The 66,542-nt window shown below is 53.0% G+C and overlaps 1 protein-coding gene and 1 long non-coding RNA gene across 4 annotated transcripts; one reads left to right on the top strand and one right to left on the bottom strand.

Moving 5' to 3' along the window:
- Positions 1-6,489: 6,489 nt before the first annotated feature.
- On the top strand, positions 6,490-13,770 carry LOC103661327. 2 transcript variants are annotated; one of them, XR_005835671.1, is made up of 3 exons: positions 6,976-7,252; positions 10,850-11,008; positions 13,632-13,770. It is a non-coding gene; the product is annotated as an uncharacterized LOC103661327 (long non-coding RNA). The 2 variants fall into 2 exon arrangements; XR_568034.2 differs by lacking the exon at positions 13,632-13,770 and having other exon boundaries at positions 6,490-7,252; positions 10,850-11,835.
- CCNE1 (cyclin E1) lies at positions 12,776-22,886 on the bottom strand. Of its 2 annotated transcripts, XM_040633673.1 has the most exons (12): positions 22,685-22,884; positions 22,166-22,217; positions 21,967-22,054; positions 21,677-21,745; positions 17,753-17,898; positions 17,499-17,634; positions 15,195-15,341; positions 14,544-14,639; positions 14,183-14,317; positions 13,963-14,074; positions 13,726-13,883; positions 12,776-13,454 (listed from the first exon to the last, which is right to left on the bottom strand). In XM_040633673.1, exons 2-12 carry the CDS (start codon positions 22,186-22,188, stop codon positions 13,332-13,334), a joined length of 1,233 nt encoding a protein of 410 aa, XP_040489607.1. In that variant the 5' UTR covers positions 22,189-22,217; positions 22,685-22,884; the 3' UTR covers positions 12,776-13,331. The 2 variants fall into 2 exon arrangements, with proteins under 2 accessions (XP_040489607.1, XP_040489606.1); XM_040633672.1 differs by lacking the exon at positions 12,776-13,454 and having other exon boundaries at positions 13,461-13,883; positions 22,685-22,886.
- Between the last annotated feature and the right edge of the window lie 43,656 nt (positions 22,887-66,542).

Raw genomic sequence — 66,542 nt, 5'->3', positions numbered from 1 at the left:
TTCTTTCTGACTTTTATTTTATTTACTTATTTATTTTAAGTAATCTCTACACTCAAGGAGGGGCTCGAACTCACAACCCGGAGATCAAGAGTCGCATGCCCCAGCCACTAAGTCAGCCAGGCACTCCTCTTACGGACTTTTAAAAGGCTGAGATTTGGGTTTTAGTCTAGTATTTAAAGCGGGTGAAGGCAATCATTAGAAATTTGCTCTTGAGAAGGACTCCTGCGGCTGTACAGGAAGGAGGGATTGAAGAGAGCGAGACAGGAGGCAGACGATGGCTCCCTTAGGAATTGTTGCAGGAGTCCCGGAGAAGAATGATGTGGTCCCAACTGAAACTGCGGAAGAGTGTGGCAGAGAGATCTGGGGGCAGAACTGATGGGATTCTGGGACAGATGACATTCCCGAGTGAGGAGCCAAGACTGAAGCCCTGTTTGGGGGTTGGCTGCCTGGTTGGGGAAATGGTGATGCTATTCACTGAGGGGGAGCTTGAAGGAGAAGCAGATTTGGGGAAAGAAGGTGGATTCCACTTCAGACACGTTCGCCCACAGGGGGCTGTGGAACATCCAGTGAGGAGTCTACCAGGCGTCTGAATAGAAGTATATAGACCTGAGGGCAACGGTCTGGGCTAGGACAAAGAGTTAGGTGCAGGCGTAACAACTCCAGGTGGTATTCGTGAATGTTCACCAAGTGCCTGGCACGTACGAGTTAGCTGCTAGTAGAACTGTCAGGATTACCCGCCCAGCGGTGGGAGTTAAAACCAGGGATGGACGGATGTCCTAGGACCAGCCCAGAAGCCAAGGGGGCTGAGGCTGGAGCCTGGGCGACACCAACACCGGAGGGGCAGAGGACGCCGAGAAGAGACAGCAGGAAGGGCGGACCGAGGAAGTCTAGGGGACGGGTACCACGGACGAGGGAGTGGATCTGCCGAGACTGCAGAGTCACCTGGAACAGAACGTGCCCTTCCGCGAATGGCCAAGCTTTACCCGGGCTTGTCTCTCGCGAGCCCGGGTTTGCACACCGCGATGCACGCCCCTCCCCCCGGCCGCCCGGGGGTCCAGGACTCTGCGGTCCCGCGGCGGACGACACCGGCCACGCCCCAGGCCCGCCCCGGCCCGGCGGAGCGCCGGCGCGGGAACGGCCCCGCCCTCAGCCCCGCCCATAGCCGCTCCGGCCCCGCCCCTCCCGCGGAGCGCACCCGGCGGAGCCCGGGGCCGGACCTGACTCCCAGCTTGCCCCGCCTAGCTTCGCCCGCGCCCGGCTGGCCTGACAGGGAGCGGCCCGCTTAGTCTCCAGGGCGGGCGTCGGGGTGGCGCGAGACCACGCTCAGGGCCCCCCAGTGCCTGGCCGCCACTGCCGCCGCCAGGTTCCAGCCGCGCTCCCGCGGCAGCGGCGGGGCGGGGCGAGGCGGGGGCGGGGCCCGGGGGCGGGGGGCGGGGCGGCATCACGTGGGTAAACACGCTGCACGTGGAGCCAAGTCTGAGCTCGGTGGGCGGCGCAGGCTCGCGGCGGGCGGAGCGAGGCCCGCCGGCTACGGCGCGCGGCGTGTGCCGAACCTGGAGGCTGCGGCCGGAGAAGAGCCGCGTGCGCTAGGCTGAGGTTCCGGTCCCCTCTTCTGCTGCTGGGAGACAGTGGCACTGAGGTCGGGCTTAGCCGTGCCAGGCCCTGCCCTAAGGGACGTGATAAACCTGTGCTAGCCGGGTGCGGGGGGCACGGGCCCATCTCACAGATGGGGAGAGCGGAACCGGAGCGCCTAAGAAACTTTTCCAAAGCCGCGAGGCCAGAAAGTGGAGCACCCTAGGCCTGAACTCGGGCTCGGGCCTCATGGCTCCTTGGTGCGTGGGTCCGGGTCCTGTTCCTGACGTCCTGTTCCCACCCGAGGGGCTGGAGTTGGCAGGGACACTCGGGGGCGGCCTGAGATTGCCCATTTGTGCGGCAGGGTAGCAGCGGTGCCCGCCTCCACAGGAGGCTCAGAAACCGCTTTCGCCAAATGGTGGCGATAGCTTCCGCCCGAGCGTGGCCGGGAAGGACGTGGGGGGCTGGTTTCTGGCCCCGCGTCGCCGCTCACCAGACGACCCCTCTTCTGGGACCCACCTGTTTCTTCCGGGAGCTGGGGGTCGTCAGCGCCTCCTGCATCGAGCAGCGTGCATGACACTCGTGGGCTCCTTCCCGGAGCCGCCTACTACCCTGGCCGCCCTCCCTCCTCGCTCATCTCTCCTCCTCTTCCTCCTCCTTCTCCTCCTCCTCTTCCTCCTCCTCCTCCTCTTCCTCCTCCCCTTCCTCCCCCTCCTTCCCCTTCTGCGTCCGCCCCGCGCGACCCCGAGGCGCAGCACCGGCACTGGGCCGCCACCCGGCATCACGACTGGCGGGATCCTGGGAGGGGCGGACAGAGTGTTCAGGATTCATAGAAGAGCGGGTCCGGACCCAAGCAGGTCCCTGGCTCGATGGGCGGTACCCGGCTTTCGGGAAAGAGCACTAGTGCCTCGGGCTCCGTAGGGCCTTCAGTGCCTGAGAGCTTACTTGGGCCTCGACCCTGGGGTTCATATAAACTGGTTAATCGGATTAACCAATCCCTGGCTTCTTAGGCAGTGTAGACACCTGAAACCACCCTCTACCCCCTTCCATTTGACCTTGGACAAGAGGCTGAAACCATCCTGTCTCAATTTCCTCTTCTCTAAAATGGGGTGGTGGGAGACTTACGTGACTAAATAAAGCCTTGTTAACAGTGCTATGCACGCTGTTGGTGCGCACCCATACTCTGGCTGGGAACTGTGTTGTCCTGCGGTCGGCAGGATCCAAGCCCAACCCCGGGCCCCAGTTCTTTCCTCAAGATCTATTTTATGGAAGGTTCCTGACAGGCACCTTCAAACAGTGACTTGTCCTGATGCATTCGCTGACAGGTCAAGACAGTGACACAGGCCTGTGTGGTGCCCCAGAAGCTGAACCCTCCTAGTTGCCTCCTTCCGGCTCACCTACCTACTGGCCAGCCTCAGCTTGTCTCCCTCTGATAATGCCGCTTCCTCTGCCCCACCCCCATGGGAGGACCAGCGGCCTAGCGTGTTTGGCCACACGCATTCTAAGTCTCCCAGAACTGTAGTGTAATGTTGGATGGGGCACCTTTGTTCTACTAAAGAGGAAAAGTCTAACCACAGTGGTTTTCTGGGTAGCAAACAGGCTTTGTGCATGAGAGGCCCAGGCCTGGGGCTTTGGCTAGTGTGGACCCTCCTGTCTTTTTCCTCCTGGCCAGACTGGGGGATCACAGGAAGGAAACGGAAACACAGGGAGACCTAGGCGAAGCCAGAAGGGAAAATTGGGAGGATTGGGGGGTAGGGCAGACCTCAGTGGTGTGTTGCTGCCACCCCTGAGGCCAGGTGTTGGGGCAGGCTTCCTCGCAGGGGTGTCCAGAACCTTCCCTGCATCCCGGGCCTGGCACGGGCAGCCTGCAGCCAGAGGGATCCTGTTGTGGGAAGTGGGATTTTTGCAGCAGCTTCAGATCTTTGCTGTCAACCATCGTTTCAGAGGGTTTCTGTTGTTGTTTGTTTCTGTATTTGCTGCTTCTCAGAACAGCACCCCTTCTCTTCCTCTGTGGAGCCAGGTAGTTCAGATGGGGCTGACTCCAACCCTGCCCCAGGGCCTGGTGGTGGCCCATGCTTGGCCCGTCAGAGCCCTGCATCCCTCTGGCTGCAGTGATTAGAGAAGGCATGGTCATGTGACCCATACAGGACCAATGAGTGTCATCCTCAGCACTCTGGCTAGAGGTTCTGGGAAGGAGGTGCTTGCTGGTTGGAATATTAGCCTGGAGATACTGACAGGTGCCACCTGGAGGAGGAGGTCAACACAGAACAAAGCAGAGCTGAGTAAGGGAGAGAGATAGATTCCTGAAGATAGCATACAAACACCCAGATCCAGCCATGCCTGAAGCTGTGTGTGCCCCTGGGCTATCCAGACAAAGTATCCATGAATTCCTTGTTTCTCCTGTTTGAATTGTGTTTCCCTTGCAGCTAAACATCTTGATGTCATCTGGCCATCTCATTTCTGGATGAGAAGGCTGAGACTTGGGGGCTCCGGGCCACATGGCTTATCAGAGGTGGATCTGAGCTAGTTATCTGGAGAGTGTCTCTGGCAGGGGGCTCCTGCCTCCTCCAGTCTCTCTCAGTCTCCTGTGCTGGCCTTCCTGACCAATGAACCTGTAGCCTCCCAGTCCACAGATGCCCTCGACTGAATATTCTCTGGGCCAGTGCTCCCTGGGTCTGTTTTGTCCGTAACTATACTTCAGGGCCATAGAGGCTCTTGGCAAACACTGGGGGAGAGAATTAATGAGTCATCAAAACCCCTGTGTCTAGTTGGGGTTTGGAGGGGTTCGGAAAATCGGGAACTCCCGGAGCTGCCTCTCTTGCACCCTGCCCCCTGCCCTTGGCATGCACGACAGTCCCTTGTCCCACTTTTACTGAGGCCTTGCTCCAACCCCTCAGTTCGTCCCTGGACCATCTCGTGGACGGCAGCATGGCCAGTCTTGGGCAGTGGAGTGAGCGATGGGCTTTCACTCTAACTCCCTTGCCCCGTACCCCTTTGCGCCAACTCCAAAGGCTCAGGCACCCCAGAAAGGCTTCCAGGAACACCCGCTAAGGGACCATGGCTGCTCCCCACCAGCATGGCAGAAGGGGCGAGTGAGAATACACGGGAGGAGAGGGCTTGCTGCCGGGCCACAGGCTGTGCGCCTCCCGAAATGTTCGGCAGCACATCTGCCCGGAGAGAAAGGGAGGCCCGGAATCGCAAGCTTTGTTATTTTTACTTTTTGGTGTGAGGGGCCATCTGTGCAGGTTTGAGCTTGTCTGGAGGAACCAGGATTTGTAGATGAAATTCAAATGTAGGATTACTTTGCAGGCTGTCACGCGGAGACTTTCTCCCCGAGCTGGGGCGGCAGTGCTGGTATTTTTATTGCGGCGGAGGCTGCCAGGGTCCAGCAGCTGTTCGAGGTGAGCGAGCGTGTGGGGCCCTCCACCACGCCATCGTCCACCCCCACAGCGACCGTCGGTCTTAGCACTGGTGCCACCAAGGCTGCCCAGACAGGCCTGGAACACCCGCTGAGCACACGGGCCCTGCAGCCTGCCCAGGGGCCGTCCAGAGCATAGGAAGCCAGTTGGAACGGGAGGTGGGCAATGCCAGCATGTGACCAGAAGGAGCTCTGACCCCCTCAGTTGTTGCCTGTCCCTCGCAAACAACCTCCATGAGCCTGCGGCAGCGCACCCATCTTTGGATATGCCCCCATCATCAGCCACAGGATCCCATGATCCCCCCGCATGGAAACTCCAGAAGTTTCCTGTCCAAGCTGCAGGTGGAGCTGGCCACATTGGGCTCCCCCCTCTAGGACCTTCCCACAAAGCAGGGCTATGGTGGGGAGGGGTGTCAGTGTGAAGTGGGGGCAGGAGGGTCATCCAAACCTCATTCTGGAAACCTTTTCTGGGGTGTGGCAGGTGAGAGCCCCGTGCTCCTGGCTGCTCACAGATTGTGCACCGCCCCACGCATCTTGTGCAAGTGAAGTTAGTCTCCGAACAGCAGCCTAAGCGTCAGGTGTGCACGTTCGTCTGGTTAATTTGTAATAGGAAACATTGTTTCTGGCCTGGATGCTTTCCTTGGGCCTGTCCTGGGCCAATGTGCGGCCGCCCATGATGGATGGGGTGGCACCGGGGAGAAGGAGAGGACCCTGAGGTTCAGCACATCTCCATTTGGAAACTTTGACGCCATTCCTGACCACTCCTGCCGGGCTCCCGGGGCGGGAGGGTGATGACACACATGGTCAAATGCTCTTTCAGTCATCGCTGTGTTCCGACACACACACTCTTTCCCACCTTATGCCAGATAATGAAACCCAATACCAATCGACAGGGATTGTGGGAAGAAAGCAATCCATAACCTATGTTTTTTCTTTCTTCAAAAAGAACCCTGAGCTGAGGAATGTGATTTGAGGTGCACCAGGAGGGGTCCTTGGCTCTGAAATCCCGCTCCAAACACACGCTCCCACACCTACCCACCCTGCCACCCATGTCGGAGAGAGTCCCTGCGCCCCGGCTTAGGGCAAAGCAGGAGGGCAGCAGGGCCTGGAGACACGCAAACGGCCACTGCCAGCACCGTTGGCATTGCCCGGGTACCAAAAGGACAGGGGGAGGGGCCCAGAGGAGGGCTTCCCAGGCCCTGCAGGGCTCCAGGCTCACTCTGGGGCTGACTCGTGGGGGCAGACAGACCCCTTTTTTTTTTTAAACACAGAAACAAAAGGATGAAATCATTAGCATCAACTGGGCACATTCAGTGTAGATTACTGACATGCCATTGTTACGAGGATAAAAGAAATATAATTAATAAAACCCGCCCAGCCCGCCTTTCGTGCTCCCATGGATTCTTTATTGGCATCTGCATCTATCTCGCCCACAGACGAGCCCTCTCCCACTGCCCTGGACGTCGCTAAAATGAACGGTGCAGAAAATCACTCGCAGGATCTGGGAGCTCATCTTTTTTCCGCTGCAATCTGTCTTCTGAGGCCTCGGTTCTCTCCCTCCCAGGGCAGCAGTAGAAAGAGCATTTTCTAGCAGTACACAGCACAGGTTCCATTCAAGGAAGAACATAGCTGGGCCCGAGCTCCCTCCCTCCCGGGACCCTGTGCAGGGCCACCCTGCTAGGGCCAGTTCCCTTTCAGGCACCAGCCTTTGCGGGGGGTGGGCATTTTCTGGAAGCAGCCTTGGAATCACACTTGCCCCACCTCTAGCCTTGATATGCCCTAGATGGGCTGAGTGTCAAAGGTCACCCTGAGGGTCAGCAGGCCGTCTAGAGGACCTGGGGGAGGTGGGGCGACCCTCAGCCCCTGGCCGGCTTCCAACCCACCTGCTTGCCAGCCTACCTTCTGCCCCCTGGCCCCCCACCCACCCTTGTTGTCGAGAGAAATGAAACTTCGTTTGCATGACAGGAAGCAGGGAAGGTCCCTGAAGTGTACTGCAAACCTAAAAACACCCCAGCCCGGTCTTTCACCACCACCTGGAAGAGCAGCGTCTGAAGAGAAACAGAAAGCCACGCTTAACCCCTGAGAGCCTGGGCTCCCAGCGAGAGAACAGGCTGTGGCCTCCCGCCCACTGGGCAGATGAGGAGTCTGAAGCCCCAAGCAGGTCAGCGATGAGCTGAAGGCCCCGCAGCCCTTGGGGTGAGAGCCAAGACTCTCCCGAAAATCCAGGGATCTGAAACTCCAATGCCCGTGGGAGGCGGACAGGTAAAGACGATGTCTTTGGACACTGAGCCGCTTTGTCCTGATCTTTGACCTGATCGGAGAGTCTGCTCTCTCTGCCACTTTCCTTGGACCTTTCTGCTTTCTTCGTCCATACTGTTTTCTTGCTCTTGATAGAGTTAGGGGCACAAGCTTTTTGTCTTCTCTGGGAGGTTGGCGGCGTGTAGGTGAGGGTCAACGCCAGGGATTCCGGGGCCAGGGGCAGGGGGCGGTGGGGGCTGCGGTGCTCTGCACTGCTGTGGACCCTGCCTGCCAGGCTGCCAGGGGGCTGGGGAGCCATCAAGCCTATATGAGCTCTCCCAAGTGTCACATGTCAGCTCAAATGTTTCAAAACCTCTTTGCAGCCCAAACACAACAGAGCCCCGCACAGCAGCACCAGCCCCACAGCCCAGGTGGGCAGCCTCTGCTTTGACCTGAGAGCCACAGGGATCCCGCACAGAGTCAGGGAGGGATAGAGGACACAGAAGTTCAGAGGGAGGGCTTGCGACCGAGTCACCATCTCATGACGACGGATTGCTCCTTACTTGTCTACAACAAGATATAACTTGGTTAGGTGCTTAGCAAGAGGGACACGGAGAACTTTCTGGAACACTGGGGGAATGGATTTGTCTGTCTAGTTCTCTGTGTGGTGACGCACTGGAGCCTGGGGTTTTGTACGTCAGTCCACTCTTGTGATCCTTCCAGGAACTGGAATTCGATGGTGTGTGGCTCCTTTGCCCAGAAGAAACACTAAAACAGCAGCAGGGGTCTGATTCGTTTCTGTTCGGGTCTTGCTTTTCAATCGGGATGTGATCTTTTGCAAGTGGAAGATAGCATGTATTCGTCTGGGCATGGAAGAGTAAGAAATTTAATGAAAGTGACTACACATGTAAGAATCAATCCATCTCTCTGTTCATTCAGGGAGTGAATATTTAATAAACGCCTATCATGTGCCAGGCCCTGAAATGATGTGCTAAGCAATGAAATCAATTGGCAAGCAATCACTGGAAAAGAAAAACGAGAGGGGGTGAGTTTGTATGGGTATGTGCATTTTAAATGACTTAAGAGATACAATGGGATGAAAGAGCCCTGTACAGAAACCAGCAAGTGTATACGATCGTAATGCCAAAACTGTTAAGGACGGCACCTCGGGGGGATTTTCACTTGTACATGTCCGTAGAAGTCTAATTTATCATATCACACATGGTCTCCTTCCACAGTCAGAGGAAGACCGAGAAAGTCAAATAATGGCGATTTTCACGGGAAGAAAAGAAGGCTGTAGCAAATGCTGGGGCAGACGTGGGAAGGCAGGCTCTCTCACACTCCCGGGCTGGGACGATCGATTGGCATAATTCGGGGAATTAGCTAACCACATCTAATAAAGTTGCAGGAGCACAGGCCCTTTGACACGGCCGTTCCAGGTCTGGGAACGTGCCCTGGAGGAACCCACACACGTGACACACGCGTGTTCGAGACGTTTATTGCAGCGTCGTCGGTGGCGGTGACCGTATTGCTGACCTACTCGTGGGCCAGCCTGGGAGGGACTGTGTGCATGGTGGGATAGTCACACAAGAGAAAACTACCACAGTTAAAAATAAATAAATCCAACCCCCCATGTGTCCATGTGGGTAAATCTTGAAAATCACGTTGAAAGAGAATAGGAAGTGATATTATTATAGGTAAGGTTGATGCCACTGGTGTGGATTTTTAAAACACCCAGAATAGTGTTTTTGTAAGTTTATTGCTTATGGAGCCAAATATAAATGATAAATGTTTAAAAATATGTGTGGGAATCGTCCACACTGACCTCGGGGTGATTGTGTCCGGTGAGGAAGAAAGAAAGACGATGGGACAGGGGGAGGGAGAGAAGGGGGCCCCTCAGTGGCATCTTTAATGTTGTATTCCTTAAAAAAAAATGATGTGAAGCTGGTGATGGGTCTCCAGGTAAGTCATCGTACTGTTCTCTGCACTTAAACATGTTTGCCTGTCACATGCGTGTGAACTGGCTTCACTGATGACTTGTGAATGGAGCGGTTTTCCTATGTGTGCTGTGTTTCGCTGGTTTCCATTCTTCCTAAGAGTGTTAACAAGAGGAGGTGAGGTAAGCAATTTCCCTAGAAGCCGGCCAAGGGCACGCGTGTTGCCGCGAGGAGATGTGCGGGTAGAGGCACCCTTCAGACCGGGGTACCGGGGACGTCGGTGGGGGCCAGACGGGGTGGTCTCCTGCGGGAGGTGACTGTGGAGGGGCCGGCCAGCACAGGGACTGGCCTAAAGGGAGAGGTGGGGCAGTCACTGAGGCAGGGCCACTTAGAAATCACTCGTGCATGGAGCGCACAGTCATGTTCCCAGGACCCTGAGAGGCATGAATCTGGGCTTGTTTCTTCAATGTCAGCCTCCAGATGTAGCTGTGAGCCCATCACTGTCCTCTTCACAAACACCAGCTCCCTGCTGCCGGGGACATCGGGCCTGTGTCCAGCCTGACGCGTAAAAGCCCCTTGTGACGTGGCCTCTGTCACCTCCTCTGCCTTCTCTCCTTCTTCTTCCGCTGACTCGTGACCGTGACCGCTTTTCACTGGCTGGGGGGGGGGGGGGGGGTGCGGACACAGCAGCACCCTCTCCAACTGAAGTACCGGCCCTGCTCCAGGCCTTTCCCACGCCCCCATGCTCCCCGGGTTCCAGACCTGCTCACCTGCGCTCTGGGATTGTATCCGTGCTCTTTGGTCTCCAGCCCTGGGGGTGCCCAGCGCAGAGCCGGGGCTCACGACGGAGGGCACCTCACACACCACCCCGGGGAAGCCAGCATCAGCCCAGAACTCACTGCAGTCAGAGGCTACACAATTTTGGGAATTGGCATTGATCAGGAAAAATGATTTAAGAGACGGGCAGGGCGGCGGGGAGCAGAGGGAGTCGTTATTCAGTACAGGACAGCGTTGCCCTCCCGTCTGGGGCTCCTGGGAAATAGTACCTGGTAAACCTGTGAAACTGAGCACATTAGAGTCTTCGGGAGTTAAATTCGGAATTGGGATGAGGCAGGAAAAATCTATGCTCGTTGAATACAAAATGCAATTGTCTGTCGGTGCAGGAACTGAAGTATCTGCAGCAAATTATATTTAAGACTCTATTGTCACAGACAGATTAGCTAATGCTTGATTTTAAGTATAGGCTTCTAATGCTATTACTCCTGGTTAGCTCTGCCTGGCAGGTAACCTTGTGGAACAAATGACTGCATTGCTTGAATAACATATTTGATCAAACAGGACAATTCTTTCAAAAATTGAGTTCTCTGTGGCAATTTGAGACCTGTAATCAGCAAATTAGATGATTACAGCAGGGATAAAAATAGTCTTCTAACAATGTCCAAGGTATAAATGTGATTTGAATTTCAAAATGTTGAACATGTGGTAGGAAAATGCACGGTTGGGTAAATATGACTAGACATTATCAGATTTGATTTCTCTTTCCAACCCTGCTCTGAGCTAGAGCCTAATTTTGCCGCATAAACTCCAATCTCGTTTGTGTCTGAGTGAGAGGCTAGAAGTCTATCTTGCACTGTCTGTGCTCCAGATCTTACAGGGCTCAACAGCTTTACTTCTCTGCCTTTAGGACCTTAAAGTCCACGTGAACCTTACCATCATTTATCCACTTGGTATGAAATCCATGCAGCAATGAGCTGTCCAAGTTCCACACGGGGAAGACGGCATTGGAAGGCCTTCCACACCCACTACCTGAAGACCAGGGGACGGAAACACCAGAACACCTCCGGTGAGGTCTAGCGAGTGAACTGTGAGCTGGGGCGTGACACGAGGATGTGGTTTGCTCTACCACAATCCAATCAGCCCTCCTGTTTGGTCAATAAGTTACTCTTAGTTTCTTCTCTAACACAAGGAAGTCAGCCTAAGGGGCCACGTCACCTCCTTCTCTGGGTTCTCCTGCTCACCCAGGTTGACCAGGTTGCCATTTTCACCCCGATGTCTCTTTGGCATCCCCTGATCTCAGATGCTTTTAGCAGAAGGCAGGACGAAACTGATTTGGCAAAAGGGTACGCAGGGCCCACCAGCGAGGGGCCAAAGTTTGTGCTGACTACTAGCAAAAGGACTTGCTCCTTAAAGCAGGGAAACCTGGTGTTACTTACTAGTGGCTCTTAGCGTTTCTGGCAGAGCCACAGAAAATACTGATTCCTCTGAATTTCACTTAACCGCCCAGGACGTGTCCTTTATTAGCAGAGATGATTCAGAGCTGCCCGTGGCAACACTGCCATTTAGCAAAAACAAAAACAAAGAACATTGATGTCCAGAAATGCAACATTCTTGAATTTGCATATAAAGCATTCTCATTTCAGCAGCTCCGATAACGCTCTGTGACACGCTGTGGGCCAGACGGTCCACGAAGAAATGTTTGCCTCAAACATGTGTTCAGACCGGTGTTGCCTCCCCTGTCAGGCCCTAAAACTTATCCAAAGCTTTGAAAATAGAAATGTTTTCAGTGCCACATTTTTGCATAGAAAATGCCAAATGTAAATTAATCCCTTTGAGGATTTTTCCAACAAGTCACTTCCGAATGATCACCATTAAACACTCACTGCTTCCTAAGGTGGGAGCCTCTCTGCCTGAGATTAAGAACTACTTAGCTCTGAGTACCATTTGACTAAACACCAGCACATGTAGATTTTAACGCATTTATTCGGAACATATTAAAACTTGCCAGAACTATAGCGTCTCAATGTGAAGGAGTAGGGTCTCTCTCCAACTTCATGTAAATATGATACAGATTTTAAAATGGGTGTTTTTCTACTTCAGATGGGGTTTTGCAAAATGAGATACGATACCAAGTTGAAAATAAGTGGGTTTGTTTGCTCACACAAACACCGAAGTATTGCAAGGAAGTGAAACACACAAGCCCACCACGATGAGAACCCCCCCCAAAATACGGTGTGAACTGTACGCATCGGGCCTGAAAGTGGACAGGGCCTTCCTCCATTAGCAAGGCTCTTGGTGACTCCCTCAGCGGTCGGGAAACAGGCCGTGCACGGACCCCTGGCCTGGAGCTACCTATCATTTTATTTCACATTTTCTCCTTCAAAGTATGGTTTTAGGCTACTACCTTGTGTGAACAAGTTCTCCGAAAAAAGTTCTTTAGGTTAAGATTTGAGTAAGGACGAAAATGGTATTGAGTAACACTGCTTACAGATGCTTTATGACCTCTGGCCGATGGTCGGGCAGAAGTCACACCAAAGAATCCTCTTGGACGCAGACATGCGTTCCCCAGGACCGCCACGGCCAGCCCGTGAGCCCCACCTGAGCAGCCACTGTGCAGAGCTGGGAGAATGGGGGACAAATGCCAGATCGAAGCCTCATTCCCACCTCAGGCGGCCTTTGGGAGGCGTTCGTGGCTGCACGTAAAGCTCGCTTCCAAAGTCTTTTCAATATATCTGCTTGAAAGGTGTGAGCTTTAAGAAGTATGAAGTTAAAAAAAACTCGGTACGGCCACACTCAAAGATGACTTCTAACTTAAATGATCACACATAGCTCATAAAACCCGCTGTCTCAAAGACAGTGTTCTCTTTATTAAAAAAATGGATAGACATAGCAGCACTTACAAAATAACAGTTCATAAAAGGCATTGTACATTGTCAACTGATAGTGTGAAAAGGGCAGGCCCCCAGCACAGCTGGTTGTGGGCTCCACGTCACAGCGCTCACAACCACCTGTTGCCCTCGATACGCCACAACCCAGCACACCCGAGGGGAGCCCACAGCAGCGTGGCGCTCCGCAGCGTCAAGCCTTCGTTCCGCGTGTGAACAGTCAGTCGAGTCAAGTATCACCCTCCTTAGCAGCATCTGGAGCACTCGTCGGTGTTCTGGAGGTGGCTGGTGTACTTGACCCACTTAGTTCAAAAACTCTAAGCATTCAATAAAAAACACTTGTCCCTGTCCAGTGCCATCCACAGAGACGCTCCGGTTGCAGAAGACACACGCTCTTCCATTTAAATATCTGTAAAAGCTAACGCGCCTCTGCCCCCGTGCGCAGCAGAGAACTCGGAGCGGGCGCTTGCGCACAACTGTCTTTGGTGGAGGATGCAGGTGTGGTCACGCTGTCCCCTGCTCACTGCTCTGCTTCTTACTGCTCTGTGGGGGAGTGAGGACCCCGGTGGGGAGAGGAGAAATCCTATTTTGTTCAGACAATATGGCTTTCTTTGCTTGGGCTTTGTCCTGGGAGGAATAAAAGCGAGAAACGTCAAAATGGAAGAATGCGCCCTTTGGGCTTCGCGTACCGTGTGCTCCCTTCTGAGGAGAAGAGGGCAACAAGACAGCGAAGAAGCATCTAGAGTCGCTGGTCTACGTGCTCGTTGGACATCACATCTAGCGAGCACAGTTTTTCTCTTTCAGAGGAATTAACAGAAGTGGAGTCTTTCGAGGCTATCTGGAGCCTGCCTGAAGGCAGCTTTAGGAATTTACCCGGGGAACGGGGAACACGACTCACCAGCAAGTCCAAGCTGTTGATGTGCGTCTGGATGTTGTGCGCGTCTTCAGCAGGAACCCCCCTGAAGTGCTTCAGCTTCGAGCTTCCTGTCTCCCTTATAACCATGGCAAATGGAACCATCCACTTGACACACTTCTCTATATCGCACCACTGATACCCTGCAACGAAAATAAATGTTAGGCTCCATCGGTTTGTAAGTTTAATACACCTTGTGAACGGACGGGAAAGCCGACGTACCTGAAACCTTTTGCATCAACTCAGAGGAAGAGAAATGATACAAGGCAGAAGCAGCAAGGACACCATAGGGAAATTCTAAGCAGCCGACGTCCAGGACACAGAGATCTAAAAGCTGTGGGGGGCGGAAGACCAGTGAAGCAGGCGGCTAACATCTGTCCCTTCTAGAGCTCCTCGGTGTCCCGCTGGGGTGGGAAGCCCCCCAGAGGTAACAGCCACCCACCTCTGCGATCTGTATGAAGATCTGCTGGGGATACTGTGGCAGGAGCACTTCATACAAGTCGTTTAGATACGCAACCTGCATATATACATTCAGCCAGGACACGATGGTCAGGGGACTTAAGTGCCACTTAAGGGCCTAAAGGAAAACAGAGAAAGGTCAGACCAATGCTTGAGAAGAAAAAAAAAAAAAAAAGACATTTCTGCTCCCTTTGGGCCGCTAAAGGAGTTCAAAATGCAGCCGGATTCCATGCCACAATGTGTCCAGCTGGAGAACACCTAGTCAGATGCACTCACGCCAAATGTGGAAGAGATATTATGTATGCATTTAACAAAAAAGACTGAAAAATTAACTTGTAACCTACCTTCATAATGATTAATTCCATGCTGAGAATCTCCTCTCCTGAACAAGCCCCGTCCGTAACATAAGCGAACTGGTGTAGCTTTGGAGGGTAGATTTCCTAAGAGGAAAGCGAAGGGAGAAAGGACTAGCAAATTTCTCTAACAGTTTTAACTTACAGTGTACAACCAAATCACTGTTTTTAGTATGCTAGCATGGAAAGAGAGAGGGAACATCACGGACTAAATACAGGAGCTATTCCACTGGTCAAAATGCATTCATCGTGAAAGAAACCAAACACCCAACATTAGCAATAAATAAAGACATAAATACAGCTTTTACTCTGTGGGGATATTTTTGAAATTTTCACCTTTTTAATACTTTGAGCAACACGTTTGAAAGTTGGCCTATCCACCCTTCTCATCACATCAAAATTCAAATCGTCTTCGGTCAAAGTTCAATTTTTTGCCTTACAGTAACTACATTAACCTAAGCATTTTATATACTCACTACTTCCCTCACTTCTTGGTTAATTTCTAGCCCTTTCTGCTTGTATCTTTACTTTAGATGACCTCAAATTGGGAAAATGTAGACAAACAGGTGGCCTCTCCCAGTCATCTCAGGGGACCTCCAGAAACAGCATGTGCTACATAACAAATATTTGAAAATAATTTACCTCAAGTTTGGCAGCAATAAATAAAGATGAAATCCCAATAAGCTGTAAAAGTGTTTTTACAATATTTTGTTGTGTTGCCATATACCGATCAAAGAAATCCTGTGCCAAGTAAAATGTTTCTCTGTGAAGTTTATAGACTTCGCACACCTGAAAAAATAGTAAGTTTTAGAACAGTTACTTGAGGAAAAAAGAAGGACAAAAAACAACTTGCCATGAGTTTTGGTGAAGGACAATATAACCAAATCGAGAGAGAGAAGTCTGCTTTTCTGAAGGGACTGTTACCTGGCTTGTCCCTAAGCCCCTGAGTGCAAGGCTGGAACTCAGAAGGATTAAGTGTTCCATGATCTATATAATAGTAAGAGCAAATGTGCGTAGGCTGGTAAAGCAGCATTTTCATGGAAACACTGTGAATGATTATCTCAAACTATAAAATTAGGACCATGCCTGCCCTGCCCACCTCACAGGACTGCTGAGAGATCAGGTAAGATGGTGTGCAGGAGGGAGCTGAAGAGGACCAAGGAAATAGCAGACCGCAACTCGTCACCACCACCTAATGTCTGATTATCCACAGAAAACTGCCATTCCTCCTCAGGCCTTCCCATGTGGGAGTGCAATTCATGGGGTTAAAAAGTAGAAAAGGCACCGGAGAAACAACAGGATATTGAGAGAAAATTCCATCAACCACTAAAGAGTATTTCTAAAGTCCAGGTTGAGGCATATTTGAAGTCAGTTTTTATAAAGTAATACCATTATGATCTGATCAGAAGTGAAACTAGAGCTTCTGTCCTCTCAGGAACAAACTCTCAGACCTATGTCACCCAGCTCACGATTGGGCACACGGCCTGAGCACCGCCTTTCCCACACGCATGCAGACTTCCTGGCTGGGCTCAGGGCTGAGAAACAGCACCGCTGCAGACAGGCCTGCAGTTTTGTTCCACTGAAGACAGAAAAGTTACCATTCTTTTCTACCCTTTCAATGTTATTACGTGACTTTTGGGATTTACTTTCAGAGAGAAATCTTCCTTAAAGTATATGGCATCACCTACATTATACAAAATAGGACTTCTCCGTCACCACATCTTATGAGTTGAAGCCTGGGAGAGTAAAGTATACTACATCTAATGTTTTGAGGAGTGATAAAATGTCGCAAAGGGCCCAGAAGGGCTATGTGCCGTTGTGGCCCTGCAGTGGGCAACTGGAAGGCCTGTAGTTTTAAGCAGGCAGGCCTGACAAAGAACTCAGTACAGGAAATGTTAAGGTTTTCAGAGACCAATTAAAAAAAGCCAATTAATAATAGTAAAAACAACTACCTTTTCTTGCCTACTATTTCTACTTCATACAAACTCTGCAAGGAAAATACTGCTAGAAAATATTACAGATGAGAAAACCAAGATTCTAAGTTCAGTGACTTGCCTGAGAAGACATATACACGGTGAGGTGGCAGCAGGGAATCGGATTCTAGGGTGAGCATAACAGGGGGGCACATACCCCCAGAACATAGGCTTTCCAAAGAGTACACCGCAGTTTGTTTTTAGGGAATATTTAGACACTTAGTTTCCACAGGTCCTTTTGCATAAAATGGATCTACCTGAGATCCCTTCAACATCACAAAGAAAGCCCACTTCTCCTCCCCCAAGGCTTCCAGGCGTCTAGGAAGCACCCCTTCATCGAGGCACCACTGAGTCACCCACACGTCCTCTCAGAGGGAGCTGCACTGCCCATACAATATCGCTCTCTATGTTTAACAATTACCCATCACAATTTGTAATACTCGTTCTTTTGATCAATTGTTGCAGGGAAGTCTGACAGTGTGACCAGTAAAAGATGTGAACGGTATATTTTGTTAGGATGATATTCTGTGGGGAAGGAGAAATGGATTCCAAGGAGTTAAAAAGGAACCATGTAAGCTTTCTGACTGTTAAAGATAAGCCTGTTCACATATTTTTAAAACTTATGATAGAGGCTATCAAATAGCTGTTATCTGCATTCCACTGGATAGATTTAAAAGCAATTTAATTAACGAAGACCAAATATCAATATTTACAGTTAAGTGGAAAATAGAACTTTTGTAATTATTTGAACTTTGAAGAAAAAAATGAGAGGCCGACTTAAAAATATCTAAGAGGTAAAGAGACTTCAGAAATTCTTCTAAGGAAGAATGCAAGCAAAATGGCAATATATATATACCCCAGCTTCAGAGACACACAATGTGTCAATGGGATCAAACATAGGAAGAGATCATAATAGCACAGAAGATTCTGGAAGCGGTCAATGCTTCCAGTCCTCAGGAAGACTCAAGCTCACCTCCATTAACCAATCCAGAAGAATCGCTCGCATCTTAGGCTGCAGGAGAGGATGCCGCTGCATAAAGTGCTTATCCCGTAAGTATGTCTTTTCCTTGTTTAGCATAATTTTCCAGACCTCATCTCTATTTGCCCAGCTACAAAAACCAAAACCAAGTGAAAGACAAAAGGCAGGTGTCAGTATGCGTCCACACTAACCAGGTGAGCTTGTGCACAGGAGTAAAAGATCTGGAAGGCACATGGCAGGGAACTTACTTCAGTATAGGCAGTGGTGAGGCTCTGGAGGGCATGAAACTCTGCGGTGCACACGTGGAACTTGGGGATGCCGGCTCATCCTCTTCTTTGTCAGGTGTGGGAATCAAGGAGCAGGGGTTTTCACACACAGAATTGCCGTCCCAAGGCTGTAAAAGAAAAAACACATTTTTAAATGTTTGATATGAACCAGCTATTTTTACATTCATTGATTTGTAGAACAGCCAGTAAAACGGAAACTGTCTTCACACTAGACAGCAATCTCCAGGCCTAACTACTTATTTTGGACTAAATTAAGATGAAGATGGGACTCGTAAGTAAAAGCCGCAGTCGTGACTCCGAGCTTTCATTTCACTTGTCACTGGCTTAGGAGTCTATGCAGTGAACATCTAAGACAACTACAAAGTCAGTAGCATTTCATCCTCCACGTTGTCACCCTCAAACACGTACCTGAGCAGTAAGACAGGTCCAGGAGGGGTTAAGATGAAATGCACACAGGTCTTCTATTACAAAAAATGACAATACCAATGATACAAATCCATTTGCAGCTCAGTAAGATACTGGGCATAACTTCTAAGGTATGCGTGGGATTACTTCGTAACAACCGAAAGGTTTGTTTTTTTAACAAGTATAGCTAGTCTACTAAAATTTCTTAAAAGTGAAAGGATTACCAATAAAAGTATTTACACGAGCACTCCACATTCACAAGCGTAAAAGATCAAATGTAAATTGATTACCACCTATCTTTAAAATCTCCCCATCTTAAAACAAAAACCCATCAAATGTGACATCTTTTGGTTGCAAGACTAACCTAATATATTATATAATGGGGACCTTTTGTTTTCCTTAACTCAAAACAAAACAAAAAGCATATCTGCCTGGTTAAAACCAAACCCAGGGATGGTCACAGGATATACTAAGAAGTCTGTGGAGATAGAAGCCAGATACCCCTGAAGACCTTTGAATCCTGCCCCTCACGTCTTGTACAGAATGACTCAAATAACTGATAAGTGAATAAACCATCATTAAAAACCCAAACAATATGCTTTTCTTTCAGAGATTCCAGATACTTAATTTTATTCAATTTTCAATATTTGGAAAATACTGAGGTCACTTTGCCATTTAGAAAATTTTCTTTTTCAAACTACTCTGTTTATCGTCCTACTCTGAAAAGAAGCCGACGATGGATTTTCCTGAATTTTAAAGAGTTATTCTGTTGACAATGTGGCAGGTAATAATGCGGCAAGATTGGAAGCCCTGTGGAAGTCTGAGACTCTCGGCACTTTTTTTTTTTTTTTAAGCAGACAGCTCATTGAGGTTGACTAGAAGAAAAGGGACAACAGGACGACTAGAAATGAGCATGGGGACTTGGGCTCCAGGTGCTACCTGGAGAACAGTGTAGAGTGGGGCTCTCATGGCACACCAGCTACTTTCAGAGGCAGCCAGAGCACTTTCGGTGTGCTGAGAAGAACAAAGCAGGATAAAGCTCTTCTCCACCCAGGGTGCAAAGAATTGGGCATGCAAATCAACCATGACAACTCCTGCCAACAGCTGTTCCAGAAGGGCAACCTCCCCTTCCAGCTCTAGTATCATGTGCTGGTAGCATTTCCTTGACAAAAAAAGGGCCACGTAACTGCTTCAAGTTGCTCTTCATTCAAGAATGAATTCTAGCTGTGAAGGCAGAAGCTGGGTGCCACCCTCCGCAGCCAGATGGCTGAAAGATCTGAGAACAGCTTTGGGGAGAAAATGGCAGCAGTTTCCAACCCGCAGTTCATAGACAAACTGGATGACCCACAAGGAGACACATGGTTAGGCAAGTTTTAGGACCCAGCGTCTGAAGCACCATGTGAAGTCTATGTCCTTTCTCTTGAGCGGATACTGGGTTTTAAAGGAGGCCAGATCCATCTGACTTTAGGAAGGAAAGGGATAAGAGCAAGAGACCAATTTTGACTATTTCTAACCACCCCTGACTCCTTACGCCTCTTTTAATTAAGAACTACCTATGCAAAAGCAGGTGCTGTGAAGTAACTAACAGAAAGCCCAGGATCCGCTTCAATAAAAAAGGTGGGTCTCATGCAAAAAGTTAAAACAACAAAACAGATATACTGAATGGATTTTAGATTAAAGGGTAGTCTTGTCGTTAAGAAAGGCCTAAGGTAAGAATCAAAGGTTCTCTGTGGTCCTGATGAAGCAGTTATAAGGAGTTTAGGATAATGCCCACAAGTAGCTCAAGGCTGTTGTACTGGGCTGAACTATAACTCCGGAGAAAAATTTTGTGTCATTAATAGGCAAAAGGGTTGTGTTACCCCAAAATTCTAGTTTCATGAATCTACACAGAGAAATAACAAGACAACGACTGCTCCATAAATAGATGGACAATTTTCAAGCTATCTGCTTTACATAATGTGCAGAAACCTGTTGTCATTAATCTCTGAATAACCATGAAAATTCCCTCTAGTTAGTGGGAAATGATATGGCTATTCACATACCAGAGCGATCAACTGTCCACAGTTTAGGGCTGGGACCACAGCCCCATTTTAGGCACCCTAGACCGCTCCGATCCTCCTGGAGAACAGAAACTACTCTAAAATTCTAAGAAGTCAATATGGATGCCTTTGTTTCATTCTCACTTGGAAAATTCAATTCAAGAACAGTTGGCAAAATACACAATTTTGAGTTTCACGAAGTAGAGATCCATTTTATCATGCCCCACAAAAAATCACCCTACTTGAAGTTTATTTTTTAAAGAAGAAAAGAAAAGAATTGTCTTCCTTCCTTCCCTAAAGTGAACTATTTCTTCATCTAACGAGAAGGAAATCATCAACCCCCTTGTTCAATATTCAGTGGACCTCCCCAGAAATGCTAATTACTAGGGTCTTATGTGCAGTGAAAACTGTTACTACAAACTTAGTGCTTTAAAGCTCTTCACTCTTCCAGAACCAACTGCTATGGCTGTTGCTCACTGTCCAACAAAGTGCTGTGCTGCCCGTTGCTAACCTAGTTGGGACCATTGCTCTCAGCTCGAATACTATTCCTGCTCAGCTTTTCTCCGTGATAGCGTCAGAAGGCCTGACCCGCTGGTTTGGAGATAGGCTGCTTCCCCTACTGGACCCATAACTACAGTCTCCAGCCATTTCTGGAGGTAGAGAGATAACACGAGCTTTTTCTGCTAGGAACTTCTGATATTGTAATGATATCATAAGCAGGCAGGAAATTGGCGGTAACTCCATGATGGGGACACGAGAATGAACTAGTCAAAAAACTGTGTTGAGACACATATATCATCACACAGAGTATTCCACTAATACTCTGGCTGAGGCCAGGTCAAGCCCCAGACAGCAGTGATCACTGTAGGTAATTGCTGGATGGGCTGAGAACCCCCCAGAGCGGGGGGAGTTAGAAACCTGACCTAAATGGGGTAGGAGGTCCTTAAACACCATGATGTGATGGAAAGACAGAAGTGCGGTTGGGGAGAATTCATGGTTGCTCATGAACACACACAAAACCCCATCATCACAGTTACCCAGAGTGTCAGGAGACTTCCCCCAGTTCACCAGCCTAGAGACAGGGCTTTAGGATGGACTCCGCCCCTGGCTTGCACAGGACTCTGGGTTACTTCTTTCCTCTGAGTCTGAGTTTCCTCAAGGGCAAAAGGAGAGGACTGAGCTATTCTATGTTCATTCCAGTCCTTCCAGACATCAGCGCATGTTTGTAATCTCAAAGGTGCTGGTGAGGAACCCAAGACCTTCCTGGAGTTCCAAGGCTGGCAGAGGTCAGAGCCACTGATGGGCACAGAGCTCAGCCATAGGCACTGTGGCCATAGGTAGAGAAAAAGCCTTCAGCGGGAGGCAAGAGAGATTAAGACTCCATGTAACCCACGGAGAGCAGGAGGCCCTCCACCTAGGCCCAATCAGCAAGTGTACCCACCTGACTGCCGCACTGGCTTCTCACAGTCCTGTCAATTTTTGCAATCTCTTCATCTGGATCCTGCAAGAACTAACATAAAGCAACCCCACCCACCAAGGAAACACACCAAACAGTCCAAAGACAAAAACAGAGAGAGAGAAGAAAGAAAAAGTTGGTTAGGTTGTGGGCACCATTTCCGCCAAATGCACTCCCATTGACCCCCTATCAATAAACATGTGGCAGAGCCCAGTCTGGTTCCCAGGTAAGACTTGGGGGGGGTCTCCTCCCCCACCTGTCTCCTTTGTACTCACAACAGCCACATTTGCCTTCCTTTTCCTGGAGCGAACAGAGACATCGGTGCCACTTTCCTCCTTCATGGTGTCCCGTTCCTTCGCATCCCTGCAAAGCCAGGGTGACACAGAGGTCAGGGTGAGTTCTCCCCAAATCTGGGTTCACCCCTCCCCCACCACTGAACACCCTTCCCGTCCCCACAGCGACAGGGCCACTCACCTCTCCCTCCTCTCCCTCGGCATGGCTTGGAGCGTGGGATCAGGTCTCAGGCCTTGGGGGCACAAACCGGGCAGTGGGGTGAAGAGGACTGACCGGGGTGGGGGTCTAGGGCCGGCCAGCCGGCCCCGGACACCCCTCCCCCTCCCGCGCGGGCGGCGGCAGCGGCAGCGGCGGGAGCCTCCCGGGCCGGTCAGGAAAATGGCCGATGGGCCCGGGTGGCCTGTCACCCGCGGCGCCGCCAACAGTCTGCGATGCCGGGTCCGAACCCGGGGGTGGGGGGGCCCGGACGGCCCCGAAATTCCCGCCGGCCCATCGCCTCCCTTGCGGCCCGGGCTGCCTCAGTCTCCCCCTCAACATCCCGGTCCGTCTCTGAGCCACCCTACCGGGGCACCCACTCCGCGCTGACGCCTCAGGGACCCGGCGACCCGGCCTCGCCCCACCCCCACCCCGGCCCGGCCCGACCCGGCGCTGTGGGAGTCCTCGCCACCGCCGTCCCGCAGCTCGCGACAGGGCCCTTACCCGAAGCCGTCTCCGCGGCAGGCAGGCGGCACGAGCCGAGGCCGGAGGCAGGAGGCAGGGGGCTGGCGACAGAAGCGAGCGGGAAGCCGGGAGGCGGGAGGCAGCGGCGGGCCGAGCGCGCGGCGGTGGCGGGATCCGCGCCTGCCCCCTACACCGCGCTGGCGGCCGAGCCGGCTGCTCCTGCGCCCGGCTAAGAGCGGGACATTTAAAAATCCCTGCGCGCGGAACCGGCCCCCGGCCCGCCCTCGCACCCTCCCGCCACCCTCCGCCCCGCCCCGGCCGGCTCCGAACCCCTCAGCGGCCGCCCGAGGGCCCGGGCCCGCCCAGCCACAGCCTTCAGGACCGCCCCGCCGCCGAGCAGGCCAGCCGAGTCGCTCGGGACCGCCGGGGGGCGGGGCCTGCGCGGGGCGGGGCCTGCGCGGGGCGGGGCTAAGTGACAGGGCCTGCGCGCTGGAGGGGCGGGGCCGGGGCCGTGGCGGGGCCTGCGCGGCGCGAGCTGCGGCGCCGCGCGGAGCGGGACGCGGGAGGCCGGCTGGCGCGCGCGGTGGAGGGCGGGGCCGCGCCGGGCGGGCAGGACGCGGGGGAGGTCTGGCGCGAGCGCAGCGGAGGGGCGGGCCGAGGGGTTCTGTGGGCGGAGCCGAGCGGTGCTGGAGCGGCAAAAGGCCGCGTGGCCCGCGCCGGTGGAATGTAAACACGGCTGGCTGTGAGGGTTCGGGCCGGGGCGGGGGTCTGGCGGGGGTCGCACCGGAGCCAGCGGGAGGACCCGCCGTCCGTCGGTCTGCCGCGCGCGCGCACTGTCCCTCCTCGCACGTCCTCCCCGCCCCTGAGACGCAGGGTTCCGGGCCTTGAGTCGGGGCGGGGATGTGCCCAAGGTCACAGCGCCTGGTCGCTGGCCTACAACCAGTGCCACTGGCAGCCGCCTGGGTCTGGGGCGCCAGTGGGACGGTGGTCGTTCCTGGACGTGCGTCTGCCCATCCATCCAAGAGTGCATTCATTCATTCAAGGAACAGCCCACCCCGTCCCCGTGTGCCCCTCCCCCACAAACTCTTCCGGGCCATCAGAAGACGAAGAGGGTTTGGACCTTGGGATTCCAGACAGCCCCATCTAGGTGAAAGCCTTCAGAGTGGCTCATGACTGACTAGGTCAAATTTGCACTCCCTGTCCTGGCGTGCAGGGCTCCACTGGAACTGGCCTTCATATCCTCTCAGACCTCCCTTCCACCCGCTACACCGACCAAGCCCCTGTAGACCTTCCAGGCTAGTGAGACAGGTATGGAACGATTGTCACTCGAAAGTGCCTTGTCTACTAAACTTGCAGAAGAAGCATATGGTAGAGGGTTCCCAAACGCTCCCAAGACCCTTCCTGATTTGCAGTCTCAGTCTTGTCCCCTGCCCACCAACCTAACAGTCTTCTTGAAGAGTATGCCTTGTGTCATCCCCAGAGGTCCCTGCTAACAGGCGCGACCTTCCCATTGCTCAGAGGTCAAGGCTGCTGAGATGACTCACTCGGGTTGTCTTAGGGAGGCATGGAACCCAGGCTCCTGAACTCCCAGCCCTGTGTCCTTTGGTAATAACAGTAAGAGGTACCATAAACAGCGTTTCCAAAATGGCAGCTTTGGACCACGTCCTTCAGAGTTTAGTTCAACTTCAGGATAATCCTATCGTGTTGATACTATGATGGTCCTATTTCAAAGATGGCAACTATCTACTTTTTAGGGTGACTGTGAGGATTAAGTGAGGTAATGCAGACTTAGTACAGTGCTTGGCACATACTAAATGCTCAATCAATGAGATATATATATGACAATGATAAACAATATATGTCAATATATAGATATCAATATATATCATTGTTATCGATGATAGACAAGACAGAGTTTTCCTTAGCGGTGATAGCATCTTCTACTCCAACCAGCAAAGAATGAGAGTTCCAGATGTTTTATAACCTAGCTGACACGTTCATCAACAGTACAGTGGATACGGATTTGATATATTCATTCAGTGGAATACTGCACAACAATACAAAGGACAAACCATTGAAACATGCAGCGAGATGAATAAATCTCACAGATACAATGTGGAGCACAAGAACTCAGACACATAAAAGTATTACTATGTGATTCCATTTATTTGAAATTTCAGAAAATGCAGAACTATAGTGACAGTTGTCAGAACAGCAGTTACTTCTGGGGTGGGGTTAATAAGTGGGGGGGGGACCAAGGGAACTTCTGGGCACTACCTATGTTTTATAGCTTAATCTGAGCACATGGTTGTGTCCATAAAAATTCATCGAGCTCTACACTTACGATTTATGCCCTTTATTGAATGTATGTTATATTAAAAAAAAAAAACAACTGTTCAAAAAAATCATTTAAAGCAAAGTAAGGCTTTAATAATATCTGCCCACTTGGGAACTTCCAGTTTGGAAGGGAGGCAGTTACGTAGATTGGCAGTTATGGTACAGAGTGCTAAGGGCTGGGATGGGAATCTTCTGGGGGCTAGAACTTCACATGGAGTGGTGGCAGGAGAGGGCATCCAACCTACTCTTGGTTGCCAGGAAGGCTGCATGGCGGAAACATCCTCTAGGCCAGAAGGATGAATGGGTTTGGCAGAGGCGATAAAAGATACGTCTGTGGAAACAGCCTTCAGCAAGGCTTGGAGTCTCTGGAAGTTACTGATGGCCACTTGTCACCTTTGGCTGTTTGATTTCGTTTCATTATATGCCTGGCTGCGTCAGGGTCAGAGTGTCCAAGCATTGGCTCAGCCTTGAGGGAGACTGTAGATTGACTAGAAAACCAGCTGCTGGGTAGGGAAGGTATCCCCTTCCCTCCACAATGAGACTTTGGGAAAATTCCTTAACCTCTTCGTACCTCAATTTCCTCATCTGGAAAACGGGGTTCTAATGATCCTAACCTCCAGGGTTGCTGTGAGGAGTAAATGTATTAATACCCATTATGCATTTGCAGGGGTATCCATTACGTAGTAAGTGTTCAACATGTATTAAGTCATTATTATTCATAATAATATTGTCAATATTATTCATAGAGAAATTTGGGAGCATTTGCATAGCTTCATACATGGTAAGAACAGCAGCCAGGATAGAAGGATTAAGAAGAAGTAAATCCTTCTGGGAAGTCCTTCCCAGATAAGGGTCCTTAACCTGGGGCCCCCAGATAGCGGTCAGTGGCCCAGGAAACTGCCTGCTGACAGTGTTGGCCCATTGTATGCACTTGGGCAGCTGTATAGAACGTTTAGCAGTTCCTTAAAGGCTGCTATAGAAAGTTAAGGAGTGCTGGAGGGTGTTAATGAGGGAAGGCGTGGGCTGGGACTGGAAGCCAAGCCGGCCCAGGCCTTGCTATCCGGCAGAGCTGGGGGCCTGTGGCTGCTTGGCTGAGCCAAAGGACATGGTAGAGTGGCATTCGAGAGGCTACACACAGGAATCCCAGAAGAAGAGGGGTCAAACTGGCTACACCAGTGTGAGCTGTGAGGTAGGGGCCAGGCGGGAGGAGCAGAACCCAATACCAGGGAACCCGAGTGTGGGAAGGCCCTGGGGGCTTGGCTCCTCTCCTCTCTCAGCCATGGAAACCTGTCTGCACAGGCTTGCCAGGTCAGCCGAAGTCCAGTTGTGGTTCAGGACTCACACTGCTATGGACTCCGAGGAGGGCACTGGCAAACCAGTGGGTGGTCCCATGACCCTCTCTTACTCTGAGGAGCAAATGCAGTCATACTTCTTCAGACAGAAGGCTGTGATTAGTTTAAAAATCCCGGTGAAAATTAAAATTGACCTTTAAACTTAGTATACTATAGAGCAATGGTGGCAGCTGACATTTACGGATTCTGTGCTAAGCTCAGGGTTCCCAAAGACAGACACGAATTTGAAGACCCTTCGGGGACCAGGAATGTCTAATCAGGTTGTGTGTGGTGGTGGTGGGGGGTCGGTTATGGAGCAACAAGCCCCCTCCCCCCTTCAACATGGGCTAAGACACAAGTGTTCTTTGTCCACGTTCCCAGCTTTCAGTTAACCCTCCCCATCTCGGCATCTCCCTTGTGGGGTATTTCCCTCCAAGCACAGTGCTCTGCACTTTTGATGGGGAGGGAGGCTTGGCCAATCAGAGAACCATATTCCTGACCATGTGATTGGTTTGGGGGTGGGCACATGACCTAAGCTGGACCAATAAAAATCTCCTGGAGTTGCTAAGCTGACCGGAAGTGGGTCTGGAGCCAGGAGGCCATCTTGTCACTCAGGGTGACCTTCCTCAGAGGGGACGCCTTGGGGATAGAGGGGAATAGGCCCAGAGGGAAGGGGAGGCAGTGTTCTGATTCATCGAACTCCTGGGTCCAGTCCAGCCCAAGACCAGCCTGCTAGGAACTTTCCACATGCTGGAGCCAACTATTTTCACGTATTTATTTAGCTTGTTGAGGTTGGGTCCCCTGTCATTGGCAACCAGGAGAGTCTTGGGTGTCATGCATGGGTGAAAGGGTGATGGGCTGTCCCACTCCGTCCATTTGTGCCCACCAGAGAGCCTCCCAGTGCTCACCTAGACCCACCAGGCCTCTGTAAGATCGTAAATCCACACTGGAATGGCTGGTGGCCACATGGCTCTGGGGGTGCCAGGCCCGGCTCTTTGTCTCAATGCCCCCAGGAATCCTGACTTCCCTAGCAAAATCCCTCAGTCACTTGCTTACATCAACCACATAAGAATCCACTTCTTAATCAGCCTGGCAGCCTTGGGAGCCCCTGGTGCCAGCCCCCCACCAAGTGCTAGTGGGCCTGGGGTGCCCTGCCCTCCAGGAGCTCGCAAGAACACCTCACACCCTCTTTGGGATGGGGGGGGGGAGCAAGTAGACATTAAGTGAGCAGGACTCACTCTAAATGTGAGTGAATAGAGGTCACAAACTGACCTGGTGGCCCACAGGGTATTAGCAAAGAAATTGAATTCCTGTACACAGGAGGGTTCCTGGCTCCCCAGCAGTAGGATGGCTTGGCAAAGCTGGGCCTACATCTGTGCAGGGCAACATCAGGCAGCTGACCTCGGGCGGGGGGGGGGGGCGGACAGCTTTGCCCTATGTCTTTACTCCTTTAGGTATCAACCTGGCCACTGTAGTTGTCTGAACTTGGGACTCCCCCCCTCCCCCCGCCAGAATTCAGAGCTGAATAGTGGGGTCTTGGATGAAGGAGGGTCTCGGGTGAGGGAGGGTCAGCATTACATAAACAAGAAGAAGGCACTAAGGAGAGGGTGGACTGGGGGTCACCCAGGCCTAGAGGCCTAGCATTCCCCAGAGCAGGCACGGGGTCTGGCCAGCAAGTTCTGCCGGATAAATAAGTGGGTGAATGGAAAGGGGCAAAGGTGAGAGGCACAAAGTGTTTCCCAGATGGTGATGGGAAGCTGAGGAGGCCGGGGACACGGAGTGGGCCACATTCTTGTGCTGAGGCCCAGGTGCGGCTGGTAAGGAGGTCACAGAGGGCGCCACGCAAGGAGCCTCGAGCCTGGGGCTTCCCCACCTCCCAGCCTCTCTTCTCGTCCGTCCATTGCCTCTCCACCTTCAACTTTCCACTACACGTTATATTTCCTTAAATCTGTTCGTTTGAAAAGAAAAACCTACTATCCCTACCCTAAATGGAAAACCAACAGCCCCGAAGTGAAAAGAAGCAATAAAGCGTTTGTAACTACGGACAAGAGGCAGGCCGTGGCCCCCAGGCCCGATCTCCTATTTAAAACAAGAGATGACGCTATGATTCCACTTCTGTGAGGAACTAGGGCAGTCGGATTCATAGAGACAGAAAGTAGAAGGGGGGTTGCCAGGGCTGGGAGAGGGGAACGGGGAGTTTTTAATGGGTGCAGAGTTTCAGTTTTGCAAGATGGAAAGGTTCTGAGGATGGAGAGGAGTAGAGGGTATAGGACAGTGTGAATATACATAATGCCACTGAATTGAACTCTCAAAAATAGTTAAGATGGTAAATTTTATGTTATGTGTAAATTTTACCACAATTTTTAGGAAAGGAGATAAAAAAAAACCGTAAACCGGGATCAGTCCCCTCGGCTTCGAAATGAGCCTTTCTCCTTGAGTAGGCAGAACGCGTGATAGAGAATTGAAAAGGGAATGACTCACTCGCTATATGATGTGGGTGCGCTAATATTTAAAATTTACGTGTCACACGGTGGTCAGAGTAAGCAAGGGGGCGAATAAGGGGCAGGGGCGTAGGCAGGTTGGAGGAGGGACAGCCTCCCTGTCATGAGGGCCTGTGGCCCACATCCTGCAGAAGGAGGCCCTGGAGCAGTTGTGGCTGGTGCCCTGGCCACACGGGGAGGTGTGGGTCCCAGCTGCCAGGTTCCATCTCAGTGTGATCTTGGGGAAGGACCTCACCACTCCGCACCTCAGCTTCCTCCTCTGGCCCAGAGGGTGATGAAGAGGGCGAGTGGGGGCTCCTGGGTGGCTCAGTCTGTTAAATGTCTGTCTTGGGCTCAGATCATGTTCTTGGGGTCCCGGAATCGAGTGCCGCATTGAGCTCCTGGTTAGTGCAGAGTCTGCTTCTCCCTCTGCCTCTCCCCCTGCTCGTACTCATGCTCTCTCTCTCAAATAAATAAATAAAATCTTAAAAAAAAAAAGGTGCGGGTGAGGCTGAACTGAGGTTTGCGGGGCAGAGTACTTGGGTGGGCTCAGCGCACATGGACTAGGGGTCCTGGATGGCTGTCTTTTCAGGGCCTGTTTCCTGGATCTCATAAAGAGTCCCCAAGGTTGACTCAGATCAGTGGCGGGGGATCAGTGAATTCAGTGTCCAGGGGGACATTTGACCCAGCTCCCTGTTTTCATATCCCTCAAGATGTGAAGAACAAGACAAGAGGAATTGGTGATTGTACCACTTTTCGGGGCCCACGAGGTATGTGCATACCGTTGGTGCTCATTAAATGTCTGTTAAATGGTTACAGGGATGACCCTGTTCAGGGGTATGAAGGTCGAAGCAAGCATCTTGTCCTCAAGATGCTCAGATCGAGTGGAAGAGAAGAGCAGCCCATCCTTCATGACCAAACAGCGAGAGAAATGCAGGGGGAGGAAGCCCTGGCAGCAGAGGTCCTCATCTGGCTCAGGGAGAGGAGAGGCCCGGGAAGTGGACAGTCACTGACACTGCCTTTGCCAAAGACACCAATGCCCCCCGTCTCACCAACTCCCAAGGGCACTTTGCAGCATTTGTTTCCCGGCCCTGTCGGGCGTGTTGGGCAAGGTGGCCCACTCCCTGTTCTGGAGGACACCACTACATACTTCTGGTTGCTTCTCTCCCTCCCCCCCCCCCCGCCGTTTCAGCGATGGAGTGATTTTCCACGTGCCTCCACCCTGCGTGGTCTTTTCTTTCTACCTTCTGCGCACTTGACATCTCCACTTGCCCGTCTCCCGGGCCTCTCGGCATAAGATGCCCAAGGGTGGACTCTGGGCTCCCCGCCTGTCCCACCAGCTCCACCTCTGACATGATTCCCTCGGTTGCTCAAGGTGCAAACCTATATTCACTGTCACTTCCTCCCCCTCTCATCCTCTGCACTGCATGCATCAACAAGCCCCAGTATTTCCAGTCTGTCTCTTGTCCCTTCTCTGTCCCGTCCTGGAGGGAGCCACGGTCTGCTGTCCGTACAGGTGTACCCCGTCCTGAACTGCTTTCCCACTGTCTGTCGCTGTCTCTTCCCCACGAGAATGCCTTTGTCACCAAACAGCCTGAATCATCTCCTCCCTAAAAGATAATTGACTTGCGGGAATCCAATCGAAACTGCCCCTTCTGGAAACCATTTGACAGCTTCGTGCTGATCACAGTCACATGCACAAGTGTCAGGCCCTGCCCGACTCTCGGCTTCTGGTCCTGGGGTCCCGGGCGCTTACCCTCCTCTCCCTCTGCTCCAGCCTTTCTCAGACACGCCATGGGCTCGGCTTCTGTGGTCTGTTTGCACCTGTTCGCTGGCTCCCCGCTCCCCCCCACTCCCGCTTCTCAGGGGTCAACTCAGGCTTCAGCAGCCCCTCCTGCAGGAAGCCTTGCCAGCCACCTGCCGGCATCAGGTTCTGTCTCAGGGCTCACTGCTCTTCTCTCTTGTTTTGTTTTTTGTTTTTTGGGGTTTTTTTTTTTTTAAGATTTTATTTATTTGACAAGAGAGACACAGCAAGAGAGGGAACACAAGCAGGGGGAGCGTGAGAAGGAGAAACAGGCTTCCCGCTGAGCAGGGAGCCCGATGTGGGCTTGATCCCAGGACCCCGGGATCGGGATCGTGACCCAAGCTGAAGGCAGGCGCTCAACGACTGAGCCACCCAGGCACCCCACATTGTTGTTATTTAACTATAAACATGCCAAACATGCAGTAGAGAAATGATAGTACATCTCATATACTTAGCCTACAGATTGAATAGTAAAGATTTTGTCGTATTTGCTTCGTGGGACTTGTGGCTTTTTTTTTTTTTCTCTTTGCTAAAAGATTTTAAGGCTGATTCCAAACATTGTCATTTCACTTTTACATGCCTGAGTATGTATCTCTAAAAGAATGACCGCTTTCTTCCATCACCACGATGCCAATAAGCTAACAAAACGAACAATTCTTGATAGCATTTAATGCTCAATCTGCAATCACGTTTTCCAGTTGTCTCAAATGTGTCTTTTAACCACTGGCTTGAATGATGATCTAAACTGCTCCACACACCTGCTTACTGTGTTCTTGCTCTCCACTCTGGACTAGGCTCTTCCATTCCACATTTGCGGCAGAAGGCAGCTCAGTCTCCTGCAAAATCACTTCACTCTCTGCATTTGTCCCTTTTGCTTCCCCACGGAGTCGTTTGACTCGTTCCTCTCTCCCCTGTATTCCCTGTACACGGAAGCCAGCTCTCGTAGCTGATTACAAGTTCATGTCCATAGGTGATGCTGTGCGCTCCATGCGTCGACCCTCCAGAGGCCAGTGTGCCTGACCGTCCACTCTTGTGAGGCTGAGATCGGGGTCAGGTGGCGACAGCCTCCGCCTTCCCTAGTGCCATTCCCCAGCAGCCCTCACCTCACAGTTTCATCCATTCGTAATTTTTTCCTGAATCCGTTATTTGATTAGGGTTTGCAAAATGGTGATTTTCTATTTCCTTCATTTCTTCCAAAAAAGAGTTATCCATACCCAGGGGGATGGCATGTGGGAGCACTCCACCCTGATACAGGCAATAAGGGGATGCATTGTCCGTAAAGAACTTAAAAAAAAAAAAAAAGAAAGAAATGGATTCAAAGTTGTGTGCTTGTATCACTCCCACAGCCTTGTCATTCTCGACCATGGCCGGGACGGAATACTGCTCCTCCCCAGGCCCCGGTGCCCCTGCCCCGCCCCCACGGCGATGCGTGGCTGTTCAAAGTCTACTCACTGGAGTCTTCCGTAAAGAAATGTTCCCTATCAATTAGGGCTCTTCGGTTGCCCTGAAATGCAGCTCCTATGGGGCATAAAGGCTTACTTCTGTCTTTTTAATTAAGGCCCATATTTTTATTCTTCATCACACTTGAGACATTTCGTAATTGTACGTTTGTTTCCTTGTGTGGGGCCCTTCCTCCTTCAGAAGGAAGCTATCCGCAGGCACGTGGGGAGCACTCAGTATCAAATGTTTGAGTGAAAGATCCGTGAATGAAGCCGGGAGGGGCGAGTGGGCAGTGGTCAGAGGTGGGAGTATGCAGAGGAGAGGGCTCGGAGGCCAGAGATAGAGCCGTAAGTCCTGGAAGTGACAGTTGTCAGGTGGGTCTGGCGCTGATAGAGAGATGGGAAGGAGGAGCACTGAGGCTGAGGGAGCCTCGGGGGGGGCAGGAGCGCAGGGAGCTGAGGAATGGGATCTACCCCAGGGGCCACGGGGCCAGACCATCTCTGTGCCCAGCCCCGCCCCGCCCATGACCTCCTGCGTAGAGCCGCCCTCCAAGGGAGGCACACAGAATTCTGGAGACTTGGCCACGGTCTCAGGCAGCACCCGCCTCCTCCCGCCCTCTCTAATTGCTCTGTTTTCCTTCCACTTCACAAGTGGGTTGGCTAGTAACACCCAAGTCTGTTTTATATACATATAGATAGCAAACACAAAATGTGTGGTAAGCTATGTTCTGTCTTTATGTTATTAACACACAAAAGCAAGAAAGCTCCAAGTTAGAGCATCTGCAACTCAGCCCAGTGTGCAGCGAGCCATATGGCGAAAACATGGGACGGAAGGCAACAGAACTGCATCGTCTCTGCCTTCCTCTGAAAACTGCCTCCGAAAGCCAGGGCCACGGGCTCCTTCCGCCCTGCCTGTCCTAGCCGAGGCCAGCCAGCTTCCATCATTCATTCATTTGTTCGTTCATTCATTCATTCATTCATCAAATATGCATTGAACTCCTGTCATATGCCAAGAACTGTTCCCTCACCAGGATAGAGGAACCAAGACAGGCAGAGGTCTGCCCTTGGGGTGGGAGGGGGGTCAGCACATAAGTAAGTAAAGCACAAGAAAAAGATACAATGATCACCTCCAGTCGTGAGAACTCCTGAAAAGTAACAGGCTGATGTGATAGGAAGTGGAGAAGAGGCCTATCACTAAGGATAGGTAGCTTCAGGAAGGCTTTTTGCAAGAGGAGACAGTAGGGCTAAGCTCTGAAGCATAAGGAAAATCCAGCAAGAATTGCTGTGAAGAAAGTATCCCGGGCAGAGGAAACAGTATGTGCAAAGGCCCTGCGGTGGGAATAAATTAGTGTTTTAGTGGAACAGCAAGAAGGTTGGAGTACAGTGAGTGACGGAGAGTGGAACAAGATAACAAGATAGCTGGGAGACAGAGGCAGCGGGGTCTCACAGGCTTGTAGGGAGTTTGAGTTTTACTCTGGTGCTATTAGAAGACCTTGAAGTGTTTGAAGTAGGAGAGTAACTCCTCTGATTTACACATTTATGGATCGCTCTGCCCTGAGGGGAGTGTGGATGGGGAAGCAAGCATATCCTGGGGTCTTTGAGGCCAGTCGCCCAAGCCAGGCATGATGGCAGCTTGGCCAAAGTGGGGCGAGGTGGAGGTGGTCACGGGGGTCAGATGTGTTTGCAAATAGAGTGAGGGAGGGCTGCCCATTGCCTGCTGAGAATGCAGACCCATGACCATGGGCCCATGGTGGCTGACAAGGGCCAGGTCAGCATAGCTGGGGAGAGATGTGAAAACAGAACTTCCCCGCTCTCTGCAAGTGAGGAACCCATCTCTGTCACTCTCCATGGAAGGCCTAGTTTTTCTTTCCTGTCCCCTCACCTCCATGGTCACATAGTGACATGTCACTGGCATTCTCCCACCAGGTGGAAGTCTAGGGAGAGGGAGTCACTGCCTAGGACCACACAGTGACAAAGGGGCACCTTGGGAGGACTCTTCTCCATAGACTGCACGAAGCCTTGGGATGTTAGCCAGCCCTTTCCAGAGTCCACCTGTCTGTCCTGCATCCCAGCTCACAGAGGAAGGCTGGCGTGGCCCATACCAGCAAGGACACACATCCCTGCATAGCCCACAGCGGCAGGGCTTTCCATCTTCATTGTGAGAGCACCCCATTGGCTTCTCCTTGAGTAGCGGGAAACTGCACATGGCAGTGTGGGGACCCCAGGAGCAGAGTGGAGCATGTGGGAGGTGAGGAGGAAGTGCTGAGAAGCCATCACCTGAGGACAGGGGAGAGTAGAAGCAGGAGTGGGCAGAGGGCTCTGGAGCGGATGTGGCCTGAGAGCTGCCCTACTTTGGGCCCAAGTGTTGGGTCCTTTCTATCTCCGCCTCCATCAGCCTCTGTGTGGCAGCATGTGGCCCTGGCAAGGTGGCTCTCTGTGGCTGAGGCAGTCCCGGAGGACTGGTGGCTGGAGGCTGAGGGCAGGCAGGGCTCCCAGCAGCCCGGACACTAGCACCTCCTACAGGGGGTCCCGGGGGCTGCATCTCCTCGTCCATTAGAGTCCATCCCGCTAAGTCAGCCATGACCCATTTTTAAACCAGCAGTTGGGGTGGTGCGAAAGTGACATCTTCCTTTTCCTAAAGCAGGAATAGCCAAAAGTCCAAGACCATGAGCCGACAGCTCTGAGACACGATAGGGGCTCCATTTATAGGTGACCAGCCACAGGGGCAAAGACAAATGCCCTTTCTCCTCCATGCAGACAGGCTACTACTACACAGCCCCATGTTGATCCAATTCGGTTCTTTAATGTTCTTTAGAAACATGTGCCATGTGTCTCTCTGGTGCTCAGGCTGGGATAGCAGAGAATCCCTGGCTGTCCTGCCCTTGTGGAGTCCATAGGCTTGGGGACACCAATCGAATGACCACACTGAGGACCCCGTCATGAATACCGGTCACAGCGAACATGTCCTGTTTTCGTGCATCAGTGTGTGTCTCAGCAAGGATGAGGACAAAGCACACGCCATCCTCAACCGCCTGATGCTGGCTTAGGGCTAGCCTCACTTCAGATCAGGACACAGCCATAAAGAGGTCATGGCAGCCCTCAAGGTCACCAGCAAGGACATAGTAGAGTGCACATGTATGCTCTGAGAGCCTGAACCGTTCTTTGGAACCCGATCTGGACTGGGGAGGGGAAGGGGGGAGGAGGTCAAGAATGGCTCCCGTTGAGGAGTAGATGCTCGAGCTGAGGGGGAACAGGTGAGAAGGAGTGACAGAGAAGGGACGAGTTCAAGTGGAAGGAAGGGCTTGGAAGAGGCCCGGGGATGGCTGAGACCAAGGCTCATTTGAGGAACTGGGAGGCGGCAGGGGTGCTTGAACACACAGGCGGGGGGCACAGCCCGCAGTGAGCCCTTCCTTCTTCATCCTGAGAGCCACGGGAGGCCATCAGAGGTACCTCTTGGAAAGACTCCTCACGCTGCCTCGCAGAGAATGGGCTGCGGGGGGAGCAGGTGCTGGCGGCTGCCCGGGCATCGGGGAGAGGCGTACGGCAGGCCCGGCAGGAAGCGGCTGGATTCAGTGCTGTTTGGAGTAAGATCAACGTGGCTTGAGTGGATTAGCAACGGGGAACAAGGGTCCGGGCAGGGTCCAGAGACCCAGAGTTTCTGGCCCACAGGACTGGGCTGTAATGAGACCTTTCACGAGAGTGGAGAGAGAACCTGGGACATTCGGGTCTTGGGCAGCAACACCAAAAAGTGTTGCAAAAGTGACATTTAGAAATTTTTGTGTGTGTCAAACATCAAAATGTTGAGGGATATCTGTTAACTTCCATCAAAATAGCCAGTTGTTAATACTTTGCTCTATTAGCTTTTCTGGGTCTGGGGGGCCGAGTCTGCTGGGGTGAGGCTGCAGGGGTAGAGGGCATGCCGGACGTAGAGAGAAGCTTCCACGGTGAACACTGAGAAGAACCGCCTCAGAAAGTCGGAGAATAGCAAGCACTGGTCAGGCTGGTGGGCTGTGGAGAAGCCCGCCTCACACGCGGCCAATGGGAATAGAAGACGTTTCAGCGGCTCTGAGAAGCAGTCTGGCAGGTCCTCCTTACACGTCAAGTCACGCAGAGGGGGCCCGCGAGGCTGAGCTGCCCTCCCTGCCTTCTGACGAGCTGCAGGGTTTGGGTGTTTGCTCCCCGTGACCAGGTGAGGCCGGGGCTGGCAGGTGTTTACCCAGCAGGGCTGGTCCCTCCTAAGGCTCAAGTCTCCCCGCCCACCCTGCCCAAACGCTGTGCTTCTTCGGAGCCAGATCCCTCTGGGAGTCTAACCTCTTCTAATTCTCCGGCCGTTTTCTTTTCCGCCCTGTACTTTTGTCCACCTTCAACTGTCAACCTCAGATTCAAGGCCTGGCTGGATGTCACCTCCTCTCCGGGACCATCTTTCTCTGCCGTCCTCTGAATGTCTCTGTAGCATTACATCTGCACCTTCTTCAGACACTGACCTCGGGTCCTACTGCTCTGTGCTCTAGGTCATCAGGGCTGTGACTTCTGGTCCTAATAGATACCATGGGTTCTCCTTGAGGGCCGGGCCTGGGTCCTGCTCTCCTTTGGTCAGAATGATTTTGGGTACCAGTGACAGACTCTTAGCTCAGACTGGCCTAAGGAAAGCGATCCCCTGGTGCATGTTACTGAAAGTCTAGGGGCTTCAGGAACAGCTGGGTCCAGGGTCCTGTTACAGCTGTGCCCATCTCTTGGTCCTGCTGTCAGCAGGCTCTTCTTGGGTCGTGGCAAAGGAGGCCAGCTCAGCTATCCTGGGAGAAGTGCCAGACTTGAGGTCCACTGGTCTGGCCTGGGTCACGTGCCCACTCCTGCGTCAGTGGCTGCCCAAGGAGAAGCCTGCTCTGATTGGCCAGGCTTATGTCATATTCTCACCTTACGATTAGGGGTGTTGTCACGGACCAGTTGTGGGGGAAAGGGGTGTTTCCCAAGGGAAATCCTGGGCACTGGGCAGGCAAAACAGCAGGAACTCCCTGGAGATGATTCTCCTTGACTCCTTCCTCCCTCTCAGGGCCCCATTCAGGGGGCCGTAGGTCTTACGTACCTCCCTCCAGGGTATTTCTCACACCTGTTCCTTGTTCTCTTCAGGAACTTGCCCCCTGTTCCTCTCCTTCCCCTGGCCCACCGTTGTTAACTCTCCTTGTAACAGCCAAGAGAGGTCTTCCTAAAACATATGCAGATCACATCTTAATTAAAACCCTCGATAGGGGCGCCTGGGTGTCTCAGTCGTTAAGCATCTGCCTTGGGCTCAGGGCGTGATCCCGGCATTCTGGGATGGAGCCCCACATCAGGCTCCTCTGCTGGGAGCCTGCTTCTCCCTCTCCCACTCCCCCTGCTTGTGTTCCCACTCTCAGTGGCTGTCTCTCTCTCTCTCTCTCTGTCAAATAAATAAATAAAATCTTTAAAAAAATTTAAAAAATAAAAAATAAAACCCTCGATGGTCCCCCATTGCCCCTCAGATGAAGGCCATTCTGAGCAAAGCATGTCCACCCTTGGTGATCTGGCCCTCCAGCCCTCTGTTTCTTCCTCCCTCTGGGACTTATGTTCCATGTTCCTCAAACTACCTCGAGTTGCCCCGTGCTTCTGCCTGGGATGCCTTTTCCCAGCTTGTCTGACTGGCAGACTCTTCCTTTTCAATACCCAGCTCAGTCATCGCCTTCTCCAGGAAGGCCTCCAGGACTTCCCTGAACACCTAAGAGCACCTTCTGCTTGCTGCCCATATCCGCTCACCTCTCTGAGCTAGGCTGACTCTGAGGATCACACTCTCTGGCCCCTGCTTGCCGTTCAGACGCTTCTTCCCATCTGCCTCCCCAGTGCCCAGCCTGGTGCTAGGCCCAGTGATGCACTCTGAGCAGTGACTCTTGACAGATCAGAGGACTCAAGGGAGTGAGGATCCTGGGTGGGCCCTGCCTGTGCTGGGCAAAAGATAGTTGCAAGCTTCCTGCCTGGACATGTTCAGCTCTGGGCTTATATGCCCCTCCTCCACCCGCGCCCCACCCCTCCCATGACGGGCTGCCCTCCAACCACCTTACCATAGGACTGCTTTCCTTCTCTTCCTAGCATTTAGCTTGGCTGTTGTTCTCCTGTGTGTTTACTTGTCATCTGTCTCCCAACTCCCGTGTCCATGACCTGTCAGCTCCGCCAGAGCAGATTTCAGTACTGGCCATATCCTAGTACTGGGCACAGCACCCCACACTAAAGGGGCCCAATACATTTTCACTAAATGACATTTGACCTACCTTTGGGAAGAATTGTCATGGTTCCTAGGTTCAAGGGGCTGATGCCATAGTGGGAGAAATTCCAATATGGTTAGTGATCCTCTTTCCCTGGGGACCCCTGTCTACTCCAAGCCTTTGGCTGGCAGAGGCTAATATAGAGAAATAAGAAATGACTCATTCCAGGTTGGGCATCTCAAGATCTAATTCTCAGCAAAACCACCAATAATGACAAAGCAGTTGAGCCTGCGGGGGGCAATGGGAAGGGTGAGCTTTCTCAGTCCCTGCCCTCCTTTTTGCTGAACTGCTAGGCTGCTCACAGTCATCTCCAACCTCACCATCCTGTCTGTGTAGACTTGAGCCTTGCCTTCTCTTTCTTGTCCCCTCTCCCTGCTCTGCTCTCTTTCATTATCTTTTCCCCTTTCTCCTATCATCTTCCCCATCCAGTGCACAACAAGGGGCATACAGAATGTGCGCAGCAGTTATCTACTGGCTGATTCCATTTACAACATTTTCCTTTTCTTGGGAAAGAGGAGGTAAAAACCCCAAGCCCTTACTGATTATTTTCTTCTAGTCCTAAGGTTCCTGATGCAGCATAGGTGTCCATGCGCTCTTTCTATTTCATTTGGCTCATCTATCCAACCACTAATCAATCCATCCACCCATTCATCCATGCACCCATCATTCATCCATCCATTTATCCACCCACTCATCCATCCATCCATCCATCCATCCATCCATCCATCCATCCAACCATCCAACCATACATTTGCCTTCATCCATCTGTCTGCCCATCCAAACATCCATCCATCTGTTCATCTATCTGTCCATCTTTCTACCCATCCATGTAGTCATCCATCATCTGTCCATCTGTGCATCCATCCATCCATCCATCCATCCATCCATCCATCCAATTATCCACCCACCCATCCATCTATCCATCCATTCATCTGTTCACCCATTCATTCATGCATCCATCAATCTATCCATTCAACCATCCATCCATCCATCCACTCATCCATCCATCCATTCATCTATTCATCTGTCTCCATCCGTCTGCTCATTTATCCATCCATCCATTCAATCACCCTTTTATCCTTCCACTCATCCATCTATCCATTCAGCCACCTGTCAATTGGTCCATCCATCTTTCTGTCTGCTCATCCATCCATTCATCTGTCTCCATCCATCTGTCTGCCCATCCATCCATCCATCCATCCATTCACACATTCATCTATCCATCCATCCATCATCCATCCATCCATGCACCCATTCATTCATCCATCTGTTCATCCATCTCTCTACCTAGTTTACTGTCTGATGGCCCATCTGCTCATCCATCCATCCATCCATCCATCCATCCATCCATCCATCCATCTGTTTATCTGTCTGCTCACCCATCTGTCCATCTTTCCATCCATCCATCTATCTAACTGTCCATCCATCAGTCCATTCATCCATTCATTTGTCTTTATCAATCTTTCTGCCCATCTATCTACCCATCCATCTCTCTCTATCCACCCATCTCTCCATCTGTCTGTCTATCCATCCATTCATCCATTCATCTGCTTCCATCCATCTGCCCATCCATCCATCCATTCATCCTTTCATCTGTCCATCCATGCATGCATTCATCCTTTCATCTCTCCATCTCTCCATCCATTCATCACCCACTTGTCCATCAGTTCACCTGTCCATCCATCCATCCATCCATCCATCCATCCATCCATCCACTAAGTGTGGACTGGCCCTGGATGAATGTGATACAACAGATGGGTGGCAGGTGGAGGAATAAGACAAATGCACCCACAGATGTAGTGTAAATTGGAGACTATAAGCTCAGGTGCTGGCAGGAAGAGACACCAGGCATGGTGTCTGCAGTGGTATGGATCCTCTCAACCCACAAGGCTGATATCACAAAATGTACCCCTCTGCCTTCTGGCTGCCAGTCTGTGAATCTGACCTGGAGCTACTAGTTGGAATCTTAGCTGGGGGAGATCCCATGTGCTTGGGGGCAGAAATGACGGTGCTAGACAGGACTTCCAAGAAGAGGGGTCATTTGAACTCGGCCTGAAGGCTGAGTAGAGTCCATAATCCCAGTCCATTGCAAGGAGAGGGAATGGCCAGATGTCATCCTATTTCCTGGTCAATACGTGCTTTTCATATGCTCAGGGACTGCCTACTTACTATTCTCTTCTTCTTCCACCATCCTTCAACTCAAGGGTGAGGGACAACAACTGCCATTGTTCCTCTCCCCTCTCTCCAAGGTGTCCAGTGGGACTATGGAGGAGACACACATGCACATGGATGTGAACTCCTGAGGCAGGAGCCTTATCTATTTTGTTCTCCGCTGCAGCCCAGAACCTAGAGTTAGTGCCCAGTAAATACTGGTTGGATGAACAAATGGCAAGAGAATGGTACATATTTAATGGGTGAATGAATGAATGGGATACATAAGCAGGGTTTCAAAATGGTCCAGGTTCAGTGGATTGTCCCACCTCGGACTATGATCACGAAAATGAGGGCAGAAACCAGCTTATTTTACATTTCATTACTTTTTAAATGATTATTAATTTTAATTACAGAAGCGTGCATGAATACATCCTTGTCATAATAAAGTAATGCGAACACTGAAGATAAGGGTAACATAATTCTTTTCTCATCAGTTCCCCCACTCACCGCAGAGGTGGACATGGTTGATGGAGTGGAGTGTTCCCTTCCACGGCTTTCTCCGTGCATGTCACATATTTACATGTACACGTGTGCGTGTGTGGGGGTGCACCCGATGGCAATGTGGCATCGTATCGTAAGATTAAAAGAACAGCTGGGGCACCTGGGTGGCTCAGTCAGTTAAGTGTGTGACTCTTAATTTCAGCTCAGGTCATGATCTCAGGATGGTGAGATCCAGCCCCACGTTGGGCTCTGTGCTCAGCGGGGAGTCTGCTTCTCTCCCTCTGCCCCTCCCCTCAGTCTCTCTCTCTCTCTCTCTCTTTCATAAATAAATAAATAAATATATTTTTTAAAAGAAGTGGAATTACATTGCAAGTGTTTACATCTTACTTGATTCTTTTTTTTTTTTTTAAAGATTTTATTTATTTATGTGACAGAGAGACAGCCAGCGAGAGAGGGAACACAGCAGGGGGAGTGGGAGAGGAAGAAGCAGGCTCATAGCAGAGGAGCCCGATGTGGGACTCGATCCTGGTACGCCGGGATCACGCCCTGAGCCGAAGGCAGACGCTTTAATTTAACGACTGCGCTACCCAGGCGCCCCTACATCTTACTTGATTCTAAACTTGTTTTCTTTTCCCCGGGATAACGTTTCCCGGAGCTTCCTCTATAGGAGGGCCCATCTCAGTCTTTTTCCTTGCTGCTATTGCGGCCCGAGGTTCCGAAGCTCCTTTAGCCACTCCCTTCTTGCTGTCACTTTGGGATGTTCTTTTTTTTTTTAAAGATTTTATTTATTTATTTTGACAGAGAGAGAGACAGCCAGCGAGAGAGGGAACACAGGCAGGGGGAGTGGGAGAGGAAGAAGCAGGCTCCCAGCGGGTGATCCCAGAACGCCGGGACCGCGCCCTGAGCAGAGGGCAGAAGCTTGATGACTGCGCCACCCAGGCGCCCCATGGGATGTTCTGAAATATGTGTTCAGTGAGTGTTTTTTGGATCCAGCTTCTCATGTCCCTGTGTCATTGCCCGGTCATAGATTGGCATGACTGTCCCTTTCCTAATGATCCCAGTGGAAAGACGGCTCCCTCCCTGCCTATACCTTGCAGCACTGGAGACCCAGGAGGCCACAAGCCCGAGTGTTAGTGGGAAGGGCCCACTCCCCAGAGGAGGAGTCCTCTGAGCCGGCCTTAACTCAGACGGGAGGTACTTCCCCCGTACCCACGATGCGCCAGGCCCAGAGTAAGGAACAGAGCATGTGAGTGGCCTCATTCCGACCTCATGGGGCTCCCAGTCCACCATGTGTTTGTGTTAGTCTTGGGCTGGGGGCCTGAGGCAAGGACGAGGTGGGGTGGCTGCCAACAGCATCCCGAAATGAGTGGCTCCTGCAGGAGCATGGAGAGCTAGGAAATGAGGGTATTGGTGATCACCTGGCCCCCTCCTGTGCAGCATCTCCGCGGCCTGATGGCCAGCTCTCATGACTCGCCCCTGCACCCAGAGGCAGCCCGGCTTGGCCCTCCATGCCTCTGCTCTCCTCTGCCCCTCCTCTCCTCCAGCGCTGGAAAGCGTCTCTAATTCCGGCGGGCACCACAGTCTGCAGCTTCTCCTCGGGCAACTCGCCACAGGTGCCAACTGTTAGAGCGCTCTCCCCGCGTCCATTTCCGCAGCTCAGCACCTGCAAAGCCCCCCATCCGACTCATGCCAACGAGAGGGGGCCACGGCTGTGTGTGTGCGTGCCCGTGTGCGAGCCCACGTGCCCGGCTGCTGCAGCCTGCGGGAAGCCACGAGGGAAATTTCCAGCACAAAGACCGTATGCCTGAGAGCGAGGGGAATTGCTCAGCAAACTTCAGAAGCGATCAAAATGTCCTTTCCGTAAAGTCCCGGCTTAAAAAATGTTAGCAGGTGCGTATACAATAGCGAGTCAGTTGGGATGGATTACTATAGAATACCATTTCCGCTCATTCCAGATTATGAATTCAGGGCATAATTTTCTGTAAATTGTCATTCTTGTCTGGTAAGGAAGGCTAATTTTTTCCTCATATGGAAAAAAAAAAAAAAACAACCCACCACTATCCTGGGCCACTGCTCTTTAGAACAGGGTCGGTCGGAGATGCCACCTCCCTCGGGGACGGCTGGGATGGGGGACGCTGTGTCCCACAGTGGCTGCGGCCAGAGACGCTGCAGGAGGCCATTCCCTCACAGGGTGATCAAGGAGCTGCCATGGGTTGGTGAGACGTCCTGGGGGGAAGAAGAAAGACCCCTGCTCATGGCCACTGGGCCTGCTCTGGAAGAAGGGTGGACAATGAGGGTGGGCTGCTCTGGGTGTGTGGGGGGAAGATGAGGTGAGGGTAACCAGGAGAGGGGAGATTGTTGGCAAGGCATCGGAGGCTGTGTTCCTATTCATTCATTCATCCAATCATTCATTCAATCGTTCATTCAACAAGGGTTTACTGAGTGCCCAAGGGGTAGGGCCCTCTCCCATGCCCTGTGGTCACAGCAAAGCTAAGATCTTCTCCTCTCCACTGGAGAGAAGCAGCCAATCAACAAGGACGAGGACAAGCAGCCATCATTGCTGCAGAGGAAGGAAGTCAGAGTGCCTGGCGGGGGCTCTTCAGAGAAGGCCCCAGGGGAGGTGACCGTGGGGCTGAGCAACATGGAGAGGAGGAACCAGACGAGACGGGTGACCGGCCTTCCCACTGTGCTAAGCCACTGCGAGTAGGAGGCCTGGAGGTCAAGCAAGCCGGGCTTGTTCCAGATGAGAGAACCGGCCAACAGGGCTGGAGTCCAGGGAAGAGGGGAGAGTGCAAAGGCTGGGCTGGGGTTGGACACAGTCTAAGTGCATGAGAACTGGATCGTTTTGAGTGAGGGAGAGACGTGACAGGTTGTTGTTAGAAGCTTCCTCAGGCTGCCAGAACTGCCAGTAGAGGGGTCATGGCAAGAGAGGGGTTCTCTGGCTGGGAGCCCTTCACCCCGGCTCCCAAGGCCTTGGGGGGGGGCAGTCAGGGTGGCCCTGTGCCAGCTGCCACTTCTGCTCCTGATGGAACACAAGCAAGGACGGTCCCTCCAGAATGGTTGAAGCTGCTGTCTCCAGTGTGATGGCTAGAGACTCCTCAAGAAAGGGGACAGCAGGGGCTTATTCTAGTGTGACCCTGAATTTGTCCAGATCCATTCAAATGAAGACGACAGAAATCAGAGTCAACAGGGTCAAATGAAACTTGAAAGAACATCAACAAATTATTGGCCCTTGCAAGTCAAAAAGTCTAGGGACTTCAGGCATAGCTGGATCCAGGGTCTTAAACAATATCGACAGGAATCTTTCTTGTTTTGTCTCTGCTTTCCTCTGTATCAGCTTCATTCTCAGGCAGAAGGTCCCCAAGTGGTGGGAGAGATGCCATTGGCATTTTCAGACTTAACCTCCTGTCAGCTGAGGAAAGGTCTTTGCTCAAATGAGACTCCTTGTGGGAGTCCCAAGGTAAACCAGACCAGGGAGCGGGGTGCTGTGGCTGAAGTTGGGGTTGTCCCTTCTGCTCACTGTCCTTTCTCTCCAGACTTGGCAGTAGCCTCTGACAGAGCTCTGGAGACCACAGCTGCAGTCCCTGCCTCCCTCTCCCCCCAGCGGTCCACCTGTCTATTCTGGCTCCCTCTGCTGATGACCCTACAGACCCTTCCCCCACCCCCTCAGCCACCCTGAGGGCCTGGCCAGAGCAGCTTCTGGGCATTGCGCACACACCCGGCCTGGGGAGCCAGCCCTGGGAACATGACATGCTCCTGCCCACTGGGGACCAAGATTCTGTCGAGGGCCTCATAGACCCATGGTAGGGGAGGTTAAATATGGGGAAGTCACTTTATCCACCTACTCTAGCCCCTGTCCTACTTCTGCCCTGAAGACACCAAGAAGCCCCTGTGCTCTCTTGAGTCGGACCCAGCATGCTCATCGAGAACACAGACCCTGAGGACAGATGGCCTGAGATGCTAGCTGTGTGACCTTGGATGGTTCCTTAACCTCTCTGTGCCTCAGTAGCCTCATCAGTGAAGTGGGGATACTGCTAGGGCTGCTGGGAAGACAAACGGAAATAACCCAGCAGGTGGCACGTCACAGGTGCTCCCTACACATTAGCTACTATCATCATCAGGTGTGACAGATTGGGGGTCATGCGGGGCTGAGGTTTGGTTGCGGCTGATGGAAACCGACTCCAGCCATCTCAAACAACAGGGCACCCCTGGAGAAATTGGACTTCCCGAAGGACACTCCCTTCCTCACTGTAGCTCTTGCTTCCGACCGCCAGCCCTGGGAACAGGCACATGAGCAGCTGTGCCTAGCACAGGCCCCTGCCGTCTGGGGCCCCCAGGGGTGGGTGCAATCAGGTCTGAGCCCATTCTGGTCTCCGTAGTGTGAAGGGACAGCAAGAGGCAGGCAAAGGGGACTGATCCCTTGCCAAGACTATACCCATGAGGAAATTCCCCTAAAGGGGCAGCTTTCCTAAGTAAGGGAGACCCTGGAAACCCATCCCACATATGTGCAGTCTGGCTGTTAGGTTTAAAAGTCATTTTTTGGGGGCGCCTGGGTGGCGCAGTCGTTAAGCGTCTGCCTTTGGCTCAGGGCGTGATCCCGGCGTTCTGGGATCGAGACCCACATCGGGCTCCTCCTCTGGGAGCCTGCTTCTTCCTCTCCCACTCCCCCTGCTTGTGTTCCCTCTCTTGCTGTCTGTCTGTCAAATAAATAAATAAAATCTTTTTTAAAAAATTAAAAAAAAATAAAAGTCATTTTTTCATCCCCTGCCCAGCTCCTTCTGGCACTGCTATGATGGCCTGCAGAGAGCATCGTGGATGGGGCAGCCCGAGGGCTTGGGTGCTCCGGGCGCTGGCCCTGAGAGTCTCATCTGTAAAACCTGGGGATTGGGCCAGGCTTTGGAGCAGTGAGATTGTCTGAAGTCCTGGTGTCCAATCAGCATCACACTCGGGCCCAGGCTCCTCCTCCTTGCCCTTCGCTGAGCTCCAGGCTCCCCGCGGAGCAGCACCTCCTTGCATGTGATCAAGGCACCCTGCATAAGGGGTACGTCTGCGTCTGCACAAGGAAGGGGACAACACCCACCATGCTCAGGGAGCATTTAGATTCTGGGGGAGACGGCACTTAGGCTGACCCCTTCCTTCCATCCGCACATTGGGAATGAGACACCTGGCTCCTCAGCCTGGATGCTGTGGGGGGCTCACACCATGTGCTCCGAGCATCATTGGAAAAGGCATCAGGGACACTGAAGGTGTTATTATTATTACTGACCATAAAATACTCAACAAATGATTGCGGATCTGCGGGCGAGGAGGAGTCTTCCTTCCTGGGGAGAGATTCGAGGGCTGGTTTAAGAGTCTTTTGGAGCCTCAAGGCCCAGCAGAGGGAGCGGGCTCTGCAGAAGCCTTCAGGAGCAGAGCTGTTGGGGCTGGGAAGTCTTTGATTACCTACATCTGTTTTTATGGAAACGTCTGGGAGCTTCGGAGGGGAGGGGAGAGGGAAGTATACACAGCGCGGAGTCAGTGGCCTCCTCCCAGACTGTTGAGGGGGCATCGCCCGCGCAGACCTGGCCCGCTGTCTGCGGCAGGAGCTGTTAAGGGATCGGAGCGCAGAGAGCAGGACGGAGCCACAGGAGAGGGATCAGGGCTTTATGCCCCTCGCTTCTGTGCAGCAAAAGAAAATAACCACGTGAAGTGTGAATTAATTGGCTCCGGTAATTGGCGCGGGGCGCTGCCTCCGGTCTCCTGGTGGGCTGGGGGGATCCGAGGCCTGTCCGCAGCAGCGGAGGCCATACGGCCAGCGAGCAGGGTGGGAGTCCACGCAGGCCCACTCCGCTGACAAGCACTCCTGCTCTTCTGCACCCTGGCTGCTCTGAGCAGCGCTCGCGTCTGCCCGGCATGGGGTCGTGTCTGCAGCAGGCACTAGGGCTGCCCCCCTGGCTCTGGGCTTCTCGCCTTCAGCCGGGGGCTGCGTCCTTGTTTCCATTGCGTCTTCTTGTTGCAAGAGGCTGGGTCCTAGCCAGGACTGGGGACACACACACACACATGCTCACACCACACTGTTCAGCTCGAGAGAGGAGGTCTCAGGTGGACTGCTGAGGTCCGGCCGGTGTAGTCCTGATATTCTAGTCAGGGCTGTTACACACAGTTGTGCATGTTGTACACTGCACAACCAGGCCCAAATCCATGCTGCACTCCATTTACCATGCCATGCACCCTGGGCTTGTACTAGCTCAGGAGGGCACCTTTTCCAAAGGGCACCTGCCAGCTCTCAGAGCCATGGTTCTGGTGTTCTGGCCCCGACCGTACCCCCACACTGCAGCCACACCTGCTTATAGCCCCTGCCCGCACATACCAGCTCCTTCCTGCTGGTGCTCCTCACCTCTCTGTGCGGTGGAGTGCTGCCCACCCTTTGAAGCTCATGCAAAGGGCACCTCCCTCCAAGCTCTTTCTGTTGCGTTTTCCTGTTCCTCCCTGGAAACTACCTTCCCCCACCCCACCCCTGTTCTTTTTGCGGCGTGGCTCCTCCCTCACTCCAGTCCCATGGCCTGGCAGAGGCCACAATCACCTTCCCTGCCCCCACTGACCCTGCAGCGTTGATTGGTCCCAGGTGGGCACACGACCCCAGCCAGGCCCCTGGGAGCTGTTCCCTGGGCTGTTCTGAACCCACAGCTGGAAGGAGAAGATTGGGTCCTTGTGCGAGTGGTAATGATAGAAGAGCCTCCAGGGACCTTGCTTCCTTCCCTCGTGGTTAGGCCAGCCTTAGAGAATATAGAAATGCAAAGGCAGGCAGTCCTGCTCCCTCAGGATGAGCCCTGGCCCAGAAATGTCTGTTCTGCTGAGGGCCTGTCACTGGACACCTAAGGGCTCTGGAAATCATGCTTATCTGTGGATCGTGGGCAACCCAGGATCCTGAGAGGGGTGTGGAGGGCCCCCCCAGACAGCCCACTGTACCCCATCTCCCTTCCTTCCCCTTCAGATGGGCACGGACAAAAACAAACCATTGAAAAGAGCACACAGAATCTTCTTGAGAATTCCCAGGCTGTGGTCAGCCCTTCCCAGCTTGTAATCAAGGGCCAGGCTGGAGTGGCAGGAGCAGCGCTCTGGGCCCCGTGGACATGAGTGATGCCTGTGCTGCAGGTGTCCAGGAACAACCGAGAAGCCCGAGGTGCTGGGGCTCAGGCCTTTAGAGCAGGGCTTGGGTGGGTTCCGGTGACAGTTCTGCCACTTGCGGCTGCGTGAGCTCATGCAAATCACTTACCTCGCCCAGCCTCCAGGTCCCGTGACAACTGGGCAGGGGCAGGGCTTGGTCTGGAGGAAGCAAGCTGATGTGGGAGAATGCCAGCCCCTCGTGCACACTGTCCTGTCCTTTGGGAGGCAGGCGCGATTTTTGCGGCTCTCAGCCCGTTCCCGACCGGATGCATCCTCCACTTGCCCGACGCAACGCCTCAAGCCGGAGAGGTGGCGGCCTGAGATGCTAGCCAGGCGACCCTCCTCGGAGAAGTCCTCCCGGGCACCCGCCCCTTCCCCAGGAGCCATAGGAGGACAAGGGGACATCTCCCCTCTCTCAGCCCCCGCGACACCCCGCCCCCGCCCCGTGCGGGCGGAATTAGATGCAGCCTGCGGAAATTATAGGCTGAGCAATATGTTGAAAAGTGTCCAATTGTGTCTACAATGTAGCAGATGTCTGCACCGCCTCACACAGAACTAGTGTCAGAACTTTGCTCTGTGGCAGCGGGAGCCTGCGAGGAGTCCCATGTGTTTCAAAAGGCTGCAAACTGGGGGGCTCCCCACCAGACACCCACTCTCCCCCTGCGAGTCCTGGCACCTCAGAGCCTAAAGGGCTTTCTCCCCCACTGACCACCCTCCCACAGATTCTCACGGCTCTAGGGATGGGATCCAGCTCCTTTCCAGGCCTCCGGCTGCCCCTGCCCCCTGCTCCCCCGGACTGCCATGGTCCAGCCGCTCCAAACTTTTGCCTTCCAGAACGTGCCACACTCATGTCCGCCAAAGGGTCTTTACATTGGCTGTTTCCTGTCCGGAGAGCTTGTCCTCCAGGCGTTGCTGTGACTGCCCCTTGCTCCCCATCAGAGCCCTTGCTGATGGAAAATAACTGTCCTCACCCCCGTCAGGCTGCCGCCTGCCCTGCTTTGGTCTCATCAGCACACTCCTTCCCACCTGCTTTGCGGGCTTTATCTGCGTGTTGGCCATCTGTACCCTTGCAGAGAGATGTGGCCTCCGTGACGGCAGTGGCTCTCCACTGAGCGGAGGGGAGCGAGCTGCAGGCACCCCCACCCTCGGACAGGCCCTGTCTCTGGCACCGCGGAGGCGGGGCCTGTGCCCTTGGCAGGTTCCTTCCTGTACCACTTGCTCGCCGCCCCTTGGCAGAGCCCATGGTGTCATTTAGCAGCTCTGACCTGAGCGGGAGCTGGGCTCTCTCTGCCCTCCTACCAGCTGGCCCACAGGCCCCTGTTTTCTACCCTCAGAAAAACCCTCACCCCACAGAGACACAGACACAAGGCAGGGCGCCTCGGCCTTCCCTAGGGCCGGATGTTGTTTTCGCCCTGCCGCTCCTGGGGTAAAGAGGAACACCTTCCCCACTTTTAATCTAAGTGGCCCAAGAGGGGCTTTTCCCACCGCCCTCCCCAGTTTCAGGGTAAGCCTGTGGCATAGGCCTTGCTCGTCAGAGAGTTCCTATCCCCGGACGTAAGGCCAGCCCTGAAATGGTCATATATGATGCAACTTAGACCAACAAGGGCTTTTATTAGCACTATCGGCATGTAATTGGGGTTGTTGCTCTGGAGAAGGGTGGGGTTTCGTGAGAGCCTAAGGGGAGATCTGAGTGGCTGGGCACGGGGGAGGTAAGAGGGAAGTCAGGGAAGGCTTCCTGTGAAAATGAGACCTGAAGGATGTATAGGAATTGCCTTGGAGAAGAGGAACGGGAGAGAAGAGGATCCAGACTACAGAGAGAAGAGTCTGTGCAAAGGCCCTGTGGCAGGTGTGAGCATATTCTAGAAACTAAAGGTGGGTGTGGCTGGGATATGGAGCATGGCGAGGTAGAATAGAGAAAGGCAGAGAGTTGGGTGAGTCTGGACTCTGTAGAGACTTGTAAGCTGCTCTCTGGGGAGGCCCTGAGGTTTAAAGTGTGTGTGTTTGCTGGGGCAGAAGATGGGAGGTGTGTCTCGCTGGCTACTATCTGTCTACGGCTGCTGTGTGAGGACTCTTCTCAACTTCAGCTTTCAAAGGGGTGGGCCAAGACTGTTGTGGTCCTGAGGGTCCTTCTAGAAGTCCTGACTACCCTCCAAGACCACTGACCAAAGGGTTCCTCCTGTCCTCTTTGGCCCCACGCCATCCTGTCATCTCTCGGCCACCTCCCTCATCCAGTCAGCAGATGAAAGGTGCCAGCCAGCTGGGCTCTCCATGGAGGGCCCGGAAGCAGGGCCCTGGGCAGAGCTGGGACAGCGCTCCTTCCAATGCAGACCCCTGCCCCATTGCACACCCCGCCCCAGCACACCTCCGGGGCGTGGCTTCCATATCCATCAGATGGGGAAGGAATCCCACCAGGCCGTCCTTACTCAGGGCTAGGAGGCCAGGAGAATCACAGGGCGGAAATATATGTGTAGGTGCATTGAACTTCTCCTAGAACAGGAGAGGAGAAAGGAGAGAGGGAGTCGTGGGGAATGACGGGGCCGAAGTTGTAAGGACCCAAGCCTGGGCTGCCTGGAGGAGGAGGACCCACAGCGGGCCGGCCATGGGGGGCAGATCACGGAGGGTGGCACGGAGGGCTCTCCCTGCGGGACACCGTTGGAAAGCCTGAACAGGGAGGCCACCTTGTGAGGCATGCCAGGCAGGTCACTTTATCAGGGTCCAGTGACGCTTCTTCCCGATTCCGGGCGCTTTCAGCCACTTCCTGGAGTCCTGGGGTGGAGAACAGTTTCGGCCCCTTGGGTGCACGGGGATTTCATCTGAAGTCTCCAGGCTGTTCCCGCAATAGCAGAGGGAGACATATGATCACTTCTGACACGTTCTGGGTATGAAGTGCCTAGAGCTGCTGGAACGAATGACCACAAACTTGGTGGCCTTATAACAACAGATTTACTCTGTCACACTTATGGAGATTATCAGCCCGCAGTCAAGGTGTCAGCGGGGCCACACTCCCTCTGGGGGCTCCTCGGCGGAGGGTCTTCCTTGCCTCTTCCAGTGTCTGTCAGATCCCTAAATCCTTGGCATCCCTTGGCTGGTAGCTGTATCGTTTCCATTTCAGCCTCTTCCTTCTCCCCTACGTGAGTCTCTGTGCCTCTGTCCAATCTCCCTCTCCTTACAGGGACACCAGTCACTGGATTTGGACCCGCCTGCTCCAGCATGGCCGGAGCTTAACTTCAGTATATCTGCAAAGACTCTACTTTCAAATAAGGTCACATTCATAGGTATGGAGGGTGAGGGCCTAATACATCTCTTTGGGGGACACAATTCAACCCACAATATTCCCCATCCAGAAACCTTCTATGTAGTCTGGGGAGGAGGTGGGGTCAGCGTCAGTGTTGACTAATTGAAGCCATTATTACCCTTGAAACCTAATGAAGCAGAATCCACTAAAATGGGAAAGGCACTTATGTGTGAGGCAGGGTCCACACCTCTCAGTGCCCTCGTGGAGGAGCTGTCTCCCACGTGTGCAAGGAGGTGCCAGGGATGGGCACTGTAGCAGGCTCACACTCTGGGCCCCTGCATGTGGGGTTCGGAAGGAGCAGGGCCACCCCTCCCGGCCTGGCAAGCAGGAGGAGAGCAGGGGCCGGGGGCAGTATTCGTGGGATTCTGTTCCTCAGACTCATGTGTACGTGGGCATATGGAAATCGGGCTGGGACAGACATCCCCAAAGATACCAGCATCAGGATGATGGGCGGGGAGAACTCTCCTTGTCTATGACATTCATTGTTTTGCCTGGAGAATGTCTTTATAAATAATTTAATCCACTCGCCACAGCTGACTTCCAGCTGGGGCTGCTCCCTTCTTTTATCGCTTATATCCTGGGAGTCCAGAAAGAGCCCTGAGGTCCCGGTCACCCCATCATGGAGTCTTGGGCCCCAGATGCATGGAGGAGGGTTTTGGTGAGAAGGGTTGGGAAGAGGTCCAGCCAGTTATGGCACAGACACAGATGTGCCCTGGAGGTTGGACCTCTATTTTTCTCTCACCTGGGTCATATTCCAGCCCTTGAATAGAGCACCCCCACCACCAAGGGGCAGAAAAGTTGACACCTGTACCTTGGTTTGGGAAAGGGCGTCTACCTGTCCTGGTTTCTGAGCTCCCACAGTTATAGCCATAGGGGGCACTGCTCCAGAACATTCTGACTGTCCTCTGCAGAGACTGGGATGGCCGACCTGGGTGGAACTTGGCCTGCTCAGGGTGACTGCCCTGAGGAAGTGCCCCGCCTGACCCCGGAGGAATATTTGGAGACTATCAGACACGTCAACGCAAGTTCTGATGACTCTGACACCTTTCCTTCCCGCTGCATGAAAGGTGGTGTGGATGTTTGAACCAAGAATGCCTCATCGTCGGATTTCCCCCGGCTAACATCTAGTTTAATCTAGTGGTGTAAAACACTGGGAAAGGAGCTCATCCGGCAGACCTGTAAGCAGAACTCCCAATTAACCAGCACTTCTGCGTGTCCACACGACTGTGAACGGCCTCGTGACCCGCTCGTGGAGCATCAGCTGAATTATCAGCAAAATATTCTAAAAATTCCATCTGTGTTCAGTCAGCTGTTGCTTATATCACTGGTTGGTCAGTTTTTTTCTGGAAATGGTTGCACAGTCCAGACCCCCTTGTGTTGTGTTAACATGGCAGCCGTGAGTGCCCCGAGCTGCTCCTTCGGGGAGACGTGTGCGGGAAGGTGTCCTCGACGTGTGCTCTCGTATTCCCAGCACTCCAGGACTGCGAATCGTGGCTGCTTACCCGAAGGGACCTTAGGTTTCTATTTGACAAACGAAGACACGCATCGATTCGTGGCAATGAATTCATCGATCCAACCATGAATAAGAATCGAGAGATGGCCTGAAACAGGCCTGATCCCAACGTCCAGTTAGAATGGAGAGGGGCATGGGTGTGTGTAAGGGGTGTGTGTGTGTGTGTGTGTGTGTGTGTGTGTGTGTGTGGAAGGTTCAGTGGGAGTTTGGGGTCTCTGAGTGTGTGTGTAAGGGGGTCATTGTTGTGGGTTGATGCATGGACATGTGGTCACTGTATGACTCACCCCAGGTCGCCATGCCACCACCCACAGAGTGGCTTAAACAACAGACATTTCTGTCCTCACAGTTCTGGAGGCTGGAAGTCTGCAATCAGGCACGTGGTCGCTCCTCGGTGCACACACGTCCCTGGTGTGTCTGTCTCTGTGACCTAATCTCATCTTGTAAGGACACCAGTCAGATTGGATTAGGGCCCCCAGTGGCCTCAGTGTAACTTAATCATCTCTTTCTGAAAGGCCCTGTCTCCACACACAGTCACATTCGGAGGTACTGGGGGGTAAGGCTTCGACATATGAATCTGGGGGGGACACGGCTCCGTCCATAGCAGGGGTGTCAGCCGTGTGCGTGTGTGGGCTGGTGTGTGTGCACAGGGAGGTGGTCAGGGGGTGGCCTTCACCCCTGCTGCCTCTAGTTGCAGGGGCTGCTCTGGAGGACGGGGCAAGTGCCGTGATTGTCACCCATCAGACACGACCCTTTCGTCCCAGCTGGGATATGCATTGCTTTGCTTTGTGTAAATTTAAAATTTCGTGTCATGTGACGCTGGGTGCCCGTCCCGTCCGCCTGGGAGAAGTGTTCTTCCTTTTGGGGCTCCCCATCCTCTATATCATGCAAAGTGCTCAGTGTCTTTATATGAACATGCGGGGGCACCCTCCAGTCTTAGGGTTGCTCTGGTTACATCAAGATGCCCCCAGCAGGCCAGGGCCGGGGAATGAGTGGGTGTGGGGACAGCAGGGATGGTTGGAGGGGTGCTGACCGCAGAGGGCTCTCCGGGGAGGCCCCTCATCAACCCCCAGATGTCAGCTCACTGATCTTTCTATTTTCCTGGAGAAGCAGGGAATCTTTCATTTTTAATGTCATTTCTCCCAAATTTTAATCACGGGCAACTATTTCAAAGACTTTCAAAACCCTGTTTTAAAAGCTGCAAATGTGCACCCATCAGATGTTGCCTTGACTCGGTCTGAGCCCCTGGGGGAGGAGTTCAGCCCCGGGCCTGAAAACTCAAGGGGTTTTGGTGGTGGAAGTCCACACCTGCTTCAGAAAAGATTTGTGGGGAGCACAAGGAGTAAGCGACTGAGATCCCAGCCTCACCCTCAGGAGCTCCTCTCCTGTACCCAGGAAGGATCTGAGGGGGGAGTGGGAGGAAGCTGGCTGGAGGCTACACTGGGGCTTGGCGACAGCTGGGTCTGAACATATCACTGGACTCACCCACCAGCCACCCAGTTCCTTAGCAATGGGCGTGTGAAAGGTGAGGACAGGGGCTCCTTTGGGGAAAGCTCTTTGGGGCCCTGATCACAGATGGCCTATTGTTGCTGTTCTGTTTTCAGAGCAACGGCCCGGTGAATGGGAGACAGGGCTGGTGGCGGTGGGATGGGTCCTGCCCTCTCTGGACCCAGTGCGGTCCCCAGAACTGGGACATGTTACCCTCCCCCATCTGCTGCACCACTTGGGGCTGGGGGTGGAGAGGATCTTGGATCCAGGACTCCCGAGGCGACAGGAGGGCCCTGAGAAGAAAGGCCTGGTGTCATCCTCATCCCAGTATTGCTCCAGGCGTGGCTGCTGCTGAGCCAACAGACCATGGGCCTGCCCACCCGCTGACCTCTCTGTGTCCTCTCCCTCACCACAACTCAGCCACAGAGATTTTACACCTCGACCAGCCTACACTGACGGCATCCCAGCCCCAGACCTTGGACTTGCTATGCCTCTGCCTGGAACACCCTTCCTCCAGAATGTCACGTGACTGGTCCCTTCTCCCCATGCAGGAGGCACCACTCCCCAGAACGTTCTTTCCTGATCCCCTTCCGTCCCCATCTGTTGCATCACTTGTTGCGTTATCTGCATAGGACCTACTGCTCTGCAATGTATCTTGCCCTGGGAATTTCAGCTCAGTGAATTCCAGGATCTTGGACTATTTGTTCACTGCTTTATCCCCAGTGGCTAGAATAGTGCTTTCTATGTTGTTCTCACTCAGTAATCATGTGTTCCGTGAATGATGCATAATGGATGGATGGATAGATGGATGGATGGATGGATGGATGGATGGATGGATGGATGAACAAATACATGGATGGATGGATGAATGGATGGATGAACAAATACATGGATGGTTGGATGGTTGGATGGATGAATGGATGAATGAACAAATACATGGATGGATGGATGGATGGATGGATGGATGGATGGATGGATGGATGGATGAACAAATACATGGATGGATGGATGGATGGATGGATGGATGGATGGATGGATAGATGGATGGATAGATGGATGGATGAACAGATAGATGGATGGATGAATGCATAGAGAGGGTTGGATGAACAGCTGGAGGGAGATGGAGATGGGGAGGAGAGAAGGATGGGGTTGGTCCGGGGTAGTAGGAGGGTCAGCTAGGCTGAGACAGTAGCCATGGCACACTCGTGCAGGGGTCACAGGCTTGGGCCCATGCGGGACAGTCGGTGCTGTTGTTCAGAAGTAACACTCTGGCCCTGGCTGCTCTCCTAGAGGAGGGAGCCTGAACTTGGTGTCTGGGGCTTGGTCCAGTGCTGCTTCTCCCTCACCAGGCGACTTCAGGAACGTGTCTGCTCCTCTGGGTTCAAGCGTTTCCTTGATCGTCCATGACTTAAGGTCCCCAGGCTGCCTTCCTCATACGCTAGGGGAGGCTAAAAGGAGATCATGTGTGTGGCCGCTTTGGCAAGCTCAAAGAACATCTACCTAGAGTCACGTGTGTCCAAGGAGGCAAGGACAGATTTGCTCGTGGTGGAATCGTTTATGACAAACCTTTAGAGATACCCTAAATGGTCAGCTATTCAAGGTGGGAACCCCCTACTCCCTGGTTGGATACCAGGCAGCCCTCACATGCTGGCCAGCCCCATTGGCACCTGTGTGGATCCCAAAAAGGAGCCTCCTCTTAGCAGGTGAATTACAAAGAGGTGCCCTGCCTCTAGACTGACCTAGAGGTCATGTCTGGTCAGAGAGCAAGACTGATTTCAGCCCCCACTCGCCCTCTGGCTGCCTCAGGACATAGCGTGACTGATGGCATACAGCAGCCATGGGAAATCTCCAAGGCATGTGTTGGGGGGAAAAGGCAAGTTGAGAAAAGTAGCCCCAAATATCAGTAGTGCCAAGGGTGAATAACCCTGCTTTAAAAGAAGAAAGTAACTGGAAACACACAGGTTAAACTGGTAACAGAGGTAACCTCTGGGGAGTTTGGGTGCTGGTCAAAAAGAACTTTAATCCTATGGGTAATGTCTTCCCTTTATTCCCTAGAATACATTTGTAACTGTTGTCCAAATGAAAGGACAGGGACAGAAGGAAGGAAGGGGGGTCAGAGTGGACCACCTTGGACCTGGGCCTGGGCTGCCCCTCCATGTCTCTAGGGCCGCCGAGGGATGGGAGGGGCAAGAGGAGTGCCAGAAACTCACTGGATCACCGCTGTCTCCACACTCCAGTCCAACAGGCCTTGGCTTGGGGCAGGCTGGAAGGACCCAGGCCCTCTTCCCCCTGCAGTGACACTCCCAGGAATGCCATGACTGCCACACCAGCAACATACTTGGGTTTCAACTCCCCATAATGAATGTGACTTTTAGCAACTTTGCTAAGTGTTTTTAAAAACAGCCTCTTCCGGGGTTCCTGGGTGGCACAGTCGTTAAGTGTCTGCCTTCGGCTCAGGGCGTGATCCCGGCGTTCTGGGATCGAGCCCCACATCAGGCTCCTCTGCTAGGAGCCTGCTTCTCCCTCTTCCACTCCCCCTGCTTGTGTTCCCTCCCTCGCTGGCTGTCTCTGTCAAATAAATAAATAAAATCTTTAAAAAAAAAAAAAAACAGCCTCTTCCACCAAAGCCTCATTACCAGTAATTTTTTTTACAGTTTCCACACCAACTCCCCAACAGTTCATGGATACAAAGCGCCCCCATCCTCCTGGGCCTCTGCAGAATTCCCCTGACAACTGGTGGAAAAGGAGTGACATTTGTTGACATTTGTGGTGTCATTTGAACACTCCGCACAGACGTGGCTTTCTCCTCTGATCCAGCAGGCACCCTGCAACACTTGGGCTGGGGACGGCCCTTTATTATTGTTTAAGCTCTTGCTTGAGACCTGATCTGGTCTCTTCTTTACTCTCTAAGATTTCTCCAGGGTAGATATGAAGAATGGAACTCCTGTATCATAGAGCATGTTTGTTTAAAATGTTTAAATACACTGCAAAGTGCATCGGAGAGGTCCCAGATTACAGTCCCACCCTTGACATGTGGGTGTACTTCCCCACCCCCTCTCCAACACTTGATATTACCACACTTCCACATTTTTGTCAGTTTCGCGGGTAGAACGTGGCATCCGCTTGTCTGTTCACCGGTGTTTGTGCATGAGTTTGTCGGTGTATTCAGCACTGGTGAGCACCTCGTGTCTGTCAGGCTGTCTGCTGGGTTCTCCGGAAAGCAGAAGCAGCTCCTGCCCAAAACGGAGTGGGCCTGCTGCCCAGAGGAGGTCCAGGCACAGGGAGCAGAGGGCCTGGGGGGGGGGTGGAGCCTGGAGCACGGGCGACCTGTGACCAGCTGAGCAGGGCGGAGCTTAGGGAACGCTGGCAGCCAGAGCTGGGGTCCCAAGGACCTGGCCACGGGAGCCCCTAAACAGTCTGCACCAAGGGGATCAGGGACTCACAGAACCGGTGGCATGTGTGGGGACCACTGGCCGCTGAGCGTCTGAGCGGCCCGCCATGCCCAGACGAGCTGTCCCAGCAAAGTACTGAAAACCGGATGGTTTAAAACAGTAGAAATGTGTCCTCTCTCAGTTCTGGAGGCTGGAAGTCCAAAAGCAAGGTGTCAGCAGGCCCACGATCCTTCCTTGCCTTGTCCAGCTCCTGGGGGCTCCCCGCTGGTAGCTGCAGAGCTGCAGTCTCTGGTCTGGTCTGTGTTCCGGGGCCCCTCTCCATTGTCTTCCCTCTGGTCCCCTAAGCACACTCATCACTGATGGAGCCTTAACACATCTGCCAAGACCCTTTTAACAAGCCAGGTCACATGCATAGCTTCCACGACGCGGCCTGTCTTTCTGGGGACCCACCATTCACCCCACGATAGTATCCATCTGGCCCTGCTGTGAGCCCGCAGGGAATCAGGGGATCCCCAGGCATCCCCTGGGGAAGCCGGGCAGGTGGCCCCTGTCCTGTCCCGCCTCCCGAAAGGACAGCCACCCCATGGAAGCTTCGGCTACTTGTTACCAGAGCTTCTGAATGTGATCATCAAGACAGAAGCACCCTGGATCTTTAAGGGAACTCTCTGGCTTTTACACATGGCCTCAAAACTTTTAAAATCCCCAAAAAGCGATCATGGACCAGCTCTGTCTCCACGGCCGGTTTGCGGTCTCTGTTCTAGATGGAGCATTGCATGGCCGTCCCCTCTCACTCTGGCCGGGCTCACCCCTCTCCAGGCTGTGCTAAGCACTTTCCCCACATCCCAGTCGGACTTCGGCCATCCCTGTGGGAAGGGTCTTGTTGTTCTCATCTCAGACTAAGCCGTGAATGCTTAGAGGTGAGGTCACCTGTCCAAGGTCAGGTCGGGTGGAGCTGGAATTTGAGCTTAGGCTGCTTGATTCCTAAGCTGATGGGTTTAAGAGCAAACACCACAAGGCCGTGGAGAATTCCTTGGAACTTCCTTGCTGGATTATGGGCTCCATCTGTAACCCTGATCCACTTCCCTTAGGTGTTTTGATCCTTGGCCATCTGTTCACCGTGTCTGAGCCTCAGTTCACCCATCAGCAGCGTGGGGCTAATACTCCCCACCTTGCTCACCTCCTAGGGCTCTTTGGGGGCGCCCAGAGCTACCATGCCAAGAAGGCACCTACGAAATCACCCCTGTGCTGTGCAGCGAGAAGGAGGCAGCATTAGCATGCATGTGGGGTAGTTCTGTTCCCTCTGTTCCTGTTACTAATCCGGGGGACCTCTAAGGGCCGCTCTGATACTGTCTCAATCCTCCTTGGCTAATTTTCTCAACCATCAGGCAGATAGGCGAAAAGCTGCATTTTCAGATGTAAATTTGTCTCTGAACCACGGAAGCTTTAAAACCACCAGATGAAGTATAGAAAGTGCTTGACAATTTCTTTAAGACGCTCTCATTCTCTGGGTTAGAATATCACGCGTGAGTCTATGTGTGTGCTGTGTTTTTTTAATCCTGCTATCATGAGCAGCAGGTAGCAAAATGTTGATCTTTAATGTGTTAGTAAAACAGCATACATTTGAATATTGGCTTTTCCTGCCATCTGCACCAGTCGACACTGTTTCTCATACCAGCTTATTACATTTCTTGTACAAACATACTTTTGGGTGTCTCTGTTGATTTATGCTATAGTTGCTCTGGTATTTGTGTTAAAATAGCATTTTAAAACTTATAAAATATTGCTATTTATTCCTTCCTTGATTCTTTGCCACTTGACAAGCTCTGGAGCAGCGTATGTTTCCCGAGGACTGAATTTTCAGTGGTGGTTGTGTCGAGGGGGCAGCGGGCGGCAGGCGCGCCCGCGGGGACTCAGGTCCAGGGGCCAGCTGGGAGCTCGTGTGGTGCTGAGCTCACCCCCGCCCCTGCCCGGGGGAAGGGGGGGGGTGCTGCGGAGTCTCCAGGGTTATTTTTAACTCCAAAGGAGAAAAATAAAAATAACATGGGGCAGGGGGGTTCTTCATAAAGCTGGATTTGCTCGGTTTAAGGAATTTTATTCTTAAATTCTGTCCTTTTCCCTTCCTCACGTCAAAATTTCCTTTCTTAGGTGAATGGAAGAAGGTTTTGGATGGTAACTTTTGGGGTTGTTTTTTTTTCCCTCTCCAATCGCTTTCCTTGGCAAAATCGAGAGTTCTCCAGTTGGTTTGGGGGAGTAGCTTCTCTGGTCTGCAAACTCCACAACACTGGGGCCCACTTGCGCGACACTGGCTGGGGACCGAGCCCTCCGCCGCATTCCGGGCTCTGCAGAGGCCGTGCGTGGGGCTGGGGCGGGAGGTCTGGGAGAGGGGTCCGCACCTTCCCTGGGGAGGCTCTGTCGCAGCGCAGGGAGCCTGCAGCCGGCTGGCGCAGAGATGAGGCATTCTGCCACCTTAAAAAAATCTGTGCAAACTGCCACAGATGGGAGGAAGAGCCAGGATTCAAATTGGAGGCTGTTTTGCTAACACGTTAAAGATTAACGTGTTTTTACTGGCTGCCGCACGCTATGGCGAGATGAGTTTTCTTTTTTAAAAAGCAGGAGAAGAAAAAGAAGAAGAAGGAAAAGAAAGCAAAGGAAGAGCAGCAGCCTGGTTTGGAAGCAGTGCTGGGGTGGGGGTGCTGGGCAGCCCTCCTGCCTCCTCTTTCCCCCACCGCCTGGGAGAGCCATGCGTTCTGAAACACAGCCCCATCTCCAACTTGAATGCCCTTTCACTCAGAGGTATTCAGCGCACCTCCGAGGCTTCATAGTCTCTACATCCCGCCTCCTGGCTCTGGCTGGCAGACTCCAGTCCCCTTTCATCAAGGCCCAGGCTAAGTATAATGATGAGATCGGAGACTCCTTACCTGTGGACATCCATGCTCACTGCTTCCCTGTGATGTCCTGCTGAATCCCCCTGAGCAGCCCTCCAATTGCCCTCATCTGATACAAGGGGAAATCGAGGCACAAAGTGGTTAGTGACTGGCCCACGGCCACACAGCTGAAAAGTGGGGTTGGAGTCCAGGCAGTCTCTAACTCTTGCAGCAAGGCTCAGCTGCTCCCTCCTACCCCCAGCCTCTCACCCCTGGCCAACAAGACCCCGTCTTCCTTGGGCTTCACACCCAGCTCACATTCTTATCCCACGGGCAGGGGTGCAACTCTTGTCTCTTCCATGACTCCCGGCCTGGCCCTAGGGACAGAGCCGAGGTTCTGTGGGTCTTTGTAGGTTGACATGGGCTCTCTGTGACGGATTTAATTTTAATTTTTGCCAAATGGGACACAAGGTGAGGACCTGGTCAGGGGGGTTTAATGCATAATAGGAGTGACGGCAGAAAGCCTGATAAACAGAACTGAATGCTCCAATTGGGCCAATACTGTATATGTGTGTGGAGGCTGTCCAGAGGCCCGGGGTCCAGTCCTAGCTGCTTTTCTCTTGAAGATGCTTTGGGTCGGCTCCCTGGAATAAGGACCCTCCCTCCTGAGCTCTCTCCTGACTGGTGCCCTCCATAGGAGCCCCTGGGCCTGGCCCCCTCTGATGATCAGTGGTGGTAATTTGGCTGACTTCACCCTGGGGCAGGAGAGTCCCAGAAAACTGGGGTCTGGGGCGTGCATCTGGCAAAGAAGGGCCTTCCAGTGGGGAGAGGAGGGTGGGAGTGGAGAGGTGGGTACTCCTCCTGCCTCATGGTCCCCCTGGGATGCCCACTGAGGAGGAAGGCCCCCAACAAGCTCATCCTTGTGCCCTCTGCAGGTTAGGGCCACCCATCATAGGGTCAGTGGTGGCTCATTAGACAGGCTAGGCAAGGACAGGGGGAACCCTAATGGTTGCCCTTTAGTCTAGTGAAACAGAACCAGGACCAGCTCTCAAAGATTCAAGCACGCTGATATTTGTGAAAGCTCCCTCCGCCCAACCCCTGGAGGCAGCCCTGGTGGGAAGATTTCTGGCAGGCAGCAAGAATGCTATGGAAACTGGCTGATCTGGCTAAGCCAGGCTCTTGCCACTCCCTCTGTGCATGGCCTTGTACAAGTTGGAGCCTCGGTTTCCTTATCTCTGTAATGGGCACATTGGTGATCTCAGAAATTGCTGCGTTGTGTGTCTGGTCTGATTCCAATGAGCACTTCTCCTTAGGGTGGTCCTGGCAGTGCCCCAGGATGGTCTAAAAAGGAGATTCTCCAGCTGTGGACACCAGAGGGTCATATGAGGTAAGGACTCTGTAGTGGGAACCTGGAACCCCAGTGCACTCCCCTAGAGCCTGGGATACCCCATGACGATCTCCCCGGTGGCTTTTTATCCAATATCGGCCTCTTGCCCTAGACTGTGACCATCCCCTTTGCCCAGCAAGTTGCCTTCACAAAGCTGGGGTTCGACAAGACTTGCTGAATGAGCAATGGACCTCCAAAGTCATGCCAGCCCGAGCCCCTGAGCACGGGACCCCCGGGACCCCCGCTGGAGTCCACACCTCACTCCTCCCCGGGTCTCTGACTGAGAGGAGTTTGCGAACACACACTTCACAGGTCCTCACCGGGAGCAAGAGCAGAAGCAGAGGCTGTAGACCGAAGTAAATCTAAATATCTGTTTTATTTTTTTATTTTTTATTTTTATTTTTTTTGAAGATTTTATTTATTTATTCGACAGAGATAGAGACAGCCAGCGAGAGAGGGAACAGAAGCAGGGGGAGTGGGAGAGGAAGAAGCAGGCTTCCAGCGGAGGAGCCTGATGTGGGGCTCGATCCCATAACGCCGGGATCACGCCCTGAGCCGAAGGCAGACGCTTAACCGCTGTGCCACCCAGGCGCCCCTAAATATCTGTTTTAAACCAAGCTTTACAAAGCCGAAGCAGAACGTGTTCTACCTGCCGTGGTGACTAGAACATCATAAAGACTTGTAAAGACAGGTTCTGTTTTCGAAATCCCATACTCCTTGGCGCTCCGCGCTGTATCATGGCCGCTGGGGGACCCACCCTGGCCCGCCTCGGCCCATACTCCTCCTCCTCCCACCCTCTACTCCGTGCTGTGTTGTCCCAGTTGCGCGGGACACCTCAGCCTGCACTGTCCCAGTGCTGACTCGGTTTCCCATGAACACTGACCCTCAGTTGTCCCCGGGGCCCAGGGCAGAGCTTTTCATTCTGGACACTGCTGACACTTGGGGTCCAGTAATTCTTTCTCGTGGGGCCACCCCGTGCACTGCAGAGCCTAAACACCCTACAGCCTCAGCCTTTGCCACTAGATGCCAGGAGCACCCCTCCGCCAGTTGCGAAAACCAACATGTCCCTAGACATTGCCAAATGTCCCCCGGGGGGACAACGTCACTCCCCCATCCCCTCGAGAAGCCCTGACCTAGAGGAACACAGTCCTGAGTTCTGCTCAGGCCCCAGAAACAGGCCTAGGGCTGTTTGGGCAGGGCATTTCAGGTTGCTAGGCACCCAGAGTGTGGGCAGGCAGGGGCCCAGTCTTTGTGTGGGCGCATCCCCTTGGCCAGGTGGAATTCTCACCTCACGGGGAGGGACAGGCCCGATGAAGGCTGTCTAAGGGCCACAGTGCCTGCTTGCACACCCACGGGGACAGGGAGCCACGGAGGCAGCGGCTTCTCTCCTGGCCAGCTCTGACCCGTTCGGTGTGCTTTCAGAATGAAGCTGCATCCCTCCCCTGCCCCCACCCCCCCAGTATCTGCCCTGATCCTAGAGAACAAGGGCTCCTTCCTCCCTGAAGTCCCTGATTCCTTCAGCGTGTCCCCAGGGTGGTGCGGGGCCTCTCCGGGTGCCCGGAATGTCCTGGCAGCACAGGGGGGAATGATGCTTATTTTAATAATTCCAAGTGCTTTGCATATGTACTTAGAAAAAACCAGCACGTCAGGCCTATGATGTCACTGGTGTCTTGAGGAAGGATGGGAGTTTAGAAGTGTGGACTTCCTAGTGGCCAGAGATAGTGCGGTCTGAGTATCAAGAATAATGGCTGCCGTGAATAGAAACGAATGAGCAATGCTGAATCTTTGACATTATAATGACACTTAAAACAAAAGGAAACCTGGGGGCGCCTGGGTGGCTCAGTCATTTGACCCTCTGGCCTCGCGGTTTTGGCTCAGGGCATGATCTCAGGGTTGAAGGATCGAGTCCCATGTTGGGCTCGGGCTGAGCACGTCGTCTGCTTGAGATTCTGTCTCTCTCCTGTTGCCCCTCCCCCCCCAAATAAATAAATCCATCTTAAAAAAAACTTTTTGAAATTAAAAAAACAAAGTAAAACCAAAAGCCCATTGGTCCCTCTTGGAGAGGTTGGCCCCTAGTTGTCCTAGTTTATGCCTGTTGCTCTTTCACTCACGGAACTGTCCTACTTTGCAAGAATCGTTCGTAATAAATTCTATGGTCGCCCCTACCTCTGCGGGATGCAGGCTAACTAAATTGTCATTTTGAAAACTGGTGGATAAAGTAAATGGATGTAGTGTTATCCTACCTTTCTTCTCCAAGCTAGACCTCAGGGAACCAAATAATTGATGACTTAACAGGAGCAAATCTAGCTTCATAGAGCAAAAGACCTCACCAGGAGAGGGCCCAGTCCCTTCTACTGGTGAGGACGAGCAGCAGGGGGCTGGCCCCACGTGGGGGTTGCTGGGGTTGTACAAGGGACACCTGCAGACATGGGAGGTGCCGCTTCGTAGGAGACAGGAGCTCAGGGCCTCGTAGTACCTGCCCCCCCCCCCAGGCTGAAGCACACAGCTGTGTTCGCTCTCGAATGTAAGGTAAGCCCAACATCTGGGCCCCATTAAGTGTACGATGCAGAGGGAGACATTCTCAATAACACAGTTACGTGTAAAATGGAGTGCTGGGTGTTCAGCCACAGCAGCTGATGTGGGGCTACAGAGCAAGGACTGATAAGAGAGTCAGCGCTCGATTTGGTTGCATGAACAGAAGCACAGTGTCTGAGACAAGGGAGGTGAAAGCTTTCTTCCTGCTGGGCTCTGCAAAACACAGTTGAAGCTCTGGCACTGTCTACAGATGGATGTACGAAGGGTATCAAGGTTCTGGTAGTGTTCAAATGACTTCATGGACAAGAACTGAGGAAGCTGGAAGCCAGGCTTGCCCACCGCCTACACCCTGCCCATTGGGGAGCAGCGTGAGTGGGACAGGGGGAGCTCCTTTGCTGGTAGCTGAAAGAGCCTGGGGCCCCTCACCAAGGGTGCTCTGGCCCTGCTGCCAGGGGGAGGGGGAGGCAAGAGAAGAGAAGCAGGTGGGGAGGGAGGGCATCTCTCCAGGTCTCCTTGGACGAGCTTCTGAATCTTCCTGAGTTCATTTCTAGGGCTGACATAAAGAAGTACCACAGACTGAGTGGCTTAAACAACAGAAATGTATTTTCTCACGCTTCGGCAGGCTAGAAGCCCAAGAGTGGGTGTCGGCAGGCTTGCTTCTACTGAGGCCACTCCTGCTTGGCTTGGAGATGCCCTGTGTCTTCATACAGTCATCCCCGTCTGTGCCAGATTCCTGGTCTCTTCTGGTGAGGACGCCGGTCATATTGCCTTCTGGCCCCACAATGAAATTACCTCTTCAAAGACTCGATTCCCAAATACAGTCACATTCTGAGGTACTGGGGGCTAGGACGCCAGCATGTGGCTATTGGTGGGGATGCAACTAGCCCATAGCACCCCCCAAGCCGGTCCAGGTACAGAGCTCGGGTGGAGAGAAGTCGTCCTTCCACTTGTTCAGAGAGGGAGACCCCACCCTGGGACTGCCTAGCCCACCCTCAGCCCACCCTCAACCACGTCACCCGAAACATGCTGCTGGTCCCTCGATGTAGCCTCATTGGTTGGAGGGACTGGCCCTGTCCTCGTGAATGTGCAGCTGTCAGGTTTCTGTCCCCAGAGCGCCGGGCAGCATCGGTGACCACTCCCTCTTCCCCACATCCAGTCGGTCTCTGTGTCTGGGGCGCTGGTCTTCTCCGTTCCATCAGGATCTGTCCCGGGACCCTGACGAGGCCGGCTCCCAGCCCAGGCTCCCGCCTTTCAGGCCAGCTTCGGGCATCCCCGGCTCTGGCTCCTCCCGGGTGCTGTGTGGCTGCGGCTCAGCCAATAGCGGTCGCTGTCCCAGTGCGTGACAGCAGTGCCATCCCCTTGCTTCCCTATGTCCTCCTCTGCCTGCCAGCCCAGAGCTCTGGCCAGGATCTGGGCGAAGGTGCCCCTCTTCCAGGACCCCTGTAAACCAGGGCCCCTTGTCGGGGCCACAGCCCCAGTTCGGCCTGGGGTGCATGGGGGCCAGGTGTCGGACCCCCAGGACGGAGGCCCCCACAGCCCCTGCCAGTGACCGGGGAGTCCCTACACTGAACACTGTGGAAGGAGGGCTTTGCTTCATTTGTGCAACATTTGTGGGCTTTTAATTTTTTTTTTTTTTTTAGTTCAAGCTGTCAAAAAAGTATGTTTGCCGAGTCTGCATATTTGTTTTGGATTGTTGTTCCCTAGAACAACACTGAAGGGGGTGGAAAGGCCTGTTCCGACAACCAGGATGGTGGGCAGTGAGCGCTGGGTGGCTGGAGCGCCCAGGCATGGCTGCCCTGGCTGTGTTCCTGGAGGCCAGCACCTGGGCTTGACGGACGCGGGAGCCCACAGCACGGCCCTCAGCCTGCGGCCTGCCCTTCTGTCCGGACCTCACGACAGGGTGGGATGCGCGGGGGCGGAGTGGGGCCTGGCACCGTTCCTCCTCACAGTTCACCCAGCCTC

The sequence above is a fragment of the Ursus maritimus genome, unplaced genomic scaffold (genome assembly GCF_017311325.1).
Source record: "Ursus maritimus isolate PB19 unplaced genomic scaffold, ASM1731132v1 scaffold_19, whole genome shotgun sequence".
NCBI lineage: Eukaryota > Metazoa > Chordata > Mammalia > Carnivora > Ursidae > Ursus > Ursus maritimus.
Note: the sequence above shows the minus strand (reverse complement) of the source record. Positions and strands in the feature narration are given on the sequence as shown.

Bases quoted from the DNA above. Each gene is read 5' to 3' on its own strand.
- CCNE1 (XM_040633672.1), bottom strand. From the start codon at position 22,188: ATGCCGAGGGAGAGGAGGGAGAG. The intron at 22,055-22,165 runs GTGAGTGGCCCT...CTGGCTTTGCAG, and splicing joins CCGAGGGAGAGGAGGGAGAG to GGATGCGAAGGAACGGGACA. The intron at 13,884-13,962 runs GTACGTCGGCTT...TTTTCGTTGCAG, and splicing joins GTTGATGCAAAAGGTTTCAG to GGTATCAGTGGTGCGATATA.